Source organism: Aethalodelphis obliquidens, unplaced genomic scaffold, assembly GCF_003676395.1.
Source record: "Aethalodelphis obliquidens isolate GAN/ISIS:26980383/991018 unplaced genomic scaffold, ASM367639v1 scaffold55, whole genome shotgun sequence".
Classification (NCBI taxonomy): Eukaryota; Metazoa; Chordata; class Mammalia; order Artiodactyla; family Delphinidae; genus Aethalodelphis; species Aethalodelphis obliquidens.
Genome location: NW_020837999.1, coordinates 5,417,497 through 5,489,585, shown reverse-complemented (window position 1 = coordinate 5,489,585; position 72,089 = coordinate 5,417,497).

The following is a 72,089-nucleotide window of genomic DNA, read 5'->3' as shown; positions in this document are numbered from 1 at the left end:
GCAATACACAGAGGGATTGTTCCTGCTCTCGACTCACTTCTGATCTGCAAGGTGAGGAGGTTGTGTTCCATTATCTCTATAGTCCCTTTCAGCTTTAGGGCTCTTTTTTATTCTCTGCCTCTCTAATGGAATAATCGTAGAATTTTAGAGATGGGAGGGATGGTGGGGAAGGAAGAAGAAATATGCATGCAACACACATAAGAACAGTTTAAAAGAAGCCAGAAAGAGACGCACACCGCATCATGAGGGCATCTTTGGAGGAAACATCTACCCCTACCCCCCACCCCCTTGCCGCTGGCCTGCCCTGGCGCCTCTCTGTACAGAGCAGGGAGGTTGGAAGACCTCTGGGGAGACTCAGCACGAAGAAGAGGGAGGAGGTCAACCAGACTTCCCTCTGAGTGGTTTGGAAAGTTTATGGATCTGATTTTAATTGATAACATAAGTATGTGCTCTCCAGGCTCTTGCCAAAAATGTTCTATCCTCACACTACTTGCTGCCCAACACTAATCAAAAGATAAGAGGCGAAACATAGTGTTCCTACAATTGTGGGAAGGTCATGCCATCTACTCCTTCCTCTGTATCACTGGTCCTAAAATTGCATCAGGGTTTGCTAAAACCTAGATTCCCTGGCCCTAGCCCCAGAGTTTCTGATTCAGTTTCTGATTCTGGGAGAAGCTCAAAAACTTGCATGTCTAATAAGTTCCCAGGTGATACTGATGCTGTAGGTTCAGGGCCACATTCTGAGGAAAAACTGGTCTAAATAATACTAAGTTTATCAGCAGGTCAAGCCTAAAGCAGAGCGATGCCCACTTGGAGCATATTGTTTTGATTCCTGACCTATAGGGTATCTTTCACTGAATTCCCTGCTGACCCTATGTATTTTACATTGAGGAATAATACAACTAACAGCCTAAAGAAATTACTGATGTCTTCACTCTTGTGAAGATGTTGAGGATTTCAGCTGCTATGTCTCCCAATGTTCTTTAATTAAGATGGAAGAGAGAAATTTCTGTTAGTTCTCAGAAGCAGGAAAAATTTTGTTTTTTACAGAATGATTGAGGTACTTTCCCTTTTCAGGTTCTATGATTTCATTTGGCCACAGAAAGCTCTGAGATCAACATACAGCCTATTTCTAATAAATAGACAGAACCTTACGGCACGTATTTTAGAGTACTGATTTTCCCTGTCATGTATTTTGTTTGTTTGTTTGCGGTATGCGGGCCTCTCACTGTTGTGGCCTCTCCCGTTGCGGAGCACAGGCTCCGGACGCGCAGGCCCAGCGGCCGTGGCTCACGGGCCCAGCCGCTCCGCGGCATGTGGGATCTTCCCGGACCGGGGCACGAACCCGTGTGCCCTGCATCGGCAGGCGGACTCTCAACCACTGTGCCACCAGGGAAGCCCGCTGTCGTGTATTTTTATTCAACCTCTTTTTCCTTTTTCTTTTTTTCTCCCGTAAGCTTTCTCAAATCCTTCCTGGAATGAGGGAGAAATACATAAATAATGAAATAAAAAAACTGTGAAAATTATGTGCATTAGCTCTGCGGGGACAAGAAATAGCGCAGTAATGGAATTGGTGTCACTAAATGTGTGTCGTTTGTCTGTTTTAGTGCGGTAGGTAACAAAAGTGATTTACCCAAGATCCACCAGCTCTGTGCTAGAGACCTGGCACTAAAGGATAAATCTTGCTCCAGCGACAGAGACCTTTTTCTAGCCTTTCCTGCTTCCTGTAAGTAAAGCATCGAGATAACTGGGCTCCTGCCTTGGTGTTTGGTGTCAAGTTATCCAGCCTGAGAAATCAATAAAATGAGTTTGCTTCAAGCCCAGTCACTCCCACTCGCAAAGGAAATAGTAAGGAGTCGGCAAGAATTTATAAAAACTTTAAAAGATGGTCCAATCATGAATAAAGAATTTTTTTTCCACCTGGGAGAGGGTTGATCATTCCTCCCACTGCTCAGCAGTCACTGCAGCAGTGATTACATTGACACCAGTAGGGGCAAGAAGTGTTAGATTTTTACAGAATCCTGAAAATGCTGCTTGGAAGATTCAGACTAAAAACCACAGGGGTGATGTAGGGTGAGTCTAACGGTTAAGTAAGAGCCATTGCGGACGTCGCCCCCATCGTGGGGGTTAATCTGCTTGGCAGTCTGTGTGGATCACTCTGGACTTAGCATCCCTGACTGGTGAGGTATGGGGATCCCTCTAACCAACCTAGCACCTCTTCACCCCTTCTAGGAGCCGCTCCTCTGATCTCCCACCACAGCCCGTGCCCTGCACTCACCACACAGTCCTGAAGTTATCTATTCTGGCGTCTGTTTGCCTAGACTACAGACTCCTTCAGGGGACAGACAGCCAGAGAAGATTCCAGCAGGGTTAGCACAGAGGACAAAGCCCCCTTTTATTTTTAAAGTAAACAGAATAAAGGAGCATATTCCAAAGCTTTTCACCTTGCCATGTGGTTTGGGGGATGATACACCTTTGCTGATTATGTCTTGCTCCCAACATGAGGACCTAGGGGACCCTGACCACCACGACCATCTTGGTTGAAGAAGCCAAACTGGAGGGGGCGGTAGGGGAGGGGAGATTAGGACACTGCAGCTCCTCCCCACTTCCCGGCTGCCCCCTCCTAATGAATTCTTCAAACAGCATCCAGAGGAGGCAGTGGGCCAGGGTGGATCAGCCCACTAACCAGCTGCGTTAATCACCCTCCACCCCTGCAGCCCCGCTGAGACGGATGGCGCTTCAGCCGGTCAATGCCCAGGTGTGCGTCTCTGATCATAAGCTTAATTCAGTGCTTCTTGATCTTCACGAGAGCTCTCTCCTCTCCCAGCACCCGACTAACCCTGTGAGGTCACAGTTCCATCAAAACCATGGCCTGGGGTTCCCAGAAGCTCCGGGTTGGAGAAATGGGTTGGCCTTGGCACTCCTTTTGCAGTTAGAAAGTCTCCGGCTGGGAAAGGTCACCCAAGATCACAGGAGGAAGGTACAGCAGTGGTGAAAAAATCCCCACAACACTCCTCTGTGCCCGATGCTATCTGGCTGCCCGGAGAGAAGGAGAGAGAGTTAGAGACAGACTGGCTGACTCCACTGTGCTCCATGTTGTTTTGAGAAGCTCTGTTTATGCCATCCTCTTCCTTTAAGTCCCACTTGTCCTTAGAGAACCAGTCTGTGTTGTGCACAACTGATAGACTGATTCTGTTTTCAGTGGGGCTTTCAAAGGCAGTTCCCATGCACGGCCCGTTTATGTGCCACAGCCCCCCAAGTCCCTGGCGCCCTCTTTCTGTCACCGTCTGCTGTGACACCAACCGGGGGACATGACCACCTATGACTCAGATCGTGCCTAGAAGTGCCTAGAGAAGGAGCAGCCAGAGATGCACAAAACGTGGCTTCTGCCCTCAAAGAGCTTACAGCCTCGAGGGCAAGAGCAACATACGCAAATTAAACACCCAGAGAGACGAGCCTGACAACTATAATTAATGGGTTGGCTTGGATCTCACCATTTTTTTCTTTCTCCAGTGTACTAAATGGAGGAAGTGTAGGTGAAGGGTAGAATGAAAAATTGGCGGGCAACACAGGGAGGGAGGATAATAGCTCATTCTCAGGTTGGGCAGCCAGACCTCACATCCTAAAGAATTGTCTGTACGTAAATAGTAAATCCAACAAAAATCACAGACTTTAGAGTCAGATAGACTTGCTCTGCATCCCAGCTTTTCCATTTATTAGTTGTCTGGCCTCAAGAAAGCTGTTTACTTTCTAAATTTCAGTTTTCTTATCTACAAAATGACTATGATAATATCTATCTCATTGCGGAGAGATTTATATGACTCAAGGAGGTCAAGTGTCTAGAACTGCGCCTTGGTTAATATTGGCCCTTAAAAAACACCATTTCCTTCATTTATTTTCTTAGTCATTCAACAAATATATAAAGAGCATCTGTTACATACTAGACATTGTGCTAGGCCTGGCATACATCAAGGGTGAACAAAAAACACAGAGTCCTTGTCACCAAGAACATGGTATTGAGGCCAGGGAGATAGATAAGCAAACGGGCAATTATAATTCTGTCTGTTTAATACAAGGATGATGGAAGCACAGATGGTGTCATAGGAGACCAGAGGAGATATCCCTATTTCATTCTGTAAATTTCTTTCCCCATCCCCTTAGTCACTTGCATTTTTTTCCCTTCTTCCTCCTTCTAAGATTATCTGGCCAACTGATTTTTTTTTTTTTCCTTTTTCTGATAAATCTTTAGTGCTCTAAGGAATTGCTGGTCACTTCATGAGCCAACCAGCAAGCATGACAGCTTTCTCATCTTTCAGAGTTTCTTTCCTCCCTGCCTGGTTGTCTTCACCATTTTTCAAAAGTAGACTTAACCCCTTGATCGCTCTCCGCTGTCTGGCCCAGCTATCTATCAGGAGAGTTGGCAGGAGAGATCTGGTTAGCCAGAGCTCTGGATCGAAAAAAAAGCCTTGATATTGAGCTGAGCGAAAGAAGAGGCAGAAGCAGATTGTAAGCTCTTTGCTTCATCCACTCTTTCGTTCTTAAACAGACAATAATTTATTTGAAGTGGGCTGAGATTTATTTCAGGACTGGAGATTTGGGGGCAATAAAAGTTTATCAGATTATTCAGACCTGTCGTCTTCTGAGTGCCTTCTTCAGGCGCCAAGGTCTCCTTAACTACCTAGATAAGTCTCCCAGATGACTGCTGGATCGTCTGTCAAGGGAAAAGTCTGTTTTCTGTTGGGCTGCCAAGCAGGGCTCTGTGGGCCAGCCGGGGCCCACAAGGATGGATGCCTAAAAGAAGGCAAATGCGGGGCATAAATGAAAAATATGATCTACTGTGTCGCACATGTTCCTCCAAGTTCAAAGGGCTGGAAGGAAACGAGGTGGTGAGATGTACTTGAAAGAGACCTGGACTTGAATTCAGAAGCCCCCGAATTGTAATTGTCACTTTGGGCAAATGCTTCAACCTCTCTGTGCCTCAGCTTTCTCTCCTGTAAACTGAGGGGGGACTCCTAGGACCCCTAGGAATGGCTAAAAGCTGGCAGAATTCCTGAACTTGACTTACAGATGTATTGCAGACCCTTGTTCACAGTGGTAGTAGTGATGCTCTGACCAAGCCCCACCGCTCCCCCAGCTTCTGTGAGCCTTTACTTCTCTGTGCTCAGTTCTCTTCTGGGGACAGCCCTTGGACCACTGGTGCTACCGGGGAGTTTACTTCCATCACCTCATCTCCCTCTGGCTCTTAGCCAATGCCTGATGTATGTTGGAGTGTGAGAACCCTAGCAACATTGTCTCAAGGCTGCACAAACTCTGAGATGTCCTGTACACTCCAGAGCATCTCTGCAGGGTCAGGCTGAGCCTGGGACTGTGCCTGGAATGTCACCTTTGCTTGGCTTTTTCCTTCTCCCCATCTTGCTTCCCTCTCTCTCACACTAGGTTCTCCTGAACCACTTTCACATGAATTCTCATCCTGGGGTCTGCCTCTGGGGAAACTACCCTATGTCACTTTTAAAATCTGAAAAGCTACTCGAGTTTATTCTGTTAATAAAATATCTACCTATCCTTTTTCTTCCTGTTCCCTCCTTTCCATATCTCCAGGATTGCTGGCCTATACGTAAACTTTCCTTTGGCCAACGATGGAGAATTGTTGAGACCGAGTGGTTTTAGGTGGTAGGTGAAACACCAAACTTGCAATGGCTCCAGTGAAAAGGGCATTTCCTGCAAGATGGAGGCTATCTTCTTTAATTCCTAAAGGCCTAGAAGAACTCTCTGTCACTAGTTATGCTAAGCATTTATGCAACCCTATAGTTAACATCCAAGCTTGTTTGAACTACAAGATACATGGAAGTCTAACGGGATGGGTATTTTTTCTTTCTTTTTTTTTTTTTTATGAGTTTGGAACTCAAATCTTTATTTGCACTGTAAAGGGGAAAAAAAAGGATTAGTAATCACGTACATGATGCGACAGGACTGGTTCTTACCATACAGAGCAACGTACAAGTACTTTTACCACCTACTTTTGCAGTTTCGACTTTACAACAGCATACCTGAATGTACTTCCCCAATACATGCATGACTAGTATTCTTTAAATTCCAAGGACAGTAACTGTATCATGCCCAAGTGGGATGGGTCCTTCTTTAAAAAAAGGTAAAGACTGGAAACATTTCTCCAAATTCTGAGCAACTACAGAACTCAGTGGTCCCCTAAGGCACCTCTTCTTTTCTAACCTATATTGCGCTTGTTATGGGCACATCTTATCTTCCAGACTAGGCTGGACGCTCTTTATGGGCAGAATTCTCATCTGATGAATCTTTTGGCACCAAGCACTCTGTCTTAACAGTAGTCAGAACTCAGTAGACATTGTCTGGAAGAAGAGAAATGGATGTGAAGGACAGTATAACCTGGCAGGGTCATCAGTAATGTAGTTAAGCACACCTAGGTTCAGACTGAGCTCTGGGCCTTATCTGCTGGGCAGACAGGTGTAAATTAATTTAACCTCTTTGTAACCCTGTTTTCTCACCTGTAAAATTGAGATGATACTAATTAACTACTTTATGAGATTTTCCTAAGGTGAGTGAGGTATTATACGAGGAATTATGAACATTTCAAACACACTGCAGCCAATTAACTAAAACTGACTGCTGTTGAGCCCAGTCAGCTCTACAGACAGAGAGAGGACAACAGAGGCTCTCAGACCTGCAGCCACGATGCCTCCCTGGGAAGGGCCAAGGAGCTTTGCTGACTGCACAAGGTTTTCCTTAGATTGCAGCTCACCCTAGAAATTTTAGAAGCCTTTGTCGTTTCTGTTTTCAAGAAACCCTCTGAAGTCTTATTACTCTGTAACAAGTGAATCTAATCAGTAAACTTTCAGGGAGAGTACACATTGCTATGGAAATGTGCTGTATGATAAAGATGACACTACAGATCAATGGGGAGATGATAGATTGCTTAGAAGATGGTGTTGAAAAACTAGCAGATTTCAGGAACTTATTTGACTTAGACATTTTCTACAGATATCTTTCTGGAGAAAAACACAGCTGGATTCCTTTAAATGAACATCACGCACAGAGTACAGCATGGACAGATTAAAAAAGTAAACACAACGATTAGTAGAAGGTTAATAGACGAAAACGTAAGAGAATCACTTTGTGACGCCGGGGTGGGGAGAGATTTCTTAAAACTTCAAAAGCCTAAAGCATAAGGTAAAACAGTTGAAACTGATTGAAAATCAAGGATTTGCAGACAATGTGGATAAAACTGACAGATTATATTGGAAGGAAATATTTGTAATGTCTAAAATTGGCAATGAACTGATATATAGACTGTATAAGGACCGCCTATAAATCAACAACAAAAAGGCAGATAATCTAACAGAGAAATGGGCAAAGGATCAGAATAGAAAATAAAAAGAAGATTAAACCCCAAAGCATGATAAGCATAAGAGCTGCTCAAACACGTTAATAATCAGAAATGCACAAAATAAGAGAATGAGACACCAGTTTAAAACGTGGGAGTGGCAAAAATTAGAAAGTTGGACGACACCAAGCGTTGCCAGGGATGTGGGTAACTCTCATGCCCTTAGGTGGGAGTACGGTTTGGTGCAGATGTGTAGGCAGCAAGCTGGCACTCCTCAGTCACCCTGAGTACGCCAAACCTAGGATCCAGCAAATCTGCTCCTGGGCATAGATCCCAAAGAACCCTCCCGTAGATCAACAAAGAGGCATGCCCTGGGCTCCTCATAGCACTGTTTACTAGGCAGTGTGGTGGTGGTTCTCTGAGTTTCCATCATGGGGGATGAATAAGCCAAACACTGCATGGAGAGCATTGCAGCAAGAGAAAGCTATAGACTGGAGGTACACATGGTAACACAGATGGAGCTTTCAAACTTCGTGTGAAGTAGAAAAAGTAAAAACTTGAATCATAGCTGTAGCCCAATTTGACTTCCATAAATATAAAATACTAATAAATGACACACATAATTTGCAAGATTTGCAATACATCAAACACATTAGAATCATTTCTTATGCAGGTAAGAGAATGGGAGTGGGGAATGAGGATAAAAGGCAATAAATCAATAAAAAGGAGGGGGAAAGAATCCCACTGTGAATGGGGTCCATGTTTCCTCTCCTTTTTCAGTGGCTGCTGAGGTTGAAGTGATTTGGGGCATCTTTCAACAGTCTTTGGTTGAAGAGATTTGAGTGTTTTAGAAAAATGGTAGGTGGACACAGTTAAGAGTATCATCTAATGTGTCATCCTCAGGGGGTACCTTGCAGATGTCCCCATACTCTTGGACTTGGCTCTTACTTTGCAGGTATAGAGATAGTCTCTGTCACTGGCCAAGTGACACTGGATCCTGGGGGCTGGCCGGTGTTAACTGAGATGCATGTGAGACAGAGGTAAATGTCAGAAGGCCAACTGATTAAGTTACAATGAGAGGTCATTGTCGTACAACCAAAGCACTAAATGCTGCCTGAGTAGTACGTTCTCTCCCTGTAGTCAAACTACAGGAGAAGCCAACTGCTAATCAGAAGGTTTCTTTGATGGGAACAGAGATACATAAAGCGAAAGGAAGTTAAACGATTTTATAAAAACTCAACTGAGAGAGTTGGAGGGATGGTCCCGTGACAGGGATAGTCTTGCTAATGAGAACATATGGAATTTGGGCACATATTTTAACACCTAATTAGATGCAGCCAAGTGAAAGGAAAATAGGCTGGAGATTGAGACCTAAACAGTTTTGAACCTAAGCAGAAGTTTGATTCCAGACAAATAATATAACCAACCACCTTAGGAAAAAACCTATCTCTGACAACAAAACTGCCCTGGTCTCTGCAGACTGGGATAAAAGTACAGAAGGCTTCTCACACCTGGCAATGTTGATTTTTACGTGGGCCCTGTGATCCTGGAAAACAGTGAAGGTAAGAAATGCCTGCATCCTTTCCTGTTCTGAGAAAGAACCACCTTCTGCAGGTGACTGAGATATGACTCGTGAATGCCTTCCCCCCACCTGTTTACATACAGACCCTCTAGATTCCCATTCTCTGCCTCATAAGTGTTTAACTGAATCGCTTATCCTCACTAATCAACAATCAGAACAAAAGGCTTGCTAACCAAGTTCCCTCCTTCCCCCAGATCGCTGAACTTTGGTCAGCATACAACTCCGTCATAACCCCTCCTAAGAATAAGCTGGCCTCAGGGTCATTCTCTGCTCAACGGTCCCATCCTGCCACCTTTCACCCCACCTCTGCACAGCCGGTTCTTTCTAGCCTTGTTTACTCCTCCCTGTAAAAGGAAAGCTCCCCTTGCCTCCTCTGGGGATGCTTGCAGGTCTGCAGTTAGAGCGCTCTCCCTGCTCCAGTAGTCTCATTCCCTACCCTTAAACTAATCCTTTGTAATAAAGTCTCTCCTTACCAAGTTGGGATTGACGTCTGGCAGGAAAGGAGAGGGGGCGGGAGAAAGGACGAGATGCCTGAGCGCTCAATTTGAGTCTGATGCCTCAGTGGAGTTTTCCCTTTATGTGGGCAACATCATTACACCTCTTCGTCACCCAGCCTGCTTAAGGCTCCTGGTTGGCCTGGAAACCCAGCCGCCCAGATGCTCTTGCCCAACTTCTACTCTAAAGGTCACCCTTTGAGAGGGTGTGGGGCAAAAAAGGGCACCTCCTACACTGTCGGTGGAAATGTAAATTGGTGCAACTATGGAAAACAGTATGGAGGTTCCTTTAAAAATTAAAAATAGAGTTACCATATGATCCTGGGCATACATCCTGGGCATATATCCATTCCTGGGCCTATATCCAAGAAAGAAGAAAACTCTAATTTGAAAAGATACATGCACCCTAATGTCCATAGCAGCACTATTTACAATAGCCAGGACATGGAAGCAACCTAAGTGTCCATTGACAGAGGAATGGATAGAGAAGATGGGGCACATATATACAATGGAATACTACTCAGCCATAAAAAAGAATGAAATATTGCTATTTGCAGCAATATGGATGGACCTAGAGAGAATATCACACTAAGTGAAATAAGTCAGATCGAGAAAGACAAATATTATATGATATCACTTATATATGGAATCTAAAATAACAAATGATTTTATTTACAAAACAGAAACAGACTCACAGACATAGAAAACAGGATTATGGTTACCAAAGGGGAAAGAGGGGGCAGGGATAAATTAGGGGTATGGGGTTAACAGGTACACACTACTATATATACAATAGATAAACAACAAGGATTTATTGTATAGTACATGAAACTATATTCAATATCTTATAATAACCTATAATGGAAAAGAACCTGGAAAGAAAAAAAAATATATATATATATATATATAACTGTGTGTAAGCCTGAAAATAACAAAATATTGTAGAGCAACTATAATTCAATTTTTAGAAAGTCACTCTTAGATGTTTCTGTTGAAAATCCTCTCCTCCCTCCTTTCCCTTTGCTTAGTTCTTCACGGATACTTTTTTTTTTTTTTAACTTAAGAAGTTGCAGAGTAACTTAACTGGGTCCTGCATTTGGGAAGAAAGAGACTTGTGGTCATCTGGGTATCTTTATTTTGTCATGTTGGTGTGGACTGATGTCCACACTGGCCCCTTTTCTAAGGTGTATTTTTTGCTCTTCAAGCACCTATCCTAGTCTCCATTCCCTTCCCTTCTTTCTTCTTGTCCTGACTCATTAAGAAATGAATTAATTGGTTCACTAACTACACAAGCATATATAGAACACTGTCTATATCTTGGGATAGTTCCAGGCACTGGAAGCACAGAGACGCACAGGCCCTGCCACGGAGAAGCTCCCAGAGAGCAGGGGAGACAGACATATAAAGTAATATAGCACAACACAACTCATCCTGTAATAGAGATATGAAAAAATAATAAAGTGCTGTATATTTTGTTTAAATCAATGTGGCAGGGGTGGGGAGAATGACACAGAGCAGACAAGTAACAGTTGAAAATGTTTCATGTTTTATATCTAATGCCCAGCCTTCCTTGGGGCCCTTTAGATGATTCTTTCCTTAGAGGTCACAGGCTGGGTAATGTAGTTCTTTATCTGCTAGGCATCAGCTACAGACTCCTTCCTAGGGAGGAGCTTGTAAACCCACCCAATCTTGACTGTGGAGAAGCAGCCTATGGTGGGTGCTGTGAGGGAAGTAAGGGGAGCTCTGTCCTGGATGCCCTCACCATGCACCTTTGCCCTTCCACAGCCCCTAACTAGGTTTCAGAGATATGCGTGGGCGGGGGTCCCCTTTGGGTCCCATCCCACCCCTCATTTTCTAGTACACAGCCTTAGATTAAAAGATGTTCCAGCAGAGGCAGCCCTCTAGGCTTTAAATGACCCATGTGGTTTTGCTCAAATCTGAGTATCTTTCTTTCATGTCCCATCTTTGCGCCTCTGGTGACTTTTATAGGAACCCCACTTAACTGCAGAGGAAATTCGGGTTGTGGGCAATGGCCTCTTTCATCAGGCCTCTGCTCTGTTATTCAAAGGCTGGGCCCATAGGCAGTGGGATTTTCCATCCCTCTGAGCCCTCCACTGCTGGCACTGATAGATTTTTTTTTCAATTAGAAAAAAAAAAAAGCCCACCTTTCTTAATATATAAAATAATGCAGCTATTTTAGAAATGAACTAAGGCCCTTCTAACCTTGACAAATGTACCCTGAATCTTTCTGCAATGTCTTTAAAGTCCCAGACCACTTATGAGGTGAGAGAAAGGCTGAGTAAGAGAGGAGAATCAGATAGTGTGGAAATGATATAAACTCTTCCTAGTTCTCTGAAGATACATTGTTTTCCTTTAAAATAATTTTTTTTTCCCATGAATGAGCTTGATTCCAATCATTCAAAACAAATATACAAATTCTGTGTGCATGCCTGGCACAGTGCTATGTGCTGGGGTGTGAAGATGACCGCTTCCCTCAAGATGTGTATAGTCAAGTGGGACTGAGAATTTATGGGTCCAACACAGTGCCTGGCACTTTGGAAGTCTAAAATGTATTTGATAAATAAATGGATTAATCAATAATTTATTACTAGATGTATTTAGTTCAGATACCTAGAGCTGTATGTTTATGGGAGTTGGAAAGTGAAAAGGATTGCCAGGAAAGACTCTGTAGGTAGGGACTCTCCTCCGGGCATTGTTTAAGCTAGAGTTATTTTTCTAGAACGGTGCTGCAATCATGAAGTACCATCATGCAAGGGCATGATCCTTCCAATTTCCTGTAAACCCCTCCAGACCTCTGCGTCTCTGTAGGTAGGTCCTATTTGGCTGCCCTAGGCCTAAGTCCTTGCCTTGGGACCTTCCTGGTTGCAGCTGGTAAAAGCCAATCGCCAAATGGGGGGGAATTTTGTGAGCCAGTTGACATCACATTGGTAGCTTGAATTTGGCCATGGTGGGAGCACTTACACAGTGGGCATAGGGAAATCCTACAAATCAGCACATATATCCCCTCCTACTCAACCCTGCCCCAGAGCCAGTCTGTCAGCACACCCCACCTGGTTCCTCCGGACTCCAGTGCAGCAGCTGGTCTCATCGTCAACTTTGGTTCCTCCCTCGGTAGCCTGTCTCTTCTTCTGTCCTCTGAGACTAGAGGTCCTCTCTCTCCTCCCGCTTGCTTGCCTTGTTGGCCTGAGTGTATTCTTACTACGGTGTCATTACCACCTCTTGGCCAGGTGGCCCTCTGATCTCCGCTTAAGAGCTTGGAGTCAGGCTAGTGCGCTCACCTTGTCAAGCTACTGCCCTCTCCCTTCTTGGAGAAAACGTTGTCGGCAAAGCCAAGGGAGGCTGGATCACAATCAGGTCGTCTTCATAGTCAGTCTATATCCAATCCTTATTATTACAAATGCTTACTATAAAGATGAACATGACCGTCTCTGCCCAAGAAACATCACAATTTAAATCCCCATCACCTGCATAGGAGAGCTTTTATGCTATTGGGAGAAAGCATGTGCTGTGGAGAAACAGGAACCCAGTCAAACCCTAGCCGCGTCATTTACTAGGTGTGTCGTCTTGGGCAAGTCACTTAACCTGGGCAATATTATTGATATTATATTTATCTTGCATGAGTATTGTTATTATTAGCGATGAGGTAGGTACACAGCAGGCACTCAATAACTGTTAACCACTACATCTTGCATATGTGTTCATTTTGTAATTTGTGTCACTAAAGAACTGAGAATGCCATATCAAAATCCTATTGTTGTCAGACTGGAGTAAGGTGGGGAGGAGAGGGGAGTGAAGGGAAAGGGATCTGAGGCCCAGCTATGATGGGGAGTGAGCCGGGGAAGGCAGGAGGGAAGCTGAGCTGAGGTTGGGGCTCGGCTGTGAGTGAGCCAGGCACCCAGGCCAGAGGAAGCAGATCTTCTCCCTCTTCTTCTCCCAGCCCTGTTTTCCCTCTCACCGTCTTCTTGGGAGAGGTTTTGATTTCTTAGTACCTCCTGGGAATCTTTTTCTCTTTATGACTTTCTTTCTTGATTATTTCTTCTATCCTTTCCAGGAATTTCTCATCATCAATATCAGCTCAAATTAGTTTAAAAAGCTGGAGCAATTAAAGACATCTTCCTAAAGTTCTCTGCTCACAGAGTCCCGAATGCTGACCCTTTCTAGCACATGCTCTTGGCACTCACTTTGGGCAGGGACCTGGGGCAGCTTCCTTGGTACACGTGTGTCCTCCAGGCCTCCCCTGCATCCTCTCTAAAGGCTCCTTCCTGGTATTTTCTGCCTTTTGGAAAGGGGGCCTTGTCCTGGGGGCTCCTCAGGATAAATCTGGTCTCATCCTGGCTGGGCATGATCACACACAGTTACTTAGCATGCAGGTTCTCTTGCACAGCGGCTGCTTATGTGCGTGGTCTTAAAGGGACAATAGGGCAGTGAGCAAAAATACTGAGAAGAAAAGGGCCACCGGGCTCCCTTCCTTTAGTGGACAGCCTGGAGGGTGGCTGCTACAGGGCCATCTGGACTCATCGGGGACCCTGCCACCTAGCCAGGGAAAACAGCCTCCTTCCTGACACTGAAGGGGAGGAAGGATGGGAAATGGCTTAATTACATTCATGGAGTTAAGAAAAGGACGGCAGGATCAATATGGGCCAAGAGAGCTGCTAATCAAATTGTGAACCTTTCATCTCTGGATGAGTCCGGTGTGACCCGGAGCCTAAATGGACTGCAACCAGATTCTCTTTTCATCTGGTCGACATCTCCCAGCTGAACTGGGGAGGGGATTCTGGGAGCTTCCTTCCTTCAGTGAGTTTGCTCTATGAGCTTCCCCTTAAAGGGATGCTGGGCACCAAGCCTGGACCTCAGGCCTGGGCAAATAATGAGATAGTAGTAACTGCCCCTTACTCAGAAGATCTGATTTTAAACCTTGAGCCTAGGACAGGAGAGGTCGGACTTGGTCTGCAGGCCTGGAGACACCACGGTGATATTTAGGTCACCAAGTCCTGCCCACTAATACAAGCAGAGTCCCCATGCCTGGAGGGCGTGCGCTCTGAGGTCCACACCCAGGCCTACACTGCTAGTGTAAACTCAGAGGTGTGTGAGCTCTGGGCTGGGACAACCCTGTCTCACTGAGTCACCTTGGGCAGCCTCCTGACCTGCCCAAGAATCAGCATCTTCCTGCGTGAGGAGTTGACAGTGAAGCTCATGTAGAGAGAGGAAATTGAAGATAAAGAGTTGGCCTTCCCTGTAATGACATGTTGGGTGGAACTGAAAAGAGATAAGAAACAAACCTGAAACTTCAAACGCTCTTATCTACAGTCTATACCACGAACAAGGCGTGTACCCTTCAATTAGGCTTCTAAAATATCCCCAATTTATGTATATTTAGATTTTCTTCTACTTAGTCATTAGGAATCTCACCAGAGCCTTTGCTAAAAGGATATTTAATGACTTTCCATGCTCACTGCTAGGAGTTTCAAAAGTAATGTTGTAATATGAGTTTATATTAAATTTGCTCACCTAATGTACATATTATAGGACGTAGATTAAGGTTATTTTTAAAAATGACTTGAAGAAAGGATGTGGATATGCTCTGCTCTGCTCCACCGCAGGGTCCCTGACTCTTTCCGTGTGGGACCAGGAGCCTGCCCGGAGCTGGGCCACGGGCCAGGCTGGTGTCCTGGTCCATCACCTGGGAGAGGTGGCCCATCACCATGCCATCTTGAAGGGCATTTCTGGATTCTAAGGCTTCTGCTCAGAAGTGCTCTCTAAGAGCTGCAGTTTTATCAGGTCACTTTGCCATTCACCACGCCCTTGAGGTCACTGCCAAAGCACTCCTTCTCCTGGCCTGCCTGTGCAGCCCCCCACCTGGCATGGCTGCATTGCCCGAGATGTACCATAGCACTGTGGGAACAGATGTCTCCTTGAGAAAGTGGCACTGTTCTTTATCTCTCTCCAGGTGCCCACACCTCCGGATGCTGGCACGTGATGCTAGTGTCCTGTGGGGTCCAGGCATGCAAAACGCAGCACTCGTCTAATCAGAACTTTGAGGGCTTGAGGTTCAGGGGTAGCTGGCTTCTCTCTGCTGTAGGATGGGGACAGAAGGAACACAATACCGTCCCTCAGAAGTCAAATAGGTGGTGTTCAGAATTGAGGGAACCAAGACACTCGGCAAGGAGCCAAGGAGGGGAGTGGTCCTTGGTGGCCTCAGCTGTACTCCAGCTGCCTCCATTCTTTGTGTTCTGGGCATGTAAGGACATTCCAAGAAGCAGGTTTCATTTACTCGGTATGAGGAGCATGGGAAATAAGACAGGCCTGAGAACTGGGAAAACTGGGATCTTGTCCCAGCTTTGCCACCAGCTCAGTGGTAAAAGCACTTAGTCTCAGTGTTTGGGACTGAAATGAAATGTTGAAAAGGATAACTTCAAAGACACCTTCCAGCTTCGACCATCTATAATTCTGGGCTTTTCAGTGCCAACCATTGACAAAAATGTGAAGTAGGCAATGTCTTTTCTTTCCACCATTCCCAAAATAAATTAATTACCTTCCTCCATCCCTCCCCCTTTCATTCCTTCCATCCTTCTTTCCTTCTTTCTCTCCTTCTTCCACCACAGTGGTCCATCGGGAGCACCTGTCCAGAATCACCACGCTGTCTTATCTGCTGAGAGTTTTCTGATATAGCAGCAGTCCCCAAATTTTTGGCACCAGGGACCGGTCTCGTGGAAGACAATTTTTCCATGGAAGGTCGGGGGATGGTGCAGGCGGTAATGCAAGCCATGGGGAACAATGGGGAGCGGCAGACGAAGCTTCGCTCACTCACCCACCGCTCACCTCCTGCTGTGTGGCCCATTTCCTAACAGGCCGCGGCTGGGTAACGGTCCGCGGCCTGGGGGTTGGGGACCCCTGTGATATAGGAACTCCTTTGCCAATCATCAACAATCTTTTCTTCAGAACATTCCTGGTGTCCTCTCTCCATGGAGATTTACCCTTTTATTTAATTTATTTATTTAATTTATTTATTTGCTTCACCGCGTGGCATGCGGGACCCTAGTTCCCCAACGAGGGATCGAACCCGTGCCCCCTGCATTGGAAGCGTGGAGTCCCAACCACTGGACTACCAGGGAAGTCCCAAGATTTACCCTTTTAGATGTCACTGTTGCGGCCTCTCCCGTTGCGGAGCACAGGTTCCGGACGCGCAGGCTCAGCGGCCATGGCTCACGGGCCCAGCCGCTCCGCGGCATGTGGGATCTTCCCGGACCGGGGCACGAACCCGTGTCCCCTGCATCGGCAGGCAGACCCTCAACCACTGCGCCACCAGGGAAGCACCACAGCTGGCTCTTTGACTCAGGTTGGCCTGGATCTTCTACTCATAGAGTGGTCCGCAGACCAGCAGCATCAGCACCACCTGGGGGTTTATAGGATCCAGAATCCCAGCACCGCCCAGACCTGCTGCATCAGAATCCAAGTTTCCCCAGGAGGTTTGTGTGCACATGAAAGTCTGAGAAGCACAGGCTGAAAGCTTCAAAATAATGGTTTCACATTCTTACGTTATGAAACAATGTTCCTCACCCTGAAAATATTAATAATAATTAACTACACAGCCTTTTTTTTTTATTTACTTCACAGAACTTTTCACAAATATAATCTTTTTTCATTTTTACCTTTGCAAGGTAGTTTTTGTTGATTTTACCCATCTTAGATCAGGAAATTGATCCCCAGAAAGGTTTAGTGCTTGGCAAAGATCACACCACCTTGTGAATAAAAGAGTTAAAATCTGAATTCAGGACTCTGGGCTCCAAACCTCAAATTTCTGCATTATCATTTAAGCTCAACCAACGTTCTTTATGATAATTACTGGGGCAGACTCCCTGTGGTCACCCAATTTGTATGTTTGCATTCCTTCTCTTAAGCTGCAGTAGGCTTTATGGAAATAGATCTTGGACCTGGTTTGCGAATGTTTATTGCCCGCTAATCAGAAGTGAGTTGCAATTTGACTGGAGTTAGAAAGTAATGGCCTAGTAGTTACCAGGTAATTAAGGAGTAATGGCAGGCGATTATATCTCTGGCCTGGAGACTGAAAATGATATCATTAGAGCCCATATCCTCCTCTTCGGAGAAACCATGAATGCAAACATGGTGTCAAGGCAGACACTACACATCAACCAGGCAGGGCTGGTTATTTTTCCCCTCACCTCCTTGTTTTTACTGCGGTTTCTGGGATGCGACTGGATGCTACCGGTAGCCCACTTCTCTGCTTTTGTTCCATGTCATTAAACTGCAGCTCCGTGTCACAAGGGGTGTCCATCCCAGCTGGCTAAGTGGAAGCCATTTATTCACTCCTGTCCACCCTGTGGGGATGCCCCTCTCAGGCTGGAGAACTCTGCCTCGGGAGAAAGCCGTGGGGTCATTGCTTCCAGCAAGAAGTGGGAACCTCCAACCTGGTTGCCCTGAATGCACGTGCTTTGTAATCTACTGAGGAGCCCAAACCTGCTTGTCACTCCAGGAACATGTTGCCTGGGGGGACGGCTGACCTGGGTACACAGAGTATTTGAGATTCCACTTTGGGCAATGCCGTTCAGCAAACACTGCCCTCACCTTCTGCCCAGGAATGCCTGGCACACAGGTGGGGATTCATTTTAGAGGGCTGAGGATTCGGTTGGGCACCGACATACCTATTTGATTTTCCGTCTGGCTGTTTATTACTGTGCAGCTGTGCCTCGCTGGCCTCGTTGCCCAGCTGGGTTAGACTGGAAGGGTAACTTCTCCGGCAACTAAAGAGGAAGTGGACTCCATGAAAAGAGACCCTGCTGCCCTGGGATGCTGGGAGGAGCTCTTAGTGACCAAAGTCCCCATTCCCTTCAGTCCCCTCCTCCATCACGGGCTGCTACTCCACAGCCCTCCTGAGCCATCTCAGGCTGTCCAGCTTCCTAATGGAAGACAGATGCAATACTCAACCACGAGAGCCTCCCTACTGGCAGCCACTGCTCTCGAGCCCCCCGTCCACCGCTGTCCAAAGGGCCAAAGGGAACATCTAAGTATTTATAGAGCCTTTACCAGTTTGCAGCACACAAAACTCTGTGCACGGACCCAGCCCAGGAATGGCCTCCCAGGGCTTTGCCTAGAGCAGCAAGTACATCATTGACTCGTTTCACTCCAGGACCATTTTAATTTCAAGAGACCAGAAAAGTCACACAGATAACGTACCTGACATATGGGATAGAACAAAGCTAACTGGTTTCATCAGTCTATTGTGTGCACAACATTCGATACATGGAGAGTGCTTGATAAGCTCCTGTAAATATTACCTACTCTTCAACGTCCAGCTCAAATTTGACACCATTCAAAACTTCCCTTCTCCTTTCTTGCTCGCCACCTTATATCCAGTCCTCATCCCTCCTCGAAGCATTTAGAAACTCTCCACGTGCTCTGAGTTATGGTTGTCCTGTCTTTCCTGCTAGATCGTGAGCACCTTGGAGGCACATAATTTGTATTACCCAGAGGTTAAGGGTATATGGTCCTGGATTGAGTCCCCCCTGGTTCAAGTCCCAGCTCCACAGCTTCCTGGCTGACACACTTTGGGCAAGTCACTTAGCCTCTTTAGGCTTAGATTCCTTCTCTGTGAAATAAGGATAATAATGTTATTCAGTCGCTAAGGTTGTTAAGAGCATTGAGTGAGGTAATCCACCTAAAGCACTAAGCGTAGCGCTCTGTACATAATACGTGTTGGGTAAATGCTAAGAATTATTGTTATTACATATTTCTGTAGCTTACGTACCTAGTGGAGGGCTTCGGACACTAAACAAATATTTGGAGAATGAATGAGTCTTGGAGACTCTGAATCAGGAAGACGCACGTTAGGCAGCCAAGCCTTTCTCACTCTCGGTTCTTTGCCGAATGCTCCTCTGTAGCCGTGGAGAAGGTGTGTGCAGGTCATGGCCCAGCTCAAGCAGGTGGCATCCCCAGTACTCACTCGTGTTTAGGAGAACCTCATAAACAGGAGTACAGCTAGCAGCGTAAGCAGGGGTCAGATCCTTGTGACTGCAACCACAGGAGACTCACACAGAAGCTGAAGGGAAGGTGAAGAAGTAGGTTCCCGGGGTGGAAGAGGGAGGAGCCACCAAGAGGCACATGGAGAAGAGGACAAAGGAGATAATAGCGTTCCAAAGACACCTGTGCCGCTTCACACTCACAGTGTGGAGGCTTCTTCTTTAGTCTTCTGAAGGGGAGACCACCCTTCAGCTGAGAACTTCCTGTCTCCTACTTGCCCCCAGCTCTGGGGAACTGTTAGACGGTGGGGTGCAGGGAGCTCAGGAGCACCTCTGGGGTCTCATCCTCAGCTTGACCAGGGGTACTGATGCTCTGACACCAAGAAGTTAACCACCCTTTGCAGCTTAAGAGCTCTGAGGAGGAAAAGCCCCCTATTTATCTAGGAAAACTCCCCAGGAGCTTCCAGTAGCCACAGATTTTGTTTCTATGATTTCCATGTCAGCCCTGGTGATCCTTTCTGATGTTCTTTTGTTTCTTCTCAAATAACCCACAACTGTGAAAAACAGCAGGATGATTTTTCTGCCCATTCTGCCTGGAAAACATTCCTTCCCAAGGGTCAGGAAAACAGAATCTCACTGATACAAGGATACATCAGAACTGGAGGTTGGACCACCCAAAGGAATCTGTGGGGAATGTGTAAATGCTGGTGAAGGCGGGCACAGGGTGGTACAGCTCTGGGTCAAGGTGGAGAATGTTCTCTGCGTAGGTGCAAACTGCATCTGCCGGAAACATCTAGGGAAAATAAGTTTTCTCGGCCTGGTCATCCCTGCTGCTTGCAAGAGCCCAGTGTAGGGAATTCTCAGAGGCGCCAGCCCTGCCCTAGCCCGGCCAGGCTCCCCAGTTGCTGTGGGAAGTGGGAGCGGCTCTGTACGGATGCTCCCTGAGGGAGTGGCAATCCTGCACTCCCCCTAGAGAATGTTTCCGCTGCTGTGAAAGGGCTCCCTACTGCTTCCAGCCTCCCTATCCCTCCAAGAGCGGGTGTCAGAGAAGCCACAGAAGGGTAGCATCAGAGCAGCTCTCAGCTGACTGTCCACCCTCTGCAGAGAACCTGGTCCTGTGGTCAGCACAGGCCCTGGGGGCTTCTGGGGCTCCTGCCCCCTTCACCTCACCCCCAAACCTGGTACATGCCCTTCGGGATGAAGTGATCTGAAGCAGGAACAAGAGTAAGATGGTGACATTTGTCTTCTCTCCCTTCTATCCTCCCCCAGTCCAGATGTAGACTTCAATAACTATAGCTGTGTGAAAGCCCCTGCAATCCCACCCAGGCAGGCCATAGCCGTGAACTAGCCACGTCCAGAACCTTTCCGTCCAAGTCCAGCTCCCTTTCTACTGCTCCGTCAGCGCTAAGGTAGCGTCCTCTCTCCTCTGCCTTCTAGTTGGGCTCTGACATTTCAGAGCCACCTGCCCAGGTTGCTCTAACCTTAAGACTCTTTTGCTCCAAAAGAATCCTTCCCTGTTCCCAATACTCATCAAAAATCGTTCTCCATGGCAGCCCTCACTTGGCACTTGGGAAGAAAACTGGCAGATGAATCAAAATGAAGAATTGTATGTGCTTTCTAATCAGCTTAGTATATTCATACTTCCTAGAGTATGTGTGTCTTGGAATACTAATTACTTGTAGTAGATTGAATGGTAGCCCCCAAAAGACATGTCCATGTCCTAACCCCTGAAACCTATGAATGTGACCTTATTTAGAAAAAGGGTGTCTTTGCAGATGTAATTAAGTTAAGGATCTTGAGATGAGATTATCCTGGATTATCCAGATGGACCCTAAATCCAACGACAAGTGTCCTTATAAGAGACACGAGAGGAGAAAACACAAACCCAGAGAAGGAAGCCGTGTGAAGACGGGGACAGAGACTTGGCGTTATGTAGCTACAAACCAAGGAACGCCTGGAGCCCCCAGAAGCTGGAAGAGGTGAGGAAGAATTCTTCCCTAGAGCGTTCCGAGAGAGCAGAGAGAGTCCATCACCTTGATTTTGGATTTCTGGCCTCCAGAGCTGTGAGAAAATTAAATTCTGTTATCTTAAGCCACAGAGTCTGTGGTAGTTTGTTATGACAGCCGTAGGAAATGCACACATTTGATAATCAAAAGCAATTGTATTGCTGCCTCTTGGATGTAACTTGAGACGCATGAAGCAAGAGAACAGAGAACAGTATCATGAATGAAAAAGCCCTGACTTGAGAGTAAATGCCCTGAGTTTAAGTTCCAGTGGTGCTTCTTACCAGTACCTGGCTGGGAATGATTGAACACCTCCAATACCCAGCTTTTCCATTTGTAAAACTTGCTGTCTGCCTCACAGGATTGGTGTAAACTCAAAACAGAAGAGTGTATGGGAAAGAGCTTTGGCTCTATACATTTGTGTAGACCTGGAAGGAATTCTTAGATTCAGATAGAGCTGGGTTCAAAGTCCACTACTGCACAGTCACTAGATATGTGGCTCTGAGCCACAATTCCCTCATCTGTAAAAAAAAAAAAACATAATAATACTCACTAGGTAAGAACATTGTGAGGATTAAATGAAGTCATAACTACGAATGGTCTGTACCTGGCCTAGAACTTGACAGGCCTTCAATAAATGGTCATTGTAATTATGAGTATCATCAGCATCGCCCACCGGTAAGTAAGATCAGTCCTATATTTCAAGCTAACCTGAGGCTCTCCTAACGTTTTCTCACGTGCAGATGTGTTCTCTGGAAAGACTCAACTTCTCCTCTTGGCGAGAGTCTCAAAGGATTGCTGGCTGAGTGGAAGCTGCAGGTTTCTGAGAAGTCCCTGGCCCTTACCATAGTAGCCACTGGGAGTAATGGGAAGAAGTCTGTAAGGGCCAAAGGAGCCGGCTGTCTCTGACACTCTTGAAATAACCCATTATATAGGTGATGGTCTGAAGGAGAAGTGTCTCCAGGCCTATAGCCAGGTCTATAGTCTCTCAAAATATGCCTCAGAATCTCATGGAAGGCAGATTAAAAAGGTTATTTTCTTGGAAGCCATGGCAGAGATTCTGACTTATTCTGGACAGGGGACAGAATATATGCACTTGACCAGCATCCCGGGAGATTCTGAGGCAGCTTGCCTGCAGCCCACACTCAGAAAGCAAAGCATGCATTCAGGGCTTATCTTCCTTCCTAGGGGAGGGCGCTCAAGTGTTGTGATTTGGGGTGGAGGGAACCTCTCCTACTGGTTCCTAGAGTCTTGTTAGGATCTTTGAAATCCGTGGCTTAGATATCCCTTGCTCGAAGGCCACTAGTGAAGAGGTAAAGGGTTAACCATTTTTTTTTTTTTTTTTGCCACTGTTAATATTTTAGCTCAGATGTGCTGGGCTGATCGAGTCAGGTATCTAGCTGAGAGCTAGTGAAAAGGGGCACTGGGATTGGAGCGTGCAGCTGCCGTCTGATAGCTGAAGAGCAGGGATTGACAAGGGAGGCGGGGAGGAGCCACAGAGAAGGGATGGAGACAAACGTCCTCTGTAGTTCTTTGCAATTTTGCCCAAGCCTGGCCTGTAGGGAGATGGAAAGAGGAGGCCATTGTCCCCAGCGGTAGTGCCAAGTAGTCAAGCAAAGGAATCGCCAATTCATTCAATTTGTCTATCAGATCCCTCTGGGCCTGCAACTGGGCTTCTGCGGCCATCAAGGTCAAATCGTGGAGAACGCTTATCTAAGGGACTCTGCAGAAAACAAAGGAAATCTCATTTTCTCTCAAATTTAATTTTACCCTGTGCTCTGAGAGTGTGATCCTATCAGGGCTGGAGTGTAATAGCCCAGTTGGAGTGGGTTATATTGGATTTTCGATAGCGCCCACGAGCACCTGCATGGTGTGCACATCCGGCCCCAGCTGTCTGCGGCACTCAGGGACCCTGAGAGTGGAGATGATTTGCCTTTCCTCCATCTTCAGCAACTGATCTTGTTGTCCCTCAGCTTTAGTATGTAGTCAGCTGGACTGAGGTACTAAAACGGTCCTACAGACCCAGGCTAAGATGTTTCTATTACAGGTTCCCAGGGGAAACTGGGTTGTTTGAAAGTTTCTAACTGCTGAATATAATGCCAGGCTCACAGCCCTCATCCTGGGCTTCCAGGAGCAGGCAGGATGTCAGGCCATTATGGTGCGCTATAAAGGATCTGTGGCAAACGGCCCGTGGACACAGGAAATGCAGAAATATAGAGGAAGGACGGCAGAGATAAAATGGAGTGAACTGACCAATGCATTTTATCACTGAGGACAATTTTTCTTGCTATAGAGAGATGAAGGTGTGTCACAAGGCTGGGGTCAGGCACTGAGCATCAGAGGGGTGGAGCTAGGGGGTGGCAAGGGGCTACAAGAGACTGAAAGCCTGAGAAAACTTCAGTGTCTGCCCTGAGAGACCAAAGCCAACACTAAGGTTAAAGGGCTAACATTGAGATTGGGAAGCCAAGAAATTTTATGGGTTGAAAATAAAGTTAGAAGCAAGAACCAGATGATTGCTAAAAAAATAGCTTTGGGATGCTAGAAGTTCACCTTTATTCTTGCATTGTCCTAAGAGCTAAAGTAGACAAATACAATCATTAGTAGGGTAAGTGAATGGAAATGCACACGTAATATGTATAAATATATAGACAATTAAAAGTGTGTATAGAAAAGAACAGTGGCCATAGTTGAGCATATGGTTCCTCATTGTGTAGATAAGTTATCAGCTCTCTGGAATGAACTTCAGGTACATACTAAGTCCTAGGGCAGGACTTTCTGATATGACCTCTGCCCAAGGGTCATTCCGCAGGCCACCCCTAATACACAGAGCCCTCCAGGGCCTGGAGGCAACCTTGCATGGCTGCTGAACATCACGCCCAAGTCTCAGAACAAGGGGCTTTCAGCTAGAAGACTCCAGGGACTCTGTGGCTTAAAAAAAAATTAAAAAAATCAGGAGTGGAAGGTTACATGGACTCCAAGGACAGAGCTGACGAGTAGCAAGGTCCCCTTCTGCTTTAGGGAGAAGAGCCTTTGGTTCAGGCATGAAGAAAAGAGAGACTCTTGTCGTATCTCTAGAAACCACAAATCAATAAAGCCTTTTAAGAGAAACGGTCCTGAAATCATAGCTTATTGAGGAAGTGTCTATGAGTAACAAATCACAAGTTGAGAATTTTATGTTGTTTTTGTCATTTAATAGTAATAATATCCATCACAATTTATGAAGTGTTCACCATGTAGCAGGCCGGGGGTTAGGTGCTGTGTATACTGCACTGATAGTCCTACAACAACCCTACAAGGGTTAAGGACAGGACTCCAGACTCATCCTCTCTCTTTCCCTCCTCTTTTCTTTCTCTTTCATCTTCAGCAAATAGGAGGGTTTGGCAGATAAAGGAGTTTTGGCCTCTGTTTCAAATGTCTCTTCAGGTGTTTAGGGAATCCTTTCCTACCACGGTATTTAGCTTCAGCGTTAGGCCTCCTTTTGATGAATAAAACACCACCTTTTAGAGCTGTCAGGGCTACTTGGCACTAAATTTACTTGTGCTTCTAAGTCGTCCTGAGAACTCAGCTGAGCCCTGCTGGTAAAACAAAGGTGAGCTGGACAGCTTGTGAATAACGGGCTGAATTCTCGTCAAGCAGGAGAGTCAGAAGAGGGCCCTGCTTCTGCATGATCTCCTGGCACCCAGACAATGGTCATCTGGCTACCCTGGGGGGAAGGGAGGGGGGCAAGAAGATTAATTTCATTAATGTCTAGTTCTTCCGACTTGTAGAAACTAAAATGATTGACACTATCCAGGACTGGGAAGGCTGTAGGCAAAGGGAGTACTCAAATGTTGACGGTGCAGTCTTTGTGGAACATGACCTGGAATGTCCTATTAAAATTGCACAGGTCTGATCAGCGACCCCTTATTATGAACCCTTATTACAGAAATATATATGTGTATAATATATAGCATATATAGGTCTGTGAGTTATATCTATAGGGCTATAGGTCAGGGGCAAATTATAGGGTAATGTGTAGTGAATTATCTCATTTTCCAAATCAAACAAACAGGAAAATGTGTGTGTGTGTCTGTGTGTGTGTGTGTGTGTGTGTATAAATGTGTGTGTGTTAGTGAACACAGAGAAAGCCGTGGAAGGACACATGCACTGAACTGTGATCTCAGTCGACTGGAACCAGAAGGGTCAGAAGGATATTAGCTCTTTCTTTATACATCTCTACTCTGTTTTACATATTCTAAAAAGCACAGAATGCTTTTTGCTTAAAAATGAAATTTTAAAGTCGTGCTTAAACCTATTTAGAAAAACCAGAAGGCGTGTATGGCCATCACCGCCCATCACTGCTACCAGTATCAATATATGATCTGCACTAACACAATTTTACTCTAGAGATGACAGGGATGGGATGATATAAATAACACCGAAGTGCCCCAAGGGACCCCGTGAAGAGGAATCTCGGGTTTGTGAAAGCTCCTCGGCCTGGACCTCCAAAGGCAGCATCACCTAAGCTCAACAAAGCCCTTGGAGAGCAGGCTGTTTAGTAAGCACACTCATGCAGCCTCATTATCAGTGGAGCCTCTGAACTTGATAAACTGCAAACAAAAGAAAAGCAGGCTTAACAACAAACCTTAAGCAGCTTTGGCAAAAGTGCTCAGCAGATCAGATCATTCTAGAAGGTGTAAGCAGACCTGGTTTCTCTGTTGCCAATACTCACCAGTTCACTGCGAAGAACTGAGGACTCTATCAGGTGTCCGTGTGGGTTGTAACAGCGGGCCATCCAGGCTCTTACAACATGACCCTTGCTGTCATCCCTGCTCTAACACAAACTCTTATTTCAACATTAAATTATTTGATTTCACTTGGGAAATAGGGCCTGTGAGATTAGACAAAGCCAAACCACAAAACTCTCTAAACTCTAAAAATGCTGGTAACCATGCATTTAGGGTTGACATTTGGCTAGAACGTGCAGAGAATATGCAATTCTTTATATTTGTAAAGCACCTAATACTTTACAAAACTTTTATTAAAAATAAAAGTAATATTAACCTTTATTAAATGCTATTTAGTGCCATGCATCTTATTTCATTTAGTCCCAAGAATAGCTCTACGAGATCGTATCGGTCTGTTGCACAAGTGACAAAATGAGATGGGAAGTATGTGATTTGCCATGGCCGTACAGATGGTACACGGCGAAGCTAGAATTCAAACCCTCAGCATCTGGTGTCTGCAACACAAATCCAGAACTTCTGATACTAAATTGGGTCTTGTCGCTGTACCATGCTGCTTTCCCATACAAGGTTATGACGACCCTTTCCCTCAGAGGGACAAATAGTCTTGGGTCTAGTTCTTGGCCATATAACTCCTTACAAGGAAGAAACTCACACCACTCCCCAAGCACCTGTCTGCATGCCTTTGCACAAGCTGTCCCCTCTATCTAGAATGTTCAGTTCCTCTTCTCTGCCTTACAATAATTTATTACTCATCTCAAGACTTGGCTCAGCTCCCCAAACTGAGTAAGGCATATCTTCTGTCATCCTGTATTGCGAAGCTTAGCTTACCCTGAATTGTGATTTTTCATGTCTGGTAAACTCCATTTATCTACAAAGCTTTTGAGAACAGAGCCGTGTATTCATTTATATCCCACAAAACCCAGCACAGTGCCTGACACACAGAAGCTGCTTGACACATGTTTTATGAACCAATGAATGGATAAATGAAACAAACGAATGAATAGCCACAACTCTCAGGTTCCTTTTTAGAGTGAAACCAAAATTCCTCCTAATGGGAAGATGTAGAGAAGGCACAAACTATGGAAGTCAGAAAATACAGATTCCCCAGAGCAGACTGAGAGTCCGGCTTTGAGATGAGGTTCATGCCGGCCAAGATAGGATGTCAAGTCTTAGCATTCCAGACAAGGCACCTCAGGGAGCCTTCCAGGGCCCTAGAACACCAGAGTCCAAGGAAGATGCTCGGTAGGGGAATGGCAAAAAGGCTGGGGACACACTAGGTGGGTTTCCCCTCCTGTGCTCCTCATTCCGTTGTGAGCTAAGCCCTATTCCTTAGGCAGGGTTCTGCCTCAGTCAGGTGAGGACACAACCAGGACTATCACAGCTGGCAGTGGGCAAATTCAACTCTCCATGACAGTAGGTGGGCTCGGTGGCACTGGACCTACCAGAAACACCTGGAGAATGGAGCATGGCTCTGCTGTCCTCATCGAGCTCAGATGGGAAGGTGCAGAGTGTGACAGGGAGTTTCCTTGGGTTCAGGACAGACATTTTAGTGATCACCGTCTGGCATCTACAGGTGATCAAAAGTCTTCGTTGAGTGGATGAGTGAGTGAATAAATGAAAAAGAGTGTAGAGAGAAAAGAAATCCAAATCATCTTTAATAGATCCCAAACCTCCTCTTCCTGGGAACTTGCTCCTATTTCTCATTATGCGTACAAATGCTACACATATCTCGAGGCCTGGTTCAAACCCACCTCCATCCTCTTCAGTGCACTGGGCATGGGATGGTCGTCCACGGGGCCCTTTGTAGTCTTCATATTTTAATGCGTTTTTGGATTGTCTCCTCCATCATGTAGGCCAAGACTATGCCTCATGTTCTTCTTTGGTTTCCACTACCCCTAGCACACAGGACTCAGCTGTAGCTGGTACCCTTTGACTGCCTGTGCCTCCAAATACAAGGGAAGAAGGAAGTAAAGACTCCAGGGCTAAGAGGAATGGTGAGAAAGATGGGAAGAAAGAGATGGGTTTTGGTGGCAAAGAAAAACCATGTTTTGTACAATCCAGCTTGTGCTAAAATTAAAATAGAAATGACTTTCAAGATGGCATGTGTGATTACAGTTAGTTAAATATTCTGTTACCCAAATTATTTAATTACCGGATCTTCCCACAGCCTCTGAGCTGATTGAATCACGAATGCCAGAAAAATTAGGGAAGTGGCGAATGGAGGGTCTCTTCGTACATTCTGTATTATAAATGGAACTTTTGGCCAGAAAAGGGAGGGAGGGAGGCAGAGAAGAAGAGGAAAGTGGGAAGCAAAGACCTCCTTATGCTCCAATCTGCTGGGAGCTTTGTCTCAGAAAAGGGGAGGGGGGCAAGACCAGGAAATGCAACAAAACTAATGTGCCGTAGCTGGGAAGTAGGCTGGTTGCAGGAGGGGACAGTGACAAGGATTGGGGCTTAAGAGTCAGCCAAACCCAGTTCAGCCCAGCAGTGGCAGTTACTAGCTGCGTGGACCTTCCTGACTGTGTTGTTCATTCATAGAACTGGAATGATCATAATAATACTAGAAATAAGGCCAACCCATGAGATCACTATGCAGATGAAATAAGCTAATAGGTGTAAACCACTTGACACAGCGATGATGGTACACTCAGGGATTGGCAGTTCCCCACTTTGATTTTGAAAACCGCTTGTTGCTTCAGTTGGGGACAGGGAGGAAGCTGGGGAGGAGGCCAGGGCTGTATGTCCCAGCGTTTCAGTTCCCCTACAGGACTGTCTCTCTGTGTAAGATGATGCCGGCGCTGATGATACACTTGTTCCGCTTGTCACCGCTGTGCCTCTTTCCTCCATTCCATTCATCTATCGTCCCGACACCTCTTATCCCATTCCCCCATCAGCCCTACCCTCTGTCTCACCTGTGGCTCTCTTTGCCTTGTGTGCGGAGCCATCTGTTCTGCTGGTGGGTCTTCCTCTTCTTTCACATTTTGTTTTCTTGGCTAAATGATTGTCTGTCTATCTCAGGCAAGTGTTTTATCTCCATGGCCCAAGAGTAGAATGTATCAGAGGAAATCGCAAGTGTTCAGTGGAGTGAAAATGTGGGTGTTGGTTGAGGCTTAGTATACGGGGCAAGGGACAGGACTCAGGGACTTGAAATATTAGAGTTAGAAGGGTCCTAACACGTCCTCTAGTCCTCCCTGTCTCTAAGGTGCAGGTGTAGAAACTGAGGCACAGACGTGGAAAAGGCCTTGCTTGTGCTCAATAACTGCTATAGCACCAGGAGTCAGTCCTACATTTTCTCTTCTCATCTAATGCTCTTATTATGATAAACCACTGCTATTTCAGGGCAGGTTATAATTTTATACAGTGTGTACCAAAAAAAAAAAACACCCAAGACAAAAATACTCAAAAAGAGGTTGCCATGGCTATTCTAGTTTGCCCCAGCCCTCCTCATTCTCTCAATGGCAAACACTCCCACGCGGATCCCCTATTGTCACTGCTCGTTAGCACTGCCACTACTTCTTACTCAGCCACTCCTCTGCCCCTCTGTAGGTGCTGGTGAGGCTGGCTAGGCTCCTAGCCTTGCTTCCTTAGACAGTTAACGAGATCCACAGAAAACAAGAGGTCTGCTGCACACCAAAGTTAAAGGTACGTGAGAGGGTTCATCCTGCAGGAAGTCCATCCTAGCACTAGGGGTCTGACTCAGAGGCCAGCACCGACTCAGAGGTCTTGATTAGGCCTGACGTATCTGGAAGTTATCCAATTTTGAGCAGCCTGGGCAGTTCCATCTTGAAGATGTTCACCCACATGTGGGTAAACTGAAGGGTCTCTCATTTTTCCCTTTGCCCCAGGATGATGGATGATCTCTAACAGTTTGGAAATTCTCCAGTGGGAATTTGTCCTGGTTTTAAGGTTCACCTGCTACATCAGCCAGGTAATTCCAATATTCAGCAGGAGTGAGTTTTCTTATCATGACTCCAGATCTACATTTGTAGAACACATTTTATCAAGTGCTTGGCAGGAGATACGGAATGGCAAGGAGGTAATTCTCTTGAATTGAACTGATTTGAGAATGTTTAATAAAAACTCCCCCAAATCAAGTTGCATGGATACAGATGGTAGTGTGTGCTTCAGACGGAGTTAATTCAATGGAGGCGGAATTAATTACAGGAGTCCTCCGTAATCATCCCATCATTCACACACCCATACGATGCTGTGCCCTCCCTGGCTGTAGGAGATCCTCAATCGAACAGCAGATCTTATTCTTCTTGGACTATTACAGTCCATAGAGGCCCATAGGTTACTGAGAAGAGAGTTAACATTGTCCGTATTTGAATTCCTGAATGTTTATTCTAGAAATATAAAAAATCGATTTCAATCCAAGAAGATTTATGTTTCCCCACACAGAAATCAGGCATGCTCTGTTTTTTTTTTTTTTTTTTTTTTTTGCAGTACGCGGGCCTCTCACTGTTGTGGCCTCTCCCGTTGCGGAGCACAGACTCTGGATGCGCAGACTCAGCAGCCATGGCTCACGGGCCCAGCCGCTCTGCGGCATGTGGGATCTTCCCGGACCGGGGCACGAACCCGTATCCCCCTCATCGGCAGGCGGACTCTCAACCACTGCGCCACCAGGGAAGCCAGGCATGCTCTGTTTTTGAGAGCTATATATTACTTGTGATGGCCTGGGAGCCACCTATTTAGGCTACTCTCAGGCCACATCATGGGGACCAGCCCTGCCTCTCACCTCTCTATCCAGGTCCCCACAACTGGACCTTCTGTTCCCTCCACCTGATGGACCATTCTTGTTCCAATTCCCAGATCAATCCAGAGATGTGAAAGGCAGCAGCTAAAGAGCCTCATGCAACAGAGTTGGGGTTAGCATCCATCACCCAGGGCTGAACTGAGATCAAGGTACTTAGTATTAACCACTTCCTCCTCTGTGGTCAGAAACAGGAGATGGTATTCCTGGGATAGTCACATGAAAATAATAATGGTGGTGATACTACTATCAGCTAACACTTAAAATGGTTTACTATGTTCTAAGCACTTTATACTTATAAGCACATTTCTTTTTCAAATTTTATTTTATTTATTTATACAGCAGGTTCTTATTAGTTATCCATTTTATACATATTAGTGTATATATGTCAACTCTCCCAGTAACAGCTGAATCACAGCTAAGAGCCCCCGCTCTCTTTCCCAGGCTCCAGATCCCAGGACCGGATGCCCGTTTAATTTTTGCTGACTGCCCAATTCTCTTGCTGTTCCTTATCCTCTTCTAGGACTAGAAATCTGCCCCTGCACCCCAGTTCCAAGGCCAGGACCAGTCACCCATGGACAGGATTCCTGCATGATAATTATACTGCCTTCTGCCTGATTCCCCAAACTCCTCTATGTGAGGCCTTTCCTGGGGCCCCAGCCCCTGCTTTTGGAACCACAACACTCTCTGCTGTGTGACTCTTTTTTTTTTTTGCGGTGTGCGGGTCTCTCACTGTTGTGGCCTCCCCCGTTGCGGAGCACAGGCTCCGGACGCGCAGGCTCAGCGGCCATGGCTCACGGGCCCAGCCGCTCCGCGGCATGTGGGATCCTCCCGGACCGGGGCACAAACCCGTGTCCCCTGCATCGGCAGGCGGACTCTCAACCATTGCGCCACCAGGGAAGCCCTGCTGTGTGACTCTTCACCAGAGTGGCCTCTCTGTTTGGACACTGAGCCTCATCAGCCCTGACAAACCCATGCTTGGTTGGAATAGGTCTCATCCCAGACCTGATGCTTCAGACCCGAGTCTGGAAAACATGATCATAAGATGGCAAGACTGTCCAACAATGAGCTCCTTCTGGAACCTCCATAGCTAACATGCATTGAGTATGACTTAAAACCAACTCGACTTACACCAACGTGAAGAGAGTGAAAGTGTGGTTCCATTGTGGATCTTACAGATTGGATTCTGAACATGCATAAAAGAAGACTAGACTTAGTTTGTATGAATCCAGTTTTTAAGAAAATGTTAATGAAAGATGGCTGGGACATTCAAGGCAGCATTCTGAGCTTGTCTTCTGTTTATTTCTCCTGCTCCCCAGCGTCCTGAGTTCTAATGGTCCCTGATAAATGGCATGCTGGAATATGATTACAGAGCAGACATAGTTATTACATGGTGCCGTTGTCTACTGTGCAGCGGTTACTGTGATGTTCGGGGATCCATGATAATGAAAGCAGAAATAACATGGATAATTAAAACTTGAATCCAATAACATTTTTAAACCATTTAGTTTCTCCTACACCAGATCCTTTCTCCTAACTCACAAACATATAGACTACATTGAGCTGTACCTCTTTTTTCTGCTCATACCTACCCTGTGATGGAGGGAGATTGGACTGATTTATAAAATCATCATAGGGACTTCCCTGGTGGTCCAGTGGTAAAGAATCTGCCTTGCAATGCAGGGGATGCGGGTTAAATCCCTGGTCAGGGAACTAAGGTCCCACATGCCGAGGGGCAATTAAGCCTGCGTGCCCCAAACTACAGAGCCCACACGCTCTGGAACCCGCGCCACAGCTACAGAGCCCACGTGCCCTGGAGCCTGCCCGCCACAACCAGAGAAGGGAAAACCTGCACACCACAACTAGAGAGAAGCCCGCACGGCACCAAGAAAAGATCCCACATGCCTCAACGAAAATCCCGCGTGCCACAACTAAGACCCAACCTAGCCAAAAATAAATAAATAAATATTTTTAAAAAATCATCATAGACAGAGAGAAGCAAAAAATTAAAAAAATAAAGCAGCCCTGGTTAATCCACAGCCTGATTAATCATGCCTGAGTGACAATGAGTGAGAGACAGTACATTTATATTTTCATGATAGGTTCATCTTCAGGGGCCAGAGTAAGCCAGGTATCAGTTAATCAGTGCCTGGATAATTAAGAGTTAGATGAACATCAGTGTGGCTCCGAGAAGAAATCTTCCACTGAGGTGGAAATGTCAAATCTAATGTTGTCTGGGCTCCTTTTCATTGTCTAAAGCTTGTCTCAGCTGTGTATTTGGATTAGATCTCTGTGCTCAGGCTTCTTATCTGTACATGCGGTCTCACGATCACCATGAGACACTGCTCTGCAGAGAAGGAGATGCTGACTCTAATGAGGGGGAAGTAAGTGTCATTCCCCAGAGGTGACAAGCTCCTTTCCCCACCCCCATCTCCAGTGAACCTTAGAAGAGACTCATGGATTTCCAGGGTTCCCCCATCACTTGTCAAGTTGCATACGAGCATCTAATTGCTCTTGTCTACGGAAGCATAACTCTTACAGCTAGGTTGCTGTGTCAGGTTCTTGAGAAACAGGGAGAACAGACCTTTCAGTAACGTACCTAAGACCCTGATGCTGAGATCTCGAGATTGGGTGGAGACACAGAGAACAAACTTCCTTTTATGCAGAGTCCTGCTGGAAGAGATGTCTCACAGAGGTGCTGTTGTTCAACTGGACAGGAGGATGAATTACATGAGGTCTCTCAGTCGTTAACAATAACCAGTTGTGACACTCTTGAGCAGGGACACTCCTCAATGACTTCCAGAGAATGTCCAATGTCTTTCTTGGGGAAATGTCGGGCTCTCTCTCATTCTTATATTAAAATCCCCAAACCTACTTGGACCAACTCCCCTTCAGATGACTTCACGTGAATCGACTCTTATGCATGTGGACTCAGGCTAGGTCTTAGCACAGAAGGACCGCTCAGAAAAATCCCACCCCTGCACTTCAGCCCCAGGGTTGGGGGAAAGGCAAAAACTTATTGAACTAGTTGGTTGCAGGTCACAAAGGCCCACACACTGGAATATTGGAGAAAGGAAAAGTTAGGGCGCCAAAGCCCTCCACCTGAGCGTAGAATGTAACCCAATCATCTTCCACATTTTAGCAGGATCCTGCCTTTGATTGGTTGGAAGACTCTAACAAACAATTATGACTGAGTCCATCTTCCAACAAATCACTCACCCATAGGGCTGAACTAGGCCATAATCCCTACTTGCTTGCCTCTGAATATTGTTTTTCTAAACAGATATATCAATTTTCCTTATGTTGTTTTCTTTTAACTCTTACTCTTTCTATGGAAGCCTAGAGTTTTATTAAATGAAATATTTTCTTCTTGACTTCTCTCTCTCAGCACCTACATCAGCAAATTCTACCAATGTTACCTTCAAGATATATCCAGAACCTGATCACTCCCGCACCTCCACTGCACATACTCTGGCCTGAGCCACCAGCATCTCTCCTGGAAACTGATGTCCTTCTTTTCACCCTTGCCTCAAGACAGTCTATTCTCTACACAGCAGCCAGAGTGATTCTTTTAAATCCCAAGTCATATCATGTCACTTCTCTACTTGCTTTCCAGCTCCCACAAAGGAAAAGACGAGGACTTCATAATGACCTGCGAGACCTTCTGTGATCTTGTCCCAGCTGAATTTTCAACCTCACTCAGGATCCCTGGCCAGGACCCCATCCCAGTCACACTGGCCTCCAGGTTCACTCCCACCTTGGGAATCTTAAACTCGCTGTTCTTTCAGCCAGAAATGTTCTTCTCCTAGCTCTTCACATAGTTCCCTTCCTCATTTTATTTTGGTCTCTGCTCAAATGTCCTCTATCAGAGAAGGGGACCCAGAAAAAGAAACACATGCATATTCCTGGCCCTTCACCATAAGTGGGCTATTTTTTAGATAGATGTTGGCCCTTCAGGTTCAATTCCATAATCACTCTTGACATCCTGGAGATATACACTAAGTTTTGACAGGAATTATCTCCCACTACATCATCCTCTAGTTAGAAGGCAGTGCTATTGAATGGGAAGTGTTTGGAAGTAGGTACCAGGAGTTCTTGGCCTCTCCTAGGCTATCACTGAGTAATAGTGATATTAGTCACCATAAGTCACCAACATCCTCTGCCTTAGTGTTTTCATATGTAAATAGATATTTGACAAGCCCACCCATATCACAGAGTCAATGTAAAGGCCAAATACCGTACTTTACTGGATGACGCTTTTAGAATATGTGTAATATGCAGATAAGATCCTGTTACTCTTACTAGAGGGGAAAACAAAACAAAGATGGGAAGAGAGATATAGAAAGGCAAGGGCAATTCTGCAGAATGCAGAGAACTTTGACTATTTCCCCCTTCTCAGTTTCTTTTCAGTAGGCAATGAAAAATACATTGAAATATGACTGCAGAAGTGAGGCCAAATTCAATACTCATAATATCTATTCAATATTCAGCAATACACATGCAATATTGCAGATAGTTGTGGGATGTGATGGTCTCTTTCCAATAGCTCCAAAGGGGAAAACAAAATGTTATAAGATAGCAGCCAGTCATTAGATGCATGCTGATTGTTTAGGTGATGTGAGAGTCAGCAATCATGTGCAAATTAAAACATAATTATGGGACTTCCCTGGTGGCACAGTGGTTGAGAATCTGCCTGCTAATGCAGGGGACGCGGGTTCGTGCCCTGGTCTGGGAAGATCCCACATGCCGCAGAGCAGCTGGGCCCGTGAGCCATGGCTGCTGAGCCTGCACGTCCGGAGCCTGTGCTCCGCAATAAAAGAGGCCGCGCTAGTGAGAGGCCCGCGCACCGCGATGAAGAGTGGCCCCCGCTCGCCGCAACTAGAGAAAGCCCTCGCACAGAAACGAAGACCCAACACAGCAAAAATAAATTAATTAATTAATAAACTCCTACCCCCAACATCTTCTTTAAAAAGAAATAAATTAATTAATTAATAAACTCCTACCCCCAACATCTTCTTTAAAAAAAAAAAACAAAACATAATTATGGGACTTCCCTGGTGGCGCAGTGGTTGAGAGTCCGCCTGCTGATGCAGGGGACGCGGGTTCGTGCCCTGGTCTGGGAAGATCCCACATGCCGCAGAGCGGCTGGGCCCGTGAGCCATGGCTGCTGAGCCTGCACGTCCGGAGCCTGTGCTCCGCAACGGGAGAGGCCACAGCAGTGACAGGCAAAAAACATAATTATGCACACAGACCACCCAGGATTAAGTAACATTTCACAGATATATGCTAAATAACTAAACACTCTTTGAAATAAATTATGACCATCCTTTGCTTTTTTCCCAAGTATATTATTACTAAAAAGATCAAAGACGTGTATTGCCTAGTGAGTTAGCAGTATGCATGTTATAAGAGATTGTTTCCCCAAATTTGAGGATGTGTTAGCAACTAAGTAGTCACGTTACCCCACAGGGTCGGTAAACAATTTATGTAAACGTGCACTGAAAGACACACTGGCCAACAAAATGACATTCCTCCCTTGGCAATGCAGACTGTTCAGCTTTGAGGTAGCTAGTGAATTTATTGCAGATCTAATCAGTGCCACCTCATCATAATCCTCAGCTGCATGTAAGTACACACTTCTCCATCTCTGGTGTGAGCTGTGTCATTCCTCAGCCCAGCCAGGTCATGGCTGTGGGCGGAAGGGTCAAGATCATGGTGGTATTGGACTTACTGGTCCAACGATTGGAAAATGAAGAAAGCCTGAGCTGTACGGGGGCATTCTTTATGAAGTAGACCAGTGGTTGACTCCCCATTGTCGCCATTCCTCTGCGTCCCTTGCCCAGTTCCACAAACCTGGACAACTCCAAGAGAGAGATGACCCTAATGGCGATGTCCTGGGGCCATTTTGTGAATGGCCTGAGGTCTGTCTGCTTTTCTGTGCAACCCCAGAAACTAGACCACTCCCCTCATCTCTGTCTTCCCCTACCTGGCATGGTGCCAGGCACATGGTAAACACTTAATGCATATTTGCTAAATACAGGAAATCTTTAAGTAGGAGACCCTTTTTCTGGTCTTGAAGTGTCCTTGCACACTAGGAATTCCTACCAGAATCCAGGCCTTCCCTGGTTAAGTCACACTTCTCCTTGCTGTGTCAGATGTCCTACTCATTTGCAGAGGAGGGAGAAAGTGTGTGAAACCTGTCTGTTCTCTCACCTCACATTTATGAATAAACTTTCATTCTTTACATGATTTAAGCTTTCTTCTTTCTTTCAGTGGCTTGGGAATGAGCCATTAGTCAATGATGAAGTGAACAAATTAGCAAGTATTTATTGAGTGCTAACTGAGTGTGAAGCTCTGTGTTAAGTACAATTGAAAGGTTTTTTAAAAGTTACAATTCCAGCTGAGCAGATTAAAGAGATACAAATGAAGTAACTTGAAAACAATAATAAAATAGCATAACGTATGTTTTTAAATGATCATAAAATGTATGCATAATTTATGTACTGCTTACTTCCAAAACTACTTTAATCAGTATATAATAAAACACATATATGCAGAAAAGAAATAAAACAAAAATTAGTCAACACCAAGAAAATGAAGCAGTAAGATAATTCTGCTCCCAATTTGGGAATGTATCATTGCTGCCACCAGCATAAATGTGGGCTGTAAGATTCCCAGCAGCCAAGGCAAAAATGAAAATGAGGTCCAGCATCTAGCAACTTCATGATCACTTAAGAAGAAGCATTCTACTGTGCCAAGAGAAGCAAATATTTCCCTGATATTAAATTCTAAGAGGGATTTATAACGTGCATCCTTGTGTCAGGAACATTGAACAACATAATGGACAATATCTTCCACAATAGTTTTTAGAGAAAATGGGAAAATGCTCTTCATTTGGCCAGTTCTTAAAATGGCCTTCCATGAAAGTCATGGGCATGATAACCAACACAACTGAGTGAAGATATTTCTGCAGGGAACGAAGTTAATATGGTCCAGGAATACAGCTTCCTGAGCAACCCAGCAAGAGTTAGGGAGAGATCTTAGTAAACATTAAACAATAAATGATAGGTGTATACTTTGTTCTAACTTAAAATTTATCAGTGATTTCAACTTGGCTTTTGTCTGGAATTAAAAAGCAGTCTTTTTCGTAGTGAAGACAGGCAAATACTAGAATGTTGAATGAAGAGTCCTATGCTTTAGACGTCAGACATGCAAATAGGACAAAGCGGATATTGTGTTATGAAAGTTAAGAAACCCAACCATTATTCTTGCCTAGACTAAGTAAAGGCCGCTAGAAGGGCTGTGGGCAGTGCCAAAATTTTCCCTAATTCCTGGGTGCCAAGGCAAGAAGGTGAGTTTTTAGTAGTATATTAAATGGTGAATGTGTTTGGGGCAGGGAGTTAAAATAAAGATATTCTAGTTGTGTACAATTATATGATCAAAGACTCACCCTACAGTTGTCCCCTCCTCACTTATAACTCAGGTGTCTATGAATTCCCCACCTTATGGCCACTAAGGGGGCTCCCATCTGACTCAGGCAGTTGCTTTGTGAAAATGTTACTCAGGACGTAAAGTCACCTCTGCGTGTGGATTTGATCGCACTGAATGGGTCACTTTTTACTAGGAGGAAACCACATAAATAGTGGTGGTCTTATGTGTGGGCAGAGCACCAAACTGCCAAGATGGCATGATCTGTCAGGGGTGCAGGCGCAGAGCTGCAAACAGCTTTCCCAGTGGCCCATCATAAAGCTTCCAGCTCCCCCATTAGAGACTCACTCTCAGGGCTTCCCGTGTTTAAGAGGTTGCAGTTAAAACACTCAGTAAAGACAGTAGAACCTTTATCCCCTCCCAACTACTAATAGAACCAGAGATATCACCACTGATAGAGATCACCTAGCCCAGAAGTCCCACACTTAGCACTGTAGGCGAGATAAGGCCTGGAGATGTATTGCTTTTTGTTTTGTTCTAATTTTATTGGAGTATGGTCGATTTACAATGTTGTGTTACTTTCAGGTGTACAGCAAAGTGATTCAGTTATTCATATACATATATTCATTCTTTTTCAGAGTCTTTTCTCATATAGGTTATCACAGAATATTGAGTACAGTTCCCTGTGCTATGCAGTAGGTCCTTGTTGTTTATGTATCTTATATTCTTATATATAGTAGTGTGTTTCTGTTCATCCCAACCTCCTGATTTATCCCTCTGCCCAACCAATGTTTCCCCTTTGGTAACCATAAGTTTGTTTTCTATGTCTGTAAGTCTGTTTCTGTTTTGTAAACAAGTTCATTTGTATCATTTTTAAATTAGATTCCACATATGAGTGATATCATATGATATTTGTCTCTGTCTGACTTACTTTACTTAGTGTGATAATCTCTAGGTTCATCCATGTTGCTGCAAATGGCACAAATTCATTTCTTTTTATGGCTGAGTAATATTCCATTGTATATACGTTCTACATCTTCTTTATCCATTCCTCTGTTGATGTATATTTAGGTTGCTTCCACGTCTTGGCTATTGTAAATGTGCTGCAATGAACATTGGGGTGCATGTATCTTTTTGGATTATGGTTTTCTGACCTGGAGATGTATTTGTGTGGCCTGAAGAGTGGTTTGATATGTGATTTTAACATAAAGTTCATATTTTTGGTTCTCTTGAAAAATCAGAAACTCTGACAACACCAGGCTCACCCTACCTATGGCAAGAATCGGCTGGAGTGAACCCCTTAGTCATGGCAGGCTTCCTCTAGTCTGCCACAGTCCTCACCACTCCCTGTCTTCTGCCAGGTCTGCTTCACCCGTTTACATGACCTGCTTTGTCCTGGGATCATCATTTGAGTTTTAATCCTTTGTGGTCCAACACCCTCATTTTACGTCCCAAAGAGGAGAAGGGATTTGCTCAAGGTTGTACCTGGTTAATGGCTGAGTCAGAGGTGACCCCACTTTCCCAGACTCCTGGTCCTCTCCATCGCAGCTCTAAGCCCTCAGCAGGCAGGATGGGACCAGTGCTGAGGGAGGTCAGCCCCTGAACAGGGAAGAGGAGTCAGGAAGACAACAGAGTCAAGCTTCCCTCAGTTCACACTGTTTTGCCCCAGGCTGGCTTTGCCTGCAATAATATTTTTACAGCATCCTGCAGAAAAATCAACTTGTTTAAAATAGCAACTGATTTCGCCCTGGGTGAAAATGTTTGGCAAATGCAAAAAAAAAAAGGGAACATTGTGCGCATGTGTTTTTAAAGCTCTTTCTAACCTGTGAACAAGTAGAATTTTTCCTCACGCACACAAAAAAATCACTCAAGGGTATCTTCTTGGGGGGAGAAACTGATTTAAAATTTAGGAATGTGGGGTTTTATCTAATTCCTTAAGAGCCTTTCTTTCAGCCATATAATGCCTTTCTTTGTTATAATATTCTCAAATACGCTTGCGATTTTGTGCTAAATAAAAAAAAGGTCGTGGTCCTGAGCTCTCTTTTAGGAGAAAGAAGCAAAGTACAGGGAGGAGGGGAAGCTGGAATAAATGGCTTCTCTTAGATGAAAAAATCACAGGCAGAACATTTCCAAGATGCTAAACACCAGAAGGAGATAACAGGCAATGTGTGAAATGCCGATTATGACGGTAACAATAATGAAACGAGTCTTAACCTCAGTCCCCACTGTGCTTTGGAGAGCCTCAATTCCTAGGCAGACAGGAGTCCTCCAGTGCTCAGGTGTTCTTGGCAGTGAGGTCTCCCTTACCTGGAAGCTGTGTGATTCCAGGGGTGTGGGTCAGGAATGAGAAGCCCCAAGGTGGCCCCCAAGAGTTCATGCCCCATCAGTCCCTTTGCTTGGGCGCTCATTGGCGTGGTTTCTTTTCTAAGGCAGAACCCCCTGGTTTTCCTGCCTTTTCCACTCGAGTCCTTGGCTGCTCAGCCTCTCCAGCTGTGTGCAGTGCAGATGGCCTGAGTAGTCAGCATCTGCTCACCTTGTTCCCCTTTTAAGAATGCCTTCTCCCTCCTTCACCTGTAGGCAAAATTCCAGCCGCCTTCTCGTCTCCCCAAGCCTGCTCTGATCCATGACACCCTCTGCCCATCGGACTTACATTTAACTTCCTCTCCTGTTAGCTGTTCTCTATAATTCCTTCCTAGCATTTTTTTTTTTCCTGTCTGGTTTTCGAGTTTTCATTCAGCTGTCACCATCCCCAACTAGGTTGTGAGTTCCTTGAGACCTGAAATAATGCCTCGGCTATGTTTGTACCCTCCGACCTTCAGAGCTTTTGGTCTGTAGTAAGCATTCAATAAATGTTTAATGAATGGAAGGCTCTACTTTGAAAAACGGAGTCGCTCTGCTGGAATGAGAAGGCCCCATGTGACACCAGGTAAGATGTGATGTAATCATGGGAACACAGACTCAGGTACTCAATCAGTTTCAAACAACTTAAAGGGGTAACCTGGCCCTCACACCGACCCCTCGCTCCACCATCACATGGCAGCAAATGGCTTGGCATCCTAAGAAGACTGGGCACGATTTCAGTTCTCACCATCGCAGATGTCTCCCCATTCCTTCTCCCTCCCGCCCTCTGACAGCTCACTCCCCTGTCCACGCAACCTGTGTTCCCCTCACCCATCAGCTGCCCCTTCTCACACTCGCCTGTTCAACTTGCCCTGTCCAGTGGCCCTTTCTCCTTCTATTGCAAGCAAACTCCATCATCTCCATCCTCCTTATCACCAGCAGGCTCTTCTGCCCACCCGTCCCCCCAGCCTGCTCTACCCTTAATCTTCCCATCTCAGTAAATGTGGAGCTCTATACCCAGTTGCTCAGCCTAGAACCTCAGGAGTCATCCTTGATTTCTCCCTTTCCTTCATGCTCTGTCCAAGTCCCATGCTGGGCCATCCTTGTCACCTCCAGAGTACCTCCCCAATCTGCCCACTTCTCTGCCCTCATCTTGTGCCTGGAGCACCACAGCGGTATCCAAACTGGACCCTGGCTTCCACTCTTACCCCATGACCTCCAATCCTCCCCGTCACCACAGGGAGTGTGAAGCATGCTTAGGGGTGTTCCTCCCCGCTTGAAGCCCTCCCAGGGCTCCCCCAGCACACCAGGATGAATCGGAGCCCCCCACCCCCTGCTCCACGCTCCACGCTCACTTCTCCCCTGCTGCCCCAGCCTCCCCGCTTTCCCCTGCGTGCGCCCATCAACTATCCGTCTCAGAGTTTTTGGGGGTTTGTTTTGCGGTACGCGGGCCTCTCACTGTTGCGACCTCTCCCGTTGCGGAGCACAGGCTCCGGACTCACAGGCTCAGCGGCCACGGCTCATGGGCCCAGCCACTCCGCGGCATGTGGGATCTTCCCGGACCGGGGCACGGACCCATGTCCCCTGCATCAGCAGGCGGACTCTCAACCACTGCGCCACCAGGGAAGCCCCGTCTCAGAGTTTTAATCCGCTGTTCCTTCTGCCTCAAAAGCTCTTTCCCAAGCTTTCCTTCTCTGCCTCGGTCTCAGCTTAGAGTCACCTCCCATAGCAGTTCCCTATGGAAAGGACCTGCGCCTGCAGTTAGATTTCATGCCATCCCTCTGTTTATTTCCTCCTCAGGACTCCATGCTTAATCCCCATGCTTAGAAATTATTACATCACTGTGCTGCTTGCTCGCGCAGCGTCCATCCCCACCATTAGGCCGTAAGCTCCATGAGGGCAGACGCCACCTTTCTTGTTTCCGGGTGCAGCCACAGCACTTGGTACAGAGCCCAGCAGGCAGATGGGATCTAAACAAGAAGGACCACCCAGAAAAGAGCTTTCCACCCCTAGGTGTCTCTTCTCCACAGCCCAGCACTCAGTTCCACGCAGACTGACCTCCCACCCTGCCCCTACTCTCTCGAAGCTGCTTCTAACTGGCCATCCAGCGACGCTCCTGCAGTCCTCACTTTCCCCTGTGTCTCTGTAGCCCTTCGTTCATTCACAGCTCTGTTTCTCACCCTTGCTGCCCATTCTTCATGCACCTGTGTTCTAGAGACTTGCACTGGGTGCTCCTCACGTTCCCCCCTGCCCTCTCTTACCTCCATATTTTGACGAGGGTCATGTTCTCTGCCTGAATAACCTTCCCTCTTTTTTTTTAAGCTGGTAAAATATGATTACGTTAACATGTGTTAAGGTTATAAAGGAGTAATAGTAAAAGTAAATGGAGGACAGCATACATGCAAGTAGAAATCCTTCAAGACGGCTTCTCAAACTGGGATCAACAGAACCCTAGGGAATTTTAGAATTTTGTAATTTCCTTTTGATAGCAATCTTTCAAAAGTAGTTAATAGAAGCATAATCTGCATTATTGAGTCGGCTACTTCATAACCAAGTATTTGGATGTAACTACAATGCCTGTGTTTGCATTACTGCTTACAGTTACCTTGGCAGCAAGTAGGGCTGGCTTAAGCGACACAGACTAATAAGAAACTAACTGTGGGAACAATACAGCAACCACCCCTCCCCCAGCTGACTACTGCCCCTCTCCCACCTCATTACTGACACTTCTTCCAGCAGCATGTTCACAAAGACCAGGGCTAGGCCCTTGGAAGTAAAAGAGAAAGCTGTTGGAAAAGAGCCTTGTTTAACATGTTCTCTGAGGGGAAGGGTCACAACTGGGGTGAGGGAAGGAATGAGTAGCAAATGTGGAGAGTCAAACCCATAGGGGCTTTTTCCCTAAGCTGATGAATGAACGAACGAATGAGGAAATAAAAATTCAAGGAGGGAAATTTAGGCACAACAGAATTTAAAAAAAAGATAATATCAGAATATTGTGACTAGCTATGTTTCAATAAAATTGAAAAAAACTAAAATGGATAGACCTTAAAATATGTAAAATACAATATCTATGACAGATATTGAAAAGGAAATTTGGAGAACTCCAGTCTTTTATGAGGACCACACAGTTCCCCATCAGTCTTGAGGACTGCAACATGGTATACGTACCCCAAGGTCTGGCAAAAATGGATTATTTCACTCCTCCACGTTTGGTACTTGTGTCAAAGTTCTTCCCTCTTCTTGGAATGCTACCTCTTTCCTTTCATCCAGCCTCCATCTGTCAAACCCTTTTAAGATTTATCTCAAGAAGTCTCTTCCACCATTGCCAACTGAGTGTTCCTTCTTCCACCAGTGGCTGTGATCTCTTCCTGCTTTGGTCCCATGCCTCTGTTTTGATTCTGATGACTGACCCAGGGTTAGGGTGCGTTGGGATTGTCATTTTTAAGACCCTGTAGGGCAGGGAACGTAGCTTGTCCACTGTTGCAGCCCATGCCTGTCACAGTGCTTTATGGAGAGCCTGTGCCCTGCAAATGTCCCATGAAGTGAATCAGAAGCACAGTCCAGTCTCTTTTAGACCCACCGTGTTATAGCTCTGCTTCTTCCAGAAAGTTAATTCCTTATTTGGGCTCCATAATTTTTCTTATTAATTCATCTTATGTCCAATCCCAGGACCCCCAAAAAATTTATTTCATTTTCCCAATAAGCCTATAAGCAAGTAGTATTGTGCCCATTTTGCAATTAAACTGAGGCTCAGAGAGGCTATAAAACTGTCACTTACGTAGTAATAGTCAAGAGCTGGGGTTCAAACCCAGATCGTCCTGATTCTTTGCTCTCGCCACTGCCCTGGGCTGTCCCTCAAAATAGAAAGATGCCAGTGAGGGCTGCGAGATCCTCATGACCATGATTCCTTTCAAGGAGGATGGGACATGTGTGCAAAAGCACTTTGGATACTGGGAAGGATTATTTGCAATTTAACTATTGTCGTGACGGTTATTATTGCTGCTTCTTCCACTGGTGTTAGCAAAGAGCCAGCTGTAACCTTACGTGAGTGTATTGCTTTGGTCATTCCCTGAGTAGGGACAGCTCGGGCATCGCACCTCACCGATGTCCTCGCCTTTGAGGGGAAAGGAACAGGGAGGTCTGGGAGAGGTCTGCCCCCTTTGATTCTGAACTGTCATTAAAAAGAGCAATGAAAAGGCTCACTGGGGCTGGGTGGGAGACGATTACGGAGATGCTGGCTCAGCGCTGCCGTGCATAGGCCTGCAAGTTGTGTTGCCCGACATCTCCGGCCTCAGGGGTCAAAGGTGCTGGAATCCAGCCAGTGTTCTGTTCACCAGCCCATGTGTCCTGGGCAGGAGGGTGACCTCCCAGAGAAAGAAGCAGAATGGCACTAAAGCACCAAGTCACGAGTAATCTGCCCAGACAGGGCACCTTTTAAAAATCTGTTCTTGCAGGAGGAGGGGAGAAGGGGGGGCTGCAGTGTGTGTGTGTGTGTGTGTGTGTGTATCTTTTTCTAATTCGTCCCAAACCTCCATCAGCTCCCCAAGCTCTAAGCCAGTCCTGCACCAACCCCGAGGTGCCACACAGACAGACCAGCAATGACCTTGCCTGCATGGTGGGGCAGGCAGGAGACACCCCTCCCGCTAACGCAGGAAGACCATTAGCTGTCAGAGAAAACTATGTTTCAGTTCCTGCTGACCAGAACTGGGTCTGAACCAGTGACCTCTCAGTAAAAGTCTCCCAACTCCATTAACTCAGCTGCCCTGGAGTCCAGCTCCTGGTTACAATTTAGTCCTGAAATCAGAGCTACTGCTCAGGGGTCCTGTGTTTACTGAGGTGCTCAGTTCAGGCATCTACCTGGATAGGCCTCGAGCTGGCTCACTCGCTGCCTGCACGCCCTCCTGTCCCAATTAGCCCAGGCTAGGGGTGGGGGGATCACTGGAGGAGATGTGACTGATCCTCCTACAGTGACAGCTCCTCAGAGCAGAGCTGTCCATCATGTCAGCCCTACACCGGGGCTGCCAGAGGCGAGATGAGGGTTCTGTGGGCACAGGGGCATTTGTGAGGGAGGGTACGCGTGGCTGTCTGTGTGAGCCTGGAGCTGTGTGCGTGGTGCGTGCGTGTGGTTGTATGTAAAAGGATGTGAGTGAGGTTATGCACTAAGGTAATTGTAGGAGAGGATGTATGTGTGCGGTTGTGTGTTTGTTGTAGGAGGCTGTGCTGCTGTGCATACTGAGTGCAAGAATGAGACAGAGAGACAGAAAGTTTGAGGAAAGAGGTGAGAAAGAGGAAGATGCAGGAGGTAAAGAGGTGTGGGGAAGGAAGAAGAAAAGACACAGATGGGAGAGATGGAGGGGTTGAGAGGAAGGAGAGGAGCCTGCCCTTCAGGGTGGCTGGTTCTCAGAAGAATCCTGGACCATTCTTATCAGATGGATGTTCGCAGCTTCCAGGCTACTGAGGGGATGGAGAGAAGCAGAAGCAACAGGAAAGCAACTGCCTCCCCTCGGTGCCCCAGCAGCATGCAGATGGCTGAAACTCAACCACTGAGTCACACCACAAGCCCCCAGGGGTCCGAGGCCCCCCTGCACCCTGCTCCAGGGCTCCGGCTCTCGGTCAGTGTTCCCACACCTTCAGGTTTGGAGCCAAGGCTGCTGTACTCTCACCTGCAAAGTGTCAGGCCAGCAGCCACCCAGGTGGTGGCTCTCACCTCCCCACAGCCTGACTCTACCCCTCCAGGCCCAGCTCTCAGCTGTCATGGGGTCAAGGCCAGAATTATGCAACAAGGAGGCGTGACTTCCCTCAGGCTTTCCAGGAGGAGAACTGACCACCGAGATGTGAAACCAGTCCACAAGAGTCCACTCACTCCTCTACGTCCCTGAGGACATGAAGGGACAAGAGGGTCTGGAGTTTAGACTTTTAGGGGGGAGACAGCCCTGAGGGTGGGTCAGTTGGTGCTGTGTGCTCTGAGTGGACTGCCAGGAGGACCCAGAGTGACCCACCCCTCCCCACCGGGGGCACAGCCGCTGAATTACCAGCGGCAAAGACCTGGCCTGGAACAAGACATTTGCGTGGGGAGGTGCCGAGCAGCTTCTGAAACCTTCCATCAAATAAAGATAACAGTCTCAGGTGGTGTCAGTGGTTAGAACTTGTTCGGAACCGATACCCAGGATCTGATCAGACCTCTTCCCTTTCCCTCCTCCTCCAATGGTTTACATCACTCAAACCCTGTTTGGGCCAGGCCAATTTTCTTTTCTTTTCTTTTCTCCTCTTCTCTTTTCTTCTCTTCCCTTCTCTTCTCTTCCCTTCTCTTCTCTTCTCTTCTCTTCTCTTCTCTTCTCTTCTCTTCTCTTTTTTCTTCCCTTCCCTTCCCTTCCCTTTCCTTCTTTCCTTGAGGTAACATTAGTTTATAACATTATATATGTTTCGTGTATGCAACATTGTATCTGGACTTCTGTACACACCACAGTGTGCTCACCACCATTAGTTTAGGTGCACTGGTGAGCACAGCTGCCTTCCGACTTTCTGATAAACACATTTCCATTGATTCCTTGAAAGCAGAGGCTCACAAACAGGGAATTCTCCTTACTCCAGAATCAATACCAGGAGACAGAATTTCTCCTTCACTCTCCTGCCAATCCCTGGAGCCCATTTCAGGAAACAGATCAGATTGGAGGAAGAGAGGAAGAACACCAACAAGTCTAAAGCACCGGCTATGCATGAGGTGCTGTGCTGGGTGCTTGCAAATGCATTTTCCAGGCACCACTGATCTGAGCTGGACCAGAGGAAGGCAGCAAATGTGCCGTGAGGGATTCTCAATCTAAGTGATGCTTGCCAGGTTGGGAGAGAGGTTTTTTGTTTTTTGGGTTTTTTTGCTTTTCTTTCACCCCTTCATCACTACTCTAAATTTTTGTTTCATCAGTTTTTTTCTGAGTATAAATTTTGAAGGTGGATCTGGAGTCCCATCTTACTAGGAGAGAATGCTAGAAAATTGGTGACTCCTGACCCAGATGTATAGTATGTGCAGGAGACCTGGTTTCTCCTCCTGACACTGATACTAACAACCTGAGTGGCTCTGAATCAGTCTTTTGCCCTCCCTGGACTCAGTTTCCACATCCTTAAAATGAGGAGGTTGGGGCTTCCCTGGTGGCGCAGTGGTTGAGAGTCCGCCTGCCGATGCAGGGGACGCGGGTTCGTGCCCCGGTCCGGGAGGATCCCACATACCGCAGAGCGGCTGGGCCCGTGAGCCATGGCCGCTGAGCCTGCGTGTCCGGGGCCTGTGCTCCGCAATGGGAGAGGCCACAACAGTGAGAGGCCCGCGTACCGCAAAAAAAAAAAAAAGGGGGGGGGGGAGGTTGAGCTAGCAGAAAGCTCTGATGAAGAGCCACGTGAGAGGCGAATGCGACCTCCTGACCAGCTAGTGGACTCCCAGGAGGGCCCAGAGTGTCGGCATGATTGGGAGGTCGGGACACAGCGAAACAGATCGATAACTCTGCCATTTGGTCACTAGCTGTTGATTAGCTCCTACAGTGCCCCAGGCAGCATCATGAATGGGAAACAGCTCTCGAGGCAGCCCTGGGCCCTGTGGGAAGGTCACCCACTCAGCCAGCCTAAAGAGAATTTCACCATGGATCCGCTCCTTAATGCCACTGACCTTAAGGTTGTGTGACCTTGAGCAAGTCTTTTCACCTTTCTGTGTGCCTCAGTCTCTCTATCAGTAAAATGCCCAGTATCGCTCCCAGACTCAGATCAAGGAGAATTAAGGGAAGATGGTTACGAAAGCCCTTTAAAAAAAGGCATAGGCCAACCACAAATGCCAAGTTTCTGTTCATTCAATACTTATGGGAATCTCAAAAAAAAAAAAAAAAAAAATGCCCAGTATTATCATAGACACCTAGGAGGGGATTAGAAGTAAGTAAGAAAGAATCCAAAGAACACAGCTCCTTGGGTTCATGGAGCTTCTGACAAATGGCAGAGAGCTAAGCTAATAATGAGTTCCTGGAATTGGGGGAGAGTTCATTCCCTCCTCTGCTGACTCAGCGGCAGCTTCTAGAAAAAGCAGAACCAGAGGTGGGGCTTCAGAGATAGGGGAGGAGACTCCAGGTGATACAGGGCCCAAGGTGTGAGAGGCATGCTCCTGGGAGTGGCCTTGACATCGGCTACCCCACAGCTCGCCCCAAAGACACTGGGCCTCTTCCTGACATCATGTGGAACAGAGATGAGCTATTTCCACTGTCCCTGTCTGAATTCCTGACCCTAGGACTCATGAGAATTGATACAATAGTCACTGTCACAAGCTACTACATTTTGGAAGATATAGAGGTAATGAGATAATGAAACAGGAGCTCCGAGCAGGGGTTGCAGGGTGGGGGGGCATTGGAGGAGCGCTTTCTTTCAGGGACATCACGGAAGGCTTCCCTGACAAGGTGGATTTGGGCTGGGCATCAAGAGAGGAGAAGGGTACCAAGACCTTCTCCTCATAGTGCTTTGCTCTGCACAGCCAGCCCCACCCAGAGAGAGGCCTCCCTCGGTTTGACAGCAAAGCAGGAGTGAAGCAAATGTCTTCCCAGAGCAAGGGATTTTGCTGCAAATCCCTAATCGATGAGGACAAATTTAAAGAGCTTAAGGCAGCTCACACACACACACACACACACACACACACACACACGTACACGCACACACACACACACACACGCACGGCGCACATCTTCCCTCCCTTCCCCCTGCTGGACGCTTGTTTCCTCTGACTTTAACTTTCTCCCTCTCTATTTCCACCCCCTCCACACACACACCTACCTGTTCTTTCTCCCTCCTTCCACCCCCTCCCCATCTTTCTCCTCGTCCCGCCAGGCTCCCTTCCTCTCCTGTGCCTCTTTGCCACCCTCTCATTCTCCAGCCTATCTGTCTTCCCTGCCAGCCTACTTCCCACCCTCACATTCCACCTGCTGCTGAGGCTTCTTATTTTTCCTCGAAAGCAACTCTCTGGTCTTGAGGGGATGCTTTCACTGTTTGTCAATTTAGGACCAGACAAAGCTCCTCTTTCGACAAGCCCAGAGGGAGACGTTCCTGTTTCCATCCCCAGCCCTGATACCACCCAACCCTAGAGGTAAATATCCTGAAGAACTTGGTCTCCCAAGACCTTCCCTCTCCATGTTTTAGGAGCAAGAGACTGGGATTGAAGCAGGGGGGTTAGGACCGGAAACCACAGGTGAGCGAGGAGGGACGATGGCTTCAGGATCCGGATTTGGGTAAGAATGACCATGATATTATATGACATTTAATAACACCTTGCACTTACTGCATGACTCTTTTGGTTTCCAAAGCACGCTTACCTATGTCTTGTTTCCCTCTTCCTGTAGACTCTCCCCACAATTGCTCTAACCTTCATATCATAACCCATCCACCCATCAGGACCTACTGTGAGTTCCACCTATTCCACAAAACCTGGTGAACTAATTCCTATAGCTCTGAGCACCCACTTCTCCGAATTTGACTCCTGGTAATGTACTATCCTGTTTCTTTCTTTTGCTGTTTCTGCTGTGTAAGTCTTATATCCCAGCTAGGGCCCTGTTGGGCTCAGACCTAGCCTCATGCTTCTTCTACGCGGCTCAGGGTCTGGCTTGCTGCTGAGTATCCGGTAGGGGGTTAGTGGTAAATTATTGATCAATTGATTATGTCTCACACAAGCCTGTGAGGCAGGCAGGAATGGACATCCTTCTTTCTCTCTCTATGATGTCTAACAGAATGAAGTTGGAGGGTATGTCTTACCTGTCCTCTGGGTCCAAGGAAGGCATTTATTCCATTAATCCTGCAAGACTTGCCACAGTCTGGGTGTAGGGGGCAGGGGAGGGGGAGGCAAGAGGGTCTATGATGGTTTCCTCTCGCATTCTTGTATGCCTCAGGGTCTCACCTTGCTCAGCTGCTTGGAATAGAGCTCATGTCTACAGAGTGAACACTTACAGTGTTCCAAGTAGAATGGCTAAGATTTGAGGTTTGATTTCAGACAGAACTGTGTTCAAATCCCAATTCGACTAGCAATAGCTTCAAACCTCACTTTTCTCATCTGTGAAGTGGGTTTAATTTTTACCTAGTTGATTTTTTAAAAGGATTGAATGACTTCGTTTATGTAAAGCCATTAGCATAGTATTCAGCCCTTGGTAACTGCTCAAAAAATGACAGATACTATTATTCTTTGACATTACTAGGCTCCATGCTGCCTGAACCTTATTGTCAAGGAGATATTAGAATCCAGGAGCCAGAGAGGCCTCCTTTGACTCCCCAAGCAGCCCTCTTGACCGAGGATCTGCCCTGAGTGAGGGGCCAGAACCCAGGGGCTCTGGCCCCTCACTCAGGGCATTACCCCCTTCCTTCCCCCTCAGAGAATTACAGCTGAGACTCCAGTACCAACGAGACCAGTTCATAGCTAGGGCTTGTTCCAAAAGGAGTGTGAAGAAGAAGAGAAGACTCTGGAAGCTGGGGGCAGGGGAAATCTACTAATGAAGTCTCTTGCAGTACATGCACAGGCTGCCCTGAACTGCTAATTTACCAGCAATACAAGAAAGGTGAAGCAAACTGCTCAAGTAAAAGATGAAGGAGGAAGGGCTTGTCGACAGCACATAGAGAAAAGGCATAAGTGTTTTCATTGACTGTAAGTTCACTATAAACCAATGATGTGATGTGGTATCAAACACACACACAACACACACACGTACACACACATATAGGGGCAGGGAAAAGCCTGAATGGGTTCTAGATTGGATATTATACAGTGACTCAAAGAAGGGAGGTGACAGTTTTACACTATTCTGTGTTGGACTGTGGTTTTCAAGCCTGGATCTCACCCTTTCAATGGCACAGGAGACAAAAAGTATGTTCAGAAGAGAATGCCCGAAGAAGCGGGAACGGTGACCTACAGGGACCAGCTGAAAGAACAAAATGCTTTTAGCCTGAGGAACTGAAGACTCAGAGTCCAAGGGCATCCATGTGAAATAATTGCAGGGATGCCTTCAAATAATTGAAGGATTTCATTCTTCTGTGGGATCCCAGAGGACACATCGATTGGAGAAGTGTGTCTGCATGGAGATGGACTCCTGTCTAAAATAAAGGTGAACTCACCAGTATTTAGAGCTGTCCAAGGATGGGCCTCTGAGGCAGGCAGCAGGCTCACATGGGTAGTGTGTGAGTTGACATTGGACCTCCCCAGGGTGAGGATGGAGATGTGGTCACTCGTGTGTTTGGAGGGAGTCTTGACAGTGTGGTCTGAGAGGTCCCTCCTAACCCTCAATAGCTATCTGTTGAATAGTCAATTCTTTCTGGTTTTCCCCTTGACCCATCGCAGCCAGCCTGCCTCTGGGAAAAAACCTGGACCTACCCTTCCTCCATGTGTTGGGTGGTCAGGCTGTCTCTGGGGGAAGAGTCTGGCTTGGTCATCTGCCCTATCTGCGGTTAGTTCCCATCAGAAAGAAGCAGGTGTCGTGTCCAAGAGGAGGCTGGAGAGGCCTCTCTGCCCAACACCCACTGTACCAGATATGACATTGCTGGCTGGAGTATGGAGGGATAGAAGGAAGGAAGGAGGGAGCAGTAGGGGTGAACTGGCTTAACAGCTGCTGTGAGCATTTCTGAGACAGGGAATTAGGGAGAGGGGAAGGGGAGGGGGTCAGGGCAAAACTCCTTTGAGCCATGGCAGGCTATTCTGAGGAAACTGGAGACTTCAGAATTTCTGGGACCATCTGGAGCCTTTGTGAGTCTTTTATTTTTTGCAATTACCAAGGTTCCCTACAACGGATTGAACTTTCCCCAAACAAACTGTCTGCTCTAATAAGCGCTGGAAAAGGGTGTCAACACTTCAGATAACAACCAATGAAAAGATTCAGGCTAGGCCAAGTCTTCTGTTTATTGTATCCAGAATATGATTTTGTAAATGTGATCGGCATAGGCCGCCAAAAATCAAAGGCAAAAGCAAAGAAGCTGGAGTGTGAGGTTGACAGGCAGCAAAAGCCCTAAAATATCAAAACCAAGCAAATGTAACAGGAAGGAAGATACTCCCAGCGAAGGCCCAAAGATAACACACCTGAGTGAGTTTGCTTAGTGAAGGTAAATGAAACTTCCAGACAGAAATATAAAACTGTCGAAAGGATAGGATTTGAAGAGGGTGGAGAGGACTTTCTCTGCACCTAAGAGTGTGAATGACATAATGAATATTCACACTAGCAGAAACGTTAGCTGCTTGAGGGTGACGTTATCCAGTTTGATCTTCTAAATGCTGGGCATTGCTTTGAAACGAAGAAATGATTGTGGCATGGTTCTTCTTCCTCCCAGCCCTGGGTAATAACCCTAATATGCTGTCATTACCCTGTGGGGCTTCTGTTTAACATTAGGAAGTTGCATGAGGCTACTTGACCTCTATAGTTTCTTCTGAGTCCTCGTGTTCTAACTGTATGACTGAAACCTGAGCTATCTGTGAACTGGTTTCCCTCTATGTGAAGACACCGTTGCCTTTGGGTGGGGAACCCCAGGACGGCTGTGGTGTTCCTTGGGATCCAGGGGGCAGGCAGAGTGTGTGAGATGGAGGAAGAAGCCAGTACTTTTCCCACCTTGTCTACTCATGTCCTGGAGAGGCCTTCAGAGGACCACTACTGGAGAGCAAGGTTCCAAGAGGGGCTCCCTTCTCTCCATCCGGGTGGGAATAAGAACGTTAACACAGAGTTTTGGAGTCACCTCACAGCACAGAGCGTTTGTTCTGGGAAGCAATGAGAATGATTCTATTGATGAAAAGGAGGTGAATATCTGTCACTCAGTCTTTTACTCACTTGCTTATTTATTTTTTCATCAAGCATTTATTGAGTGTCTCCCATGTGCCAGGCACTGTGTTGGTCACTGGAGATGATGGGGAAAGCATTCCCTTCACCTCTTTCTGTCCTAAGTACTTTAGAGTCCAGTGGGGAAGGCAGGTCATAAACAACAAGTACCCAGTCATCATTACCCCAGTAGTGCCATGGAACCTGGAGATGGAGTGCCTAAGCCTGTTGAAGAAAGCCCAGCACGGCTAACTTGAGGAACTCCTGGTCACCCAGTACCTACCACGTGCCGGAGTTCCACTAATGACAAAGGTCATTTCTCCCTCTTGGAAGGGACCAGTTCTTTGGGGAAGCCCTCCTACTTTACCAGGAGTGAATAAAAATAATGAAAATGGTCAGGTATTTAAGTTCTACAGAACACCTGTCCTATCTTAAGGCTTTACACGTATAATTGAACTTGAGCTTCATACGCCTCTGAGAGGTAAGTAATATTTATTATACCCATTTACAGATAAGGACACTAAGACTCAGAGAAGTTATGGGGCCTGCCCAAAGTGGACTGGGGCAATTCTTGTCTACGGTGTCTCTTGCAAGATGGGGCATTGGCCAATTTCACCTGTCTTTCTGCAAAGAAGTTGGTTCTTTGCCTTCCTGCTGCTTCTTTCGTATGGACCTGCCAGGAGTGGCCAGGAAGGGCTGTCAAGGGCAGCTGGTCCTGCACAGCTGTGTGGAGCAGCGTTCAGATGTGCTGTCATGGAACTAGAGCCCCTATGTCTCCTAGACTCCTCTTAGAAGCCCAGTTTCCAAACCCCAGTGCTCTAGGTCAACCTTGGGTCCCTGAAGAAGGCTCCAGACCCCACAGAGTGAGGCCAGTCATCCTCGTCACTTCTCTCCATCCTCATCGCAGGTCCTGATGGCTCCAGAAAGCACCTCACAGCTGCCTGGCATTTTAGTCTAATGTAGCTGGGAAACCAGGACATGAAGGTGCGTGGAGTATGTCATCAGTAAATCCTGCTTCCTCGCCCCTAGCAGGATAAGGGTCTGGCTGGCTGGGATTGAGGTTGCCCTTAACAGAATATTCGGTTCTCACACCTTTGGAAGTCCACTCTGGACGCTTCAGAGCCCTGTTTTTGAATCAAAACTTGCCCGGCTCCATGCTTTTACCACACTGTTCCTGCTCCCTGAATGCTTCTTCACCGTTTGAAAACCTGCCCGTCTTTCAAGGCCTGAACCATACACCACCTTCTCTATACCACCTTCCCCCACTCCTCAAGCCAGCTCTTGTCCCTCCGTCTTCTGAGCTCTCCCAAGCCAAGGCCCACGCTGTTCATCATGGACAGCGGGTCTCCCCATGAGCCTAGAAACCCCTTGACAGCGATGACCATGTTTTATCTTTTAGTTTACACCCCAGTCCACACCTAACCCTTTATAAAACGGTATAGAATACAAGTGAATAAAGGGGCCAGGAAGTGAAACCCATCCAGCTTGTATGTGGGTAAGCCATCTATTATTCATTCATGGACATTTCTTAAGCACCTACTACGTGCCAAACATTATGTCATGTGCTGGGAACACAAAGTGGAATAAGATCCTTTTTTGAGAGCTTTCAGTCTAATTGGTGAGACATACAAGCAAAGAGGTAATTCCAGTACAGAAACACTGAGGAGGAAAACCTAATTCAAACTGGGAGATGACGCAGAGAGAGAAGAGAGGGTTGTCGAGGAGTCTGCTCAGAGCAGATGCTGTGTGAGATGCTCCCGGCACAGAGGGCTCTGGGTCCTGCTTCTCTCCTCTGACACCCCTGCCTGACTGTCCCTGCAGCCCACTTGCCTCTCTCCTCCCGCCTGCACACTCTTGGTCAGATATACCTTTCTCGTATATTGCAAAGGGATCTGACCACCCTTAGCTGCTGGGAATGGAAGGACAAGTTGGAAGAACTTGAGAGAGAGAACCAGTCAGCAGAAGGTCAGCCAAGGAGACACAATCCACCCATCCACGGCTCCTCAAAGTATGGCCGTGTATCAGCCTCATCAACATCACCAGGGAGGTTGTTAGAAATGCAGACTTTCAGGTCCTGCCCTGGACCTAATGCGTCCTAAGCTGCATTTTTAACGAGAGCCCCAAGTGATTCATATGCTTATCATTGACGCTTGAAAGACACTGGTCTAATCTATACCTTTAACTTTTTTCATTTTGTTTTGGGGTTTTTTTTTTGCCAAGCAACTCGGCATGCAGGATCTTAGTTCCCAGACCAGGGATCAAACCCGTGCCCTCTGAAGTGGAAGCATGGAGTCTTAACCACTGGACTGCCAGGGAAGTCCTTAATCCATAACTTTAGATCAGCCTTCTCTGGATGGGATTCAGGGTCCTTCTTCATAGGAATGGGGGCTGGAGGCCTCTCTTGTGTACCGTCTACTGAAGAAGTTTGTGCAAGTGACATGAACATATAAAGCATCTCACCAGAGAAGTGAGAAGGAGAGGCACACGCTTTGCTGGACCTCAGTTTAAGTGATCTGGTGAATTTCAGGTTACTTGTTGGAGGAGAGATGACTCCTGTCACCCTTGGCCCCAGTGTCTGCCTCCTGCTGACCTGCTCGGCGGGGGGGGATGTTTTTACTGTGCTGAGACTTGCCTATTGGGTCGTGGGGATGCATCCCACCCTGGGAGAGTGACTTGACGCTCCTAGGACAGGGCAAAGGGGAGAAGCAAGTCTTGCTCTCAGTCATAAATGTTGCCACCTGGCATCTCAAAAAGAGTCAGGGACTGACACTGGACACAGCTGTAATAAGCATAATAATTGCATTTATTGAATACCTCCCATGACCAGCACCGTGTTAACATTACACACATTCTCTCTAATGATCTCAATGACTCTACAAAGCAAACAGCATCACCTCCCTTTTAAAACTGAACCGACAGAGGCAAAAGAAACAAGTAACTTGCACAAGTTCACACAGATGGCAAGAGGCGGGCTGGGAATTGGAACTCAGGTCTATTTACACCAGAGCCTGCCGTCTTTCCACTGCCCCAGCTTCCTCGGCCCGGTGTGCATAACCTTCCTGGGATGGCAGGTCCTTTTGCTCTGTGTCTACAGCAGAGGTGGCTCCAGGGGCCGAGTGAGACCTGCGCTAGGGGCCAGCCCCTCGCAGAAGCCTGCTCATCAGCTCCCAAGGCTTCCTCAGTCAGAAGCCAGCCCATCAGCTTGTACCTCAGTTTCCCCGCCTTTTCTCAGCAGGCAGCAGTACACGATAATTAATGCTCTCTCTAGTGCTGAAGAGATAATGACAGGAAAGCTCTTGGAAGATAAAATGCAGTAACCATTATAATGATTGCTTCCACTAGAACTCCCCTCTTCCTTGTAATGGAGAGGAGGAAACTTTCTCTGGGAAGGTCTATTGCCAAGCACGGTACCTGGCACTCGGCATGGCTCCTGAATGAACACATGAACGAAAACCCCACAGCCTGTCTGATCGCACTGCTGGCTCCCCTCCGAATGCACACTGTGTCACCCACATAAAATAGGGCAGCCACGGAGCGGTCGACACTCTGGGGTCACTTCCCACCCCTCCACAGAGCACACTGCACCCCAGTTCAGGGATAAACCATTCATCATTTTATTAGTAAAACCGTAGGTGCGTCTGCTGTAGGACATGTAATTACCCAGTTGGAATTTTATCAAGTGGAAACCCAGCTTCCATTTTTGAAAATAGGCTCTGTAAGAGTGTTAATGTTAACGACCACCAGCTGAGCTGGGGTTTCCAGAGGGAGTCACGTGTGAGGGTGGAGAGGAAAACGCTAAGATCTTCTATGTGGAGTCTTAGAGCTGGCTTCGGGAAGGGGGTTGCGGGTGGTGGGTGGGAAAAGAGGAGGAAGGACTGGTCCCCTTAGAACACAGCAATCTGAGTCATTGGCTTTATGCCCCAGTAATGAATGACCCCTTTGCCACTCACCTGTCTGGTATCTGAGCACCTCCAACTCAGACACTTAGGGGCAGGGACTCTCGGGGTCTGCCTTGGCAGAGGGAGAATCTCAGGGGCCTGATTGGGCCCTCCTGGACAGCATGTCATCATACAGCTCACCCTGTGCCAAGCTTTCTGGTCTTTTCAGCCCGACCCACAGCCTCACCTCCACTTTTATCCTCTCCTCTCTCCTGAGCCCAGTCAGCCAACTGTAAGGGCGACGCGCCCCTCAGAGTCTGGGGAAATCTACATGGGCACCAGAATGAGGTCATGAAGTTCATTTCACTGATACTGTGACCTCTGCCCCAGCAATATTTCCTGCCTGAAGGGGCACAAAGTTGCTTACTTCATTAACCCCTGAGAGCTGTCACAGCCCATTTGGGAATGTCCATAATGTTAGGATCTAGCCATTCCAGGTCTGAGAGTCACAAATCCAGGACATGAAGCCTGGCGTGAGAAATCTTGTGAACGGCTGGTCCTGCCGTCTCACACCGAAGGGAGGAAAAGAAGAGGGAAAGGGGCTTGCATCTGAACAAACAGAGGGAAATGGAAGTGGTTTTAGCCTAGGTTGGCATTTTGTGAACCCAGAGAATTGGTAGTAAATAAATTTTCAATCTTGTGATTATGTATTCATTTTCTTATTCAGCTACGGTTTATTGAGCACCTACCGTGTATAGGCACAGGGTGTCCTACAGGAGTAAACAGCCAAATACAACAGTGTGATAAGCGAGTAGCTGAGCATGCCCAGGGTGCTGGGGGAATCCAGAGAAACATCTACATAACCTCTGAACCAGGGAAGGCTTCCTGGAGGAGGAGATGACATTGACCTGAATTTTGAAGGACAAAGTTAAGAAAGAGCATGATACACTCAGGAAAGTGCAATGGTTTCAGATGGATGGAGAGAGGGATGAAGATGGGAAAAGAGTGGAATGGGTCTAAAGACGTATGGGGAAGGGGAGCAAATCATCAAAGGCTCATATACTGAGCCAACGATCTTAACACTATTTTAACAGGGGACCAGTGGCAATCTGGATACAGGCAAGTGTACAATCATGTTTATATCTTGGAAGAATCACCCTGAGCGTGCACTATGGGAGCTGGATTGGAAAAAGAGTGAGTTAAAAGTTGTTCAAATAATTGAGGTGAGGAATGACGATGGCTGGAACTCAGGCTACTACCTGGAGTTGAGGAGAGGAGGATAGGATGGAGAGACGTGAAGAAGGAAAGAGACAGCACGTGGTTACTGAATAACTGGCGTGTTTCTAGAAAGAGGGAATGGCCAAAGTTTCTAGCTCAGGCGAGCCATTCACCATTATAAGAAACAAGGTGAGAGTTAACGAATTTGAGGAAAAGATGGCAGGTCAGTTTTGGACATACTGAGTTTGCAGTTTGAGGAGTCTAGCCATCCAGGTGGAGGTGTCCGCTGAGCTCCCCCTCCACCATCCCATGCCCAGTTCTCAGGAGCCAGGAGAAGGAGGGACAGAGCCCCACCCAGGAGCTGACCCTGCAGAGCCAGGCAGATTGGCTGTCTTGTGGGAAAGCTGGCCACACTGAGAGTTACTGGGACCAGTGTCTTTGGAGTCGGCAGAGGCTGTGTAGTAGCCCTGGCCCTTCCACCCCCTTGCCAGGACTCCTGAGTAGATATGGAGATGCTGTCCTTCACTCAGCACCATGGCAGTGACAGCTGGCAAGGAGGTGAGGCTCCCAGTTACATTTCAGTCTCAGATAAACAACAAAACTTTTTTAGTATAAGTATGTCCTAAATACTGCATGGGATATACTTGTACTAAAAAATTGGTGCATTGTTTATCCGAACTTCAGTTTTTTTTTGTTTTTTTGCGGTGCGCGGGCTTCTCACCGCTGCGGCCTCTCCCGTTGCAGAGCACAGGCTCCGGATGTGCAGGCTCAGCGGCCATGGCTCACAGACCCAGCCACTCCACGGCATGTGGGATCTTCCCGGACCAGGGCACGAACCCGCGTCCCCTGCATCGGCAGGCAGACTCTCGACCACTGCGCCACCAGGGAAGCCCTGAACTTCAAATTTAACTGGGGGTCCTGTATTTTTATTAACCCTACAACGGGGTGAAGCAGGACTCACCTCCATGTCCTGATTCTACTAGGCTTGAAAACTTAGATTTGTCCTAGCAGCAAAATAAGTACTTGGGGCAGCCCTGGCCAGATCTGTTGGCCCTGTCACGTGCTCTCTTTATCCAAGGAAGCCTGAGAGCTATACCTTTGTGTGTGTGATGGGGGATGTTGATCTTCCACTAAAGGGCATCAGCAAAGTGGCCAGGCACTGTAGAGGGCTCCTAGTAGACTCTCAATATATATTTTGAATAAAGAGATAGACAGAAAGATTCAGATTCTTGCTCCACACAGAGTGACCTTGGACAAGTTACTTATCTCACAGCTTCAATTTCCTCATTAGGAAAACAGAGATAATAAAACCTTGCAGACCTATTGTGAAGATGCGATGAAGTAACTCAGGTAGAATGTCAAGTGCAGGCCCTCAAGAAATGCTCCTTGTTGGCCTGCCCGCCTGCTCTGTCGGTGCTCATCCCCAGCCTTATGTGTGTGTCCTACATGGACATGAAGGAGATTCCCCCTGGTCTGGCATCCTTATTCAGCAGCCACCCTGACCTCGGCCTCCCACTCAGGACGATCCAGGGGCTGGTGCTGCAGTAGGAAAAGAGATGTGCTGAGTTCCATCACTGATTTTATGTTTTTAGTGCAGTGAGTCAAAGGTGGGACAGTCCTAAGTGTTGCTCTTCTCCCTGAGTGAGGATAAACTATCTTTGTCCCTTAATATCCATTGGCTGGTAGCCCATCACTTCCGCACCAGAGGAAGTTTCTGCACGCCTTCTCAGTGAGGCCAGCCTGTGTTCAGGCCAAAACCCCATGAATTCACAGAGGTGGATTCTAACCGGGTCAGAAGACACCCCACAAATCCTTCTGCTGGTAGCACCTGAAGACTTTGCAAATGCCTCCCTGGTGCCAAGCGACCCTGGGTGCCCGGCTAGCTCAAGGTCTGCGATGGAGAAAGAAGCAGGTGCAGAGCTTGGGTCTGATTTCCCATTGTCATCATATTCCCTTTCAGTTCTGAAATGCTGCTTCCCACTAGGCTAGTCTCCACTCTTTTCCTGCAATCAACACACTTACTTCTGATTCCAAGTCTGCACACCTCATGCTCAGCCTGGAAAGAATGTCCTGCCCCAGCACTGTCCCAGGGCCTCCCATCTCCCGAGTTCCAGCTCAGGCTGTGAAGCATCCTCTGAGCACTGGAACCACGGGGCCCTCGCATGTCTCTGAGTTCCTAAAGCACGTCTGTCTGCATCATTCACTGGGGTCCCTTAATTTAATTAATTTATTTATTTTTGCTGTGCTGCGTCTTCGTTTCTGTGCGAGGGCTTTCTCCAGTTGCGGCAAGCGGGGGCCACTCTTCATCACGGTGCGCGGGCCTCTCACTATCGCGGCCTCTCTTATTGCGGAGCACAGGCTCCAGACGCGCAGGCTCAGTAGTTGTGGCTCACGGGCCTAGTTGCTCCGCGGCATGTGGGATCCTCCCAGACCAGGGCTCGAACCCGTGTCCCCTGCATTAGCAGGTAGATTCTCAACCACTGCGCCACCAGGGAAGCCCCTGGGGTCCCTTAATTTAAATCTGCCTTGATTTGCTGCTTCACTGTTTCCTGTGAATGTCTTGTCCCCTCACCCGGATTGTGAGCTCTTGGAGGGAAAGGCAGAATGTGACATTTCTTTCCTGTCCTCCTCAAGCCTAAGCTTGTCCTGGCTCAGGATGTTAGCACATGCTGGATGGTTAAGGAACAAATGAAAGAATGAAGGACGTTCATTTGTCCAGAGACTTAGCATGGCTCCTAGTCTTGTGGGGAGATAATTAAGCACACAGGGGTCTTGCCCTTCAGGGATTTATAAGCTAAGGTAGACAAGATGATTCTGATAGGGAAGGTAGAAGCATTCAGAAGGATGAGTAGGTGCTGGACCAATATTTTTCTTTTTTTTTTTTGCGGTACGTGGGCCTCTCACTGTTGTGGCCTCTCCTGTTGTGGAGCACAGGCTCCGGATGCTCAGGCTCAGTGGCCATGGCTCACGGGCCCAGCCGCTCCGCGGCATGTGGGATCTTCCCGGACCGGGGCACGAACCCGTGTCCCCTGCATCGGCAGACGGACTCTCAACCACTGCGCCACCAGGGAAGCCCTGGACCAATATTTAAATGTTTGCTTTATACAGAAGCAGAAGGGCGAGCATATTTGGGGCCCTGAAGAATAAAAAAGGGTGTCTTGAATGTGAGCTCATTTATTTAGTCAGTCAACAAACGCTTTAAAGTGCCTCCTATGAACCTCCTGTCCGTGCTGAGAGCTGAGGGTATACAGATGAATGAGTCATGCTTCCTGCCCCACAGGACCTCACAGCTGAGTGAGTAAACACTTCCCCTCGGCCAGATAAATCCAGACAGTCTTCTTAGAAGGTTGAATTTTAAGATCTGCTGGTATGGGTGGGGGTTTGGAATTAGAAAGAATTGAGGATGAAAAGACATTTTTGGCATGCCAATCATAATAAGAAGCACCAATTGTATAGTCATCACTGGTTAACAGCTACAAAAGATACACGCAAGGAACAAGAAACTCAGAAAATACGTCAGGAGACTAGACGTGGCAAAGCACACAGAATAACTAAGGCTGGGAGGTGCTGGGGGTACCTCACCCCTTTCACTCTCTCACCGTGGGGCCCAGCTCTGTAGATTAACAATGCTGTATGCCTCCTCTCTTCCCCATCCTGGCTCCAAGAGGAAGTGGGGGATTTGGCGTGATGTGCAGGGAACTGGGGACACTAAAACTGGCCATCGATTCAACCATCAGGGAGCCGGGAGATGTGTGTGGGTCCAGCCTAGCCAGGGAGGAGCTGAGGGAGGGCTCCCACCTGGGGAAAGGTTTAAGGAAAAGGAGAAAGGGCCAAGGAAGCGCAGGAAGAAAGACTGGAAACCCAGGGCTGAATGCTCAGCTTTCTTTTCTTTTTCCTACCACATAGCTCTCCTCCTGAGCAAGTCTTTAAATGGAATAGATGGCACAGTTCTGAACAGCCGCTCTGGCCTAGAGCTGGACCCCTGGAAGCCACAGCCTAACTCCATCAAATTCCATTCTTTATGCTTGAGCCAAAAGCCCTCCCATCAGGCTTAAGCCATCAATCTTTCCCTTCTCCATCATAGCACACCCAACCCCCATACACGTGCCCATGCGTGCAAACACACACACACACACACACACACACACACACCACTGGCCTTACCCCATTGCCCTTTGGGGCTAGGAGAAGCTCTGATGCTGTAGGCTAGGTGACCAACCACCCACTTTGAGACAGTTCTGGGCAACCTGGGATGGCTGATCCACCTACGATAGTCTGAATACTCGACGCATTAGGGATGTTCGGACTGTCCTTGCTCCAGGCCAGGCGGCCTCCCTGAGCAGCCCCTCCCCCAGGTACCCCTGGGTCCCTGTGTTAGTCTTCGCAGGCAATGCTGCTGTCCGCACCAAGAGGAGAGCTCACGATGGGTGCTAGCTCCCTCCAGGGACCATGTGATCATTCTGTCCTCCCTTCTGTCATGGTGCACAGCTGGCTCTTTTTTTTTTTTTTTTTTTTTGCGGTACGCGGGCCTCTCACTGTTGTGGCCTCTCCCGTTGCGGAGCACAGGCTCCGGACGCGCAGGCTCAGCGGCCATGGCTCACGGGCCCTGTTGCTCCGCGGCATGTGGGATCCTCCCGGACCGGGGCACAAACCCGTGTCCCCTGCATCGGCAGGCGGACTCTCAACCACTGTGCCACCAGGGAAGCCCCACCCCTGGCTTTTGTGGCCGCCTGCCCCTCTGGCCCTCCGGGTTCTGCTTCTCTTACCCATCCCCTGGCAGAGAGGAAAGCACCAGGAGCCCCGGCATCAATCGGCCGGACCTCGGAGAACCTGTCTTACTGTGATGGATTTTTTAATTGGATTGTGACAAACATTTAATACCTAATAGAGCTCTTACCAGCACAGTTAATTAAGAATGTGACTAATCTCATTCACTGGGAGCTCAGAAAGAGAGAAAGGAAGGGAAAGGGAGGATGGGGAGAGGGATCTGGGGAGATGGGGGTGGAAAATGACGACTGAGCCTGTGTTTTCTGTGCGGCAAGGGATTCCAGACACATAGCACGGGGAGACTGCATCAAGTTTACAAGGGAGAAGCAGAACATCGTCCCAGCAGTCAGGGGGACAAGGACCCTCTCAGCCTCTCACACTGTCCCATTTTGCACGGCGGCTTGTCGCCTCTGGCTTGTCAACAATGCCTGAGCGAAAGGGGCTTTGTGGATGCCCTAAAGCTGTACGGGAACTGCAGAGTGTTATAAGCCTTTTTACTGAAACTGCCTCACCGAGGGTGGCACGGCTTGGCACTGCTAACCCAGAGCCATGGGCCCTTCACCCTTCCTGAACCCCAGTGTCGTGCAGATAGCAGTTGGAACACAAGTATTGTGTTCATATATCCTCTGAACCACACAGGTACACTCACGAATGTGCAGCATGTACACGCTCCCACGCACATGCTGTCTACACGGGCACGCAGGTGTCACTGTGGGTCCACACAGCAGAAATGCACACACACACACAAGATGCAGGTACAGATGAAATCGCTAGCGCTGATGTGCAAACGCAGCACATCCGCAAACATCCGGGAGCTGGACTGTCACGTGGACACCCTCCTGTCTACATAGAGGCTTGTCTCCTGCAGGGCTGCTATCCGAGCAGGGAAATCCCACCATCCTCCTGAGGTCCTGATAGGAGCCGGCAGTAGCTGTTAGACAGCTGTCACTTCCCTTCTGGCAGGTGGCCCCATGCACGGGAGTGTGCAGAGAGGCTGTGGGAGGACACTGGGCCAGGTTTCTGGGTAAGTGGTGTCACTCTGGGGGATGACAGGTGTCCCGGAAACACTGGATGCCGTCGACATCGCACCCAATTGTGGGCGGATGCAAAAGGGAAGGCTCAGTGTCAGAGTTAATGCTCAAGGCGGTGGTGCGGGGGTATTCATCCCTATGTGCAGGGTACCATAGTAACTGCTGGGAAGGAGAACTATTCTGAGTTTCTCTGCAGCAGCACAGTGGCAGGTACTGCGCTGAGCTTTACAAATCTGACTCTTTCATATTCTGGTCTTTAATGGCAGGCGATAAGATTAGGGCAAGAAAGCTGTGATTTAGCAGTTCCGAGGTACCTGATATCTCACCGAGGGCTCAGCCACTGTTCGTCTGCATTAATCTCTGTAGGAAATCTGCGAGGCGGGTAGGCTAGGTTAAACTACCTTTTGTCTCCGGAGAGAGAAAGTCAGGCCTCTTGAAGCAGGACACGGACCTCACCCCTCCTCACTGAGCTCCAGTCCCCTCGAGGCCGTGTGGTGATGACCACTGATGGAGAGGCCCGGGGAACTCCTAACTAACCCGGTGAGTGACAGGACCATGCACACCTGGCTACGTGCAGAGGGTGGGACAGCTGGCAGCGCCACTCTCTTTGGGACTGAAACAATGATGGGTCCCCTGATTGGACTCGAAAGAGAGACTGACGATGAGAGTCACAGCTGGAAAGACCAGAGTACCCATCAGCCACAAACAAAAAAGCTGAACAAGAGGGAAGTCCACCAAGAAGTGAATGGAGGCTCTCTCTCCCTCTCCTTCGCTTGTCTACTTCACTTGTCTATCATTAATTAATATATTAATGATATATTAATCATTCCTTACATTTGTATGACACTTTCCATTCTCAGGAACTCTCACGTATATAGAACTGTTCAGTACTCATGTCAGAAGGAACCTGGGACTTTCCTGCACAAGGAGTTATGCAATAGTTAGATGGAGCCCCGAGGAGGACCCAGATCTCCTAGATCTTAAGCAAGCGCTAGCTCCTCTGCACATGCTCTCACACCCACCATGGCACTGGGAGGCAGCTACCACTGTCCCCATTTTACAGGTGAGGAGACTGAGGTTCTGTGGGTAAGTGTCCAGTTATGCCTAGGACCACTCAGGTAACAAGTAGCAGAGACAGGCCTTGGGGTCAAGCATGTGGATTCCCAGTGGCGTGATCTCCCACTTCCCCACATTGTGCTTTTTCATTAAAAAGAGTGGTGTGAGGGGAGACCCAGAAAGAAGAGTTGAAATGCAGGCAGGAATCTAATGGTACCGATTCCTCAACTGCCAGAGGGCATATGGAGCTGGAATGCAAAGTCAGGGGGACAGTGTCCAAAATGCGGCCAGAGGACATTCAGTGAGGCTTTCTCATGGGTATTTTCTACTCCCTCTTGGGCTTCTCGGAGCCCTTCTTCCTTGATTTCCCTCCATTGCCTCGTCACACTTCTGCCCTGGGCAACAGTGTCCCTCTTTAGTTGGGCAGGTGAGTGGCCCTCTGCCATTGTGGTCTTACGTTCTTGCAGCAGCGACAGCAGGAGAAACGTCCCCGCGTCAGAGCACATCACTCCTTCGCTGCTCTGGGCCACACCAGGGTCAGGCCCTTCCACCGCATCACATGCAGGCCTTTCACTGCAGCAGAAAACCTCTGAACAATTGTTTGCTTGACAACTTTATCCTGGGAGGAAAAGCCAAGGCAGCAGGGAGGGGGAGGAGTTCCAGGAAAAGGCCTAAGAGAGGCAGCGCCCCCGGCAGTGGGCAGAGCAGAGCCTCAGGTGAGGAGAGCAGAGCCCGTAATCACTATTTACCGCTAAAGTGACCTTAACAGAGTCATTGAATGTTTTTGAACTTCATCTGTTAACTGGGAATTAAAAATCTCTGCACGCCTCGCTGGATTGTTGTTGAGAAGAAATAATACATAGGAAAGAGGTTTGAAAGCTGTAAAGGGCTACAGAAATGAAAGGTCTTTTTTATTAGGTAGAATAAGGAAGATAAGAGTGACAAAGGAGGAGGAGGGAAGAAGCCAGAGGGCTAGGAGTAGGTGCCAGCGGAAGTGAATGCTTTCCCACAGAGAAATGCATTAGGCACCTTCAAATGTTCATTGTTTTCTCGAAGAACATAAAGAAAAAGCTATTCCTAATGGACATCAATTATAAGACTTAAGAGGTACTTCATGACATTTTTTTTTTTTTCTGAAGAACCTAGGGGTAAGACGGGAATAAAGACACAGACCTACTAGAGAATGGACTTGAGGACACAGGGAGGGGGAAGGGTAAGCTGGGACAAAGTGAGAGAGTGGCATGGACATAGATACACTACCAAACATAAAATAGATAGCTAGCGGGAAGCAGCCGCATAGTACAGGGAGATCAGCTCGGTGCTTTGTGACCACCTAGAGGGGTGGGATAGGGAGGGTGGGAGGGAGGGAGACACAAGAGGGAAGAGATATGGGGATATATGTATATGTATAACTGATTTACTTTGTTATAAAGCAGAAACGAACACACCATTATAAAGCAATTATACTCCAATAAAGATGTTAAAAAAAAAAAAGACTTAAGAGGTAGCCGCTCACGGCGCCTGTGATTGATTGGTGGCTATCACGGTGACTCTCAATTATTTCCCCAATCCAGTCTGATACACAAAATCTCTTCTTTCTTATCCTCAGCCATCCTAAAAAGGGCAGTACTGAGGATGGGTGAAGTATATAAGTGAGGAAGGAACTAATTGATGCCCGTCTCCCACCCCCTCCCACCCCAGGGCGGTGAGCTGGGGGAGACATGAGTAATTCCTGTGCCTCCCAGACACAGGTCAACCTGGATGTGGGGGGAGGTTAGTGGGCGGTTGGGTGCATTTTATTTTATTTATTTATTTATTTGATTCCAGTTGAAATCTTTTTTTTCTTTTTTTTGACCTTTTGAAATTTCATTTTACTGAATCCATTTTACTTAATAGTTAGAACTATTTATAATATATCGTTGTCATCTTTTTATTTTTGACACACACACACTGTATTTTATTTTTACAAGAGATAAATAGACTGACACCAAGGACTGTAAATGGATGACCACAACAGAAGCAACAATGATTGCAATTACCAAACACGAAACACACTCACACTATGTCATAATATTGACATTCAGTCCAGGAATCCTCCACTGTAACAGCTCCTTTACTTAGCAGTGAAAACTGATTTGTAGAGTTTTTGCCTCTGAGTCCTTGTGGGATTTTTTTTTTTATTCAAACAGAAAGTCACAAATATTATAATCATCCTCATCAGTTCACTCAGTCCCATGTAATTAATTTTTTTTTCATCTTGATCTTTTGTTAACACTTTTATGAATTCATCAGTTTTCCATTAGAGCTCTGAAAATGCTTATTCATTCAGTTCAGCAGTATAGCGAGTTAACAGAAACCTGTACTTGTCAGAGTCTTTTCCATGAATTCCTTGAAGATTTTAAACATTAGATTCCCTTTCCCTACCTTGGATCTACTGAATTAAAATCCCCAAGGTGGGGCCCTGGCATCTGTATTTTTTTAAAACATGCCCCAGGTCATTTTTATGCGTGGCCAGGTTTGAAAACCACTGCTCTATCTCCTGCCCTCCCAGCCATAAGGACCAGTCTGCAGGCTTGGCCACCTTCCTGCCCCTCCTGAATTCACAGAGAGGGGTCCCTTCTGGAGGACATGGTGTTGGGATGATCTTGCATGCCTGCTTCCCTACCTCTCCTGTCTGATTTCTCATGCCCTCCATTCCTCTCCCAACCCAGAGACAGTCCTGGGAGAAGCACCTAGGAATGGGCTAGCTTGCAGCTGCAGGGCACTGGGCAAAGGGAGATCTCGAGGACAGCATCCAGGGGCAAAGATGGCACTGATGATCAAATAAACACAACAGGCCTACAACCGAGGGCTTGGCAGAGACAGGAAGGCCATGTAGGAAACCACAGTGGTTTGGGTTGGAGAGCTAGAGAGAAAAGCCCTGTGGGGCCGTGGCCTTGCACTTCTGGGAAGACAGAGAGACTAGGAAACACATTCAGGCAAGATCTCCCACACCAACAGAGTACAGGGGGTGGACTGGGGTGCGTGGCTGTGCTGCCCTCCCATTTCCAGAGTGACTAGTTTCCTCCCTTCTCCCCACGACTGTGTCTGTCCATATTCCCAGTGAATCTCTGAGTCAGGTGGGCCTTTTCTGGTGCTCAGGAAAAGAGAGCTCTTCCAGCTAATTCTGTATATTTTACTATTGATAAATTTTGTTCTTAAGGGTCAGGGTAAAATAAGGGGGGCCTTTTTGCAGTCTTGCTTAAACAGCCCCAGCCTACATGGCTGGTGCCTGGGAGCAAAGCTGCAACACTACTGAGGCTGGGCTGAAGCTCGCTAGACATCACGCGTCCTCCCTGTGCCGTGGGACAGGATGCTGGACCTGACACCTAGGGCGCTGGTGAGAGGTCTCCAAGTTTCTGGCCAGGTGCAGGCCCTCTGGAGCATTTACTGAACACCTACTGGGTGCTGGATGCTAGACTAACTGTAAGAGAAGGGGGAGGGAGAACATTAATAGAAGACATGAGGCCACCATCAAAATACCCAAGTTCAATTATGGTGGGCCATATGCCCGGTTACAGGTGCATTCTATCATGAGGCACTATCCCCAGCCATGACGACAGTGTCACAGACCATTATCAATAAGACACAGACTAAAAACAAAGGACTGCATGGGAGTGGGGGGACAGTACTGAGGAAAGAAGGGATTGGAGTGAGGCCGGAAGATTCGAAGAGTTTTTGGAAGAGGCCAGGGTCAAGCAAGTAAATGTAAGTGGGTTCCACTCAAGGCCACCCATGTGAGGACGGTGGAGGAGCAGAGAATTCTCCAGAGGGAGGAGAAAGGCCTGGAATCTGCTTCCAACTCGAGTTGTTTTCTTGCTCTGGCTTCAGTGTCTTACCTGCACGGGCGATACGGATACGAGTCACTGCCCTCCATGAAATCCGTACCTCCTCCGTCATCCTGCCTCTGTCTGCCTGAGGGCACTGGGGGAAGATCGATCTATGCTGTGATGACTCTGTAGCCTCCACCTAAACGCAACCTGGCCTTGGCTTTGAGAGGAGGTCCTAGCCGAGAACCACATAGGCCCCCAATTGGACCCAGTCACCAGCCAGCTGCTCCGTCTGTATGCGGGTCACTCCCCGGCCCCAGAGTTTATAAATAAACCAAAAGAAGTCATTTTCTCCTAAGAGACCGGGATGTCTCTTGAAATACAGAGATGTTCTGTCTTGTGCCTCCATGGTTCCTGAGTTATTCTTTGGCAAGGAACAGGGCTTGGATTGAACCTGGTTCCCATCTACAGCTGAGAGTCTCAGCGTGGGGAGAAGGGGGCGGAGCGGGGTAGACAGGGGCACAGACAGAGACGCTCTCGGTTGCATCCTGATGTAATAAATGGGGGCATTAAATGAACAAGAGGGGGAGACAGAAGAGAAGTGTGGCAGAGAGGGAACGAGGAGAAGGCGGGAGGGTGTTGAGATGGGAAAGGGGCAGTGAGAGAAAGAGATATTGACAGAGACATAGAGGAGAAATGCTGGCAGACTAACAGCTGAAACATCCATGCCAAGGCAGGGGAGAGAGAGACAGGGAGACTAGGAGATGGTACCAAGGCAGACAGCTTGCAGCAAAGTGCTGGGACTGTAGAAATGCAAGAGGGACAGAGGCAGAGCGCAGCGCGGCAAGGAGTGGGAGAGAGACACAGCGAAGGAGAGTGGAGGAGGGGGCAGGAACAGAGAGGACAGGCGGGTATAAAGGGCACTGTGTGCACATGGGGCCTGAGTGTGAGGACTAAATGCCCACGTGTGTCTAGAAACAAAAGAGCAACATTGTCTGTCTCGTGTGCATCCTTGTGTAAAGAAACGGATTCGCGTGGACCCTGGGACAAGACCGTCTGGGTCTAAATCCCGGCGCTACCAATTGCTAGTGGTGCAGCTTTTGACAAATTAGGGGACTGATCTGAACCTCGGTTTCCCTTCTGTGCAAATGGGGATAAGGTTAGTACTCCCTCATGGGGCTGTCATGAAGACTGAAGCTTTATAGATAGTATGTAAACACTTAGCACAGTGCTCAGTACATAGGAAGACCTTCAGGGGGCTACAGGTGCGGACAGGATGTCGGTGCACACAGACAAAAGGGAACAAGAGGGATGGGGGCAGGGAGAAGCAATGGCCAAGGGTGAGCCCCCCTTCTTATGTACAAATCTATTATTTGGAGTCAACACCATTTTGTGGTGAGCAGTGGGGCTAAGGAGAGAAGAACAACTCCCAGCAATGGAGCAGCCCAAAAGGCAGAGTCTAAGCCAATAAAGGAGAGGGGCCAGGAGACACAGGCCAGTGTCAAAATAGACTCTGAAGCTGCAAAGGGTGGTAGACGTGCTGGGGATGCCAGCAGGACCCAGAGGAGGCTGAAGCCAGAGACAGCCATGGAAGAGCTGGCTCTCCTGGTGAGCTGCATCAGCACAGAGGGAGCAGGGGCTGGGGAGGTGCCCAGGAAGGCAGCCAAAGCTCCGACTGTGAGGGAAGTCTGCAGATCACGCTGTTGCTGATCTGTCATAAAGCCCAGGAAGGGGAGTTGAATTCAATGTGCCGTCTCTCACACAGCATGCTTTTCTCCTCTGCCATCCAGAGGATGGGCTTTTCTTATTCTTCCCAAAGTGATGTGAAACTTAAGAAATGACTTCCTCTGGAAAAGATGTCACCCACCACTAGCTGGATACAGGGAGGTCACTGGGGCAGAGTCACTGGCTACTACTTTTTCTGGGAGGAAAGGCGAGGATGTAAGGAGAAAGGCGGAAGGGACTGGAGCGTGTTCTGCTGCAGGGCCCCGCCCTCAACCTGAGGCTGGCTCTCCTGAGCTCAGGGTGGGCCAAAGGTAGGGAGCTGAGGACGGACGCCCCTCTCCATCCACCCTCGCCGATCGGAGCTACTGCTAACGCAAGGGTCCCAGCACACCTGAGCAGTCTCCTTGCGCTCAGCAGGCGCTGCTCACTGAATGGCTTTTTGTCACCAGAGATGGTTCCTGAATCACGTGAGATGCCCCCAAGGATAGTTTTAATCCTGAGGAAAAAAAAAAAAGTAGGAATCCAGGATCTTAAATCTCCAGTTTGCTAAACTAGGCTCTCGGTGCTGGAATTAAGCCTGGAGCAACAAACAGAAGAACACGTTGAAAGAGTTAAAGCGTATTAATTACTGCCAATGCTCATCTGTGGTTATGAATATCATAATCATAGCCATCACTTACTGCGAGCCTCCCCAGGGCCCAAGTCCTTATACACAGAAGCTCGTAAATCCTCACAGCGACCCTACTGAGCAGGGATTAGGATTCTGTGCTCTAGACAAAGACACAGGCTCGAAGAGGTGAGGAAAGCTTACACTCAGAGCGGCTCAGAGCCTCCCCTCTTCCCACATCTAAATCTACGTCGGGTTTTCTTAAGGAGCATGGATTTCCTTTAATTCCAGATTCTACTTTAAATGTACTTTCACTGGAAGGCAGTTCAGCCCTCCCCTGACTCCCACCATCTTCTGCGTAGGATGGAGTGATGGGTTCAGTTGAGACTGTCCTTGCGAATAAGACATGATCCCAGAACTGTGGCAGAGAGGATAACCCTTCTGAAAGGTGCTTGCCCAGAGATGGATGTCAGTTCTACTCCTGCACAGACTGCTGGGACTTCCGCAGGGCAGGGGTGGGCAGAA